The 71,405-nt window shown below is 38.0% G+C and overlaps 3 protein-coding genes, 1 long non-coding RNA gene and 1 other non-coding gene across 13 annotated transcripts in view; 1 reads left to right on the top strand and 4 right to left on the bottom strand.

Annotated features, from left to right (window-relative positions):
• Positions 1–22,359, bottom strand: part of LOC126726326 (uncharacterized) — a 30,271-nt gene extending 7,912 nt beyond the window's left edge. Inside the window, exons 1-3 of one of the 4 annotated variants that reach the window (XR_007655808.1) lie at positions 22,108–22,359; positions 19,857–19,908; positions 19,084–19,365 (exon numbers count right to left, since the gene is read on the bottom strand). This is a non-coding gene — a long non-coding RNA (uncharacterized LOC126726326). Of the gene's footprint in view, positions 1–18,547; positions 19,366–19,856; positions 19,909–22,107 lie in introns of those variants that run through there. The other 3 variants (XR_007655802.1, XR_007655819.1, XR_007655816.1) reach the window with 3 other exon arrangements.
• Positions 22,360–26,174: 3,815 nt separating this feature from the next.
• Positions 26,175–45,434, top strand: LOC126726295 (E3 SUMO-protein ligase SIZ1). 5 transcript variants are annotated; one of them, XM_050431554.1, is made up of 18 exons: positions 26,175–26,341; positions 26,524–26,651; positions 28,337–28,417; positions 29,865–29,907; positions 30,887–30,962; positions 34,471–34,633; positions 34,805–34,935; positions 37,503–37,571; positions 37,778–37,865; positions 37,970–38,045; positions 38,142–38,215; positions 38,455–38,562; positions 40,938–41,099; positions 42,687–42,791; positions 42,878–42,958; positions 43,052–44,225; positions 44,696–45,085; positions 45,166–45,434. In XM_050431554.1, the coding sequence occupies exons 2-17, from the start codon at positions 26,628–26,630 to the stop codon at positions 44,833–44,835; spliced, it is 2,595 nt and encodes an 864-aa protein (XP_050287511.1). In that variant the 5' UTR covers positions 26,175–26,341; positions 26,524–26,627; the 3' UTR covers positions 44,836–45,085; positions 45,166–45,434. The 5 variants fall into 5 exon arrangements, with proteins under 5 accessions (XP_050287511.1, XP_050287505.1, XP_050287498.1 ...); XM_050431548.1 differs by having other exon boundaries at positions 26,176–26,341; positions 44,388–45,085; XM_050431541.1 differs by having other exon boundaries at positions 26,178–26,296; positions 26,602–26,651.
• A 4,353-nt stretch (positions 45,435–49,787) lies between these two features.
• Positions 49,788–54,890, bottom strand: LOC126726282 (general transcription factor IIH subunit 2). 2 transcript variants are annotated; one of them, XM_050431510.1, is made up of 5 exons: positions 54,592–54,890; positions 52,826–53,170; positions 51,822–52,283; positions 51,150–51,525; positions 49,788–50,538 (listed from the first exon to the last, which is right to left on the bottom strand). In XM_050431510.1, exons 2-5 carry the CDS (start codon positions 53,108–53,110, stop codon positions 50,390–50,392), a joined length of 1,272 nt encoding a protein of 423 aa, XP_050287467.1. In that variant the 5' UTR covers positions 53,111–53,170; positions 54,592–54,890; the 3' UTR covers positions 49,788–50,389. The 2 variants fall into 2 exon arrangements, with proteins under 2 accessions (XP_050287467.1, XP_050287476.1); XM_050431519.1 differs by having other exon boundaries at positions 52,826–53,156.
• Positions 54,891–57,131: 2,241 nt separating this feature from the next.
• On the bottom strand, positions 57,132–57,204 carry TRNAK-CUU (transfer RNA lysine (anticodon CUU)). The gene has a single exon. It is a non-coding gene; the product is annotated as a tRNA-Lys (tRNA).
• An 879-nt stretch (positions 57,205–58,083) lies between these two features.
• On the bottom strand, positions 58,084–63,801 carry LOC126726272 (uncharacterized). Its single transcript, XM_050431502.1, has 7 exons — positions 63,423–63,801; positions 61,943–61,998; positions 60,933–61,846; positions 59,925–60,123; positions 59,627–59,812; positions 59,095–59,471; positions 58,084–58,515 (listed from the first exon to the last, which is right to left on the bottom strand). Exons 1-7 carry the CDS (start codon positions 63,602–63,604, stop codon positions 58,375–58,377), a joined length of 2,055 nt encoding a protein of 684 aa, XP_050287459.1. The 5' UTR covers positions 63,605–63,801; the 3' UTR covers positions 58,084–58,374.
• Positions 63,802–71,405: the final 7,604 nt, after the last annotated feature.

Raw genomic sequence — 71,405 nt, 5'->3', positions numbered from 1 at the left:
TGACAGATGGACTCAGCAGTAGAAACTTCTCTTACTGCTGGGCATATTCATCTTTTTAGCAAGAGAGAGCCTTATCTGCAAAAAAACTCTCATTTCACTGGAAATGTGTATCATTACTTCAGGTAAGAGAGGGTTTAATCAACAACCCCTTTTATGCAGCAATGGGCCTCAGCAACAGATTACCCTTCTTTGACTACGCTATTACCCAGCAGTTCAACATTAAAAGGTTTTATTAGCAAACCCTCATATAGCTGGGCAGATCAATTATTATCCAACACTCCAATAGAGGGGGTCTAATCAACAACAACCCTTTTTACCGTTGGACATGTTCATCTCTCCAGCAGCAAAGGGCCTCAGCGATAGATACCCTTCTTTGGCTGCACTATTACCCAACAGTTCAACATCAGAGGGCTTTATCAGAAAACCCTCATACAGCTGGGCAGATCTATTATTATCCAACAGTCCAATAAGAAAGGGTTTAATCGACAACAACCCTTTTTACTGTTGGACATGTTTATCTTTCCAGCAGCAAAGGGCCTCAGCGACAAATTACCCTTCTTTGGCTACACTATTACCCAGTAGTTCAACATCAGAGGGCTTTATCAACAAACCCCCATATAGCTGGATAGATTTATTATTATCCAGCAATCCAACAACCAATGGCTTGATCATCAGCAAACCCTCATGCTGCTAAACATATTCATTGTTATCCATCGCTTCCGCAGTAGCAGGCCTCATCAATAAAAAGCCCTCATTTTACTGAACAGTCTATTTTCTTCCCTAGCAGTTCAATCAAAAAAGCCCCTAGCAGAAAACACTTCTTTAGCTAGATGAATTATTACATCTCAAATCCCTATTTACTCACTCACCAAATACAAAATACTTAAATAACTCCCACAAATACTCTCTATACAAGCCCTATAAATTATTTAGGGCTCACACAAATATTCACCATACCACTACCATATTGAGCCACAAAATTATACCATCTCTATAAAAAGCCCAAACTCATTTAACTTGTGAGCAAAACCCAAAAAGCCCAACAAAACCCTCTAAAGCCCGTTGCTACATGACACCTCTAAAGCCCGTTACAATACAGCACTTCTAAAGTCCGTTACTACATGGCACTCTAAAAGTCCGTTACGATACGACACCTCTAAAACCCGTTGCTACACGGCACTCTTGCAAAGCTCGTTGCTACACAGCACCCTAAAGCCTGTTGCTACACAACACCTTTAAAGCCCGTTATGATACGGTACCTCTAAAGTCAGTTATGACACGGCACTTTAAAAACCCGTTACGATACGGCACCTTTAAAGCCCACTACGATATGGCACTTTTAAAGCCCGTTACAATGCGGCACTCTAAAAACCCGTTACAATACGACACTGTAGACACCCCATTTTACAATTTGTATTTAACCAACCGATAGATCTTCAGATTTGTGATATAAAACAAATTTTGATACTCTAACAATCATAATGGTATGTCATAGGTTTTGATCGGACTGCTTGATCAAAAGTTATCATACAAACAATTTTTAATGATCGTGGCTCACCTACACGATGGGCCCAATCACGTCCTATTTTAAATACTTAATTTTGATTGGTTCTCACAAGAATTAATTTGAAATTAATTAAGTGTGATTTTTGATTAGATTTCATTTTATTTCATTTTTTTAAGAAATAATAAAAAAATGTTTTCCTTTATGCAATCTTATCTACTCTTTTGAAAAAATTTTGGAGATAAAAAAGATATGATCCATGAAAAATTCAAAAAAAAAAAAAAAAAAAAAAAACAGAAAAATGCTAAAAAAAACGTCATTATCTTCAGCAACAACTTGAATTGCATTTTTGGTCTGGAAAACGTTGAAATTTAGTTTTCTCTATTTCTATAAAAGTTGTATAGAATTGAATTTCCTTTCAAAAAAAATTAATTCCGAATCAATTGAAATTATGAGCAGAAAGTTATGGCCAATATACGAAACAGGTGCAGAAGATAACATAAATTCAGCATCATCTTCAATTTTCTTTCAAAATTTCAAATGGGGATCAACATCAAATCTGTTCAAGCTTATCTAATAGGCTTATCCCTTCCCTTAGCTTCAGAAGAAAGTTTTTTGAAAAATAAATTGGATAGAGAAACAGATATATCCTGTGACAAATTTCCAAAATGCTCAAAAGAGGTTACTATTTTCAGCAGCAGTTTGAAACGCATTTTTGGCCTGGAAAATGTTGAATTTTGGTTTTCTCTATTTCTGAAAAAGTTGTATATAATTGAATGACCTTTCAAAAAACACCAATCTTGAATCAATTGGAATTTTGAACAGAAAGTTAGAGCCAAAATACGAAGTGGGTGCAGCATCATCTTCAACTTCCTTTCAAAATTCAAATGGGGATCAACACCAAATTCGTTCCAGCTCATTTAAACAGGTTATCTCCTCCCTTAACTTCAAAAGAAAGCTAATAACTTAGCTTTAAAGCTAAGTCATCCCTCCCCCTATAAATAGAGAAGACCTCTTCCATTTTCTAGACCCCGAATTCCCTCTAGAGAGCTAGTGAGAAAGCAGAAAAATAAAATCTGTTATTCAACCATTGTTCTTACTTTGGTTGTAGTTTAGTACTTCCTTGCTTTCTCCCTAGCCCTTTAAGTGATCACTTCCCCTTTTTAATTTATGCTCTATGTTGGTAAGTAGTTAATTATGTTCTTAACTTTCTATACATGCTTGAATAAATGCTTAACAAGTTGTTATTTATTTCTTTCATGATATGCTTGGATGAACATGCCTATATGTCTCATTGATATTCATTTTACATGCTTAGATGAACACTTCCTAGGCTAATATACAATTTTCTCTTGAATGCTCAGATACTTCTAGGCTAAAACACAACTTTCTCTTCAATACTTAGATGAGCATGTCTAGGTAGTTGTTTTACTTTTTTAAATGCTTGAACAAACATGTCAAAGTATTTTGACTTTCTCTAGATAAACATGTCTAGGGATTTTCCTTTACTTCTTTTCATAATTGCTTGGATGATCAAATATGCTCAAATGCTTTATTTTTATTTGTTTCTCTTTGCAATTATGTTGATGACAAATAACATGACAACTTTGTTTTTTCTTCACATGCTTAGATGAACATGTCTAGGCTAGGAATTCTTTGTTTACATTGATTTCTTGGATGAACATGCCATTACCTTAATGCTTTCTTTACATTAAAATTGTTATCTAATAAGTTTCACTTTTTGTTTCTTTTTATGTCTAATTCCCCTAACACACATTTGTTTACAATTCCTACAAATTAACATGTTTATATGACATATTGTTTGTATTTGTTTGACATGACATGATATTGGCCACCTTAACCTAGGAGACCGGTTTTACCGGACGAGATGAGTGCTTAATCCCTTCCCATCTCGTAAATTAGCCTTCGAACTAAGATTAAGGGTTCTAGACTATGCTCTTGTATATGTAATTTTACATTTTTTAGAATGTAACTAGGAAATAAAGCAATATAATTTACTTTTCTTAAATTGTATCTAGGACAAAAAAGCATTGCAAAATTTTTGTTACAAAATTTGATGTAAATTGTCATATACATTTGTGCGCGCCAAAAATGAGGTTGGCAGCTTGGTCCTCACTTGGGCTCACAATCTATTTGTGATATGGGTTTTGGATTTCCTACTTTGGGTAGTTCCTAACACAGAGACCCAACACAGTAACCTCCCTTAAGAATTCCTCTTCTCTCACTACAACCTTTTTTCTATTGCTCCCTCTACTCTTCGTTTCTTCTTTCAACCATCCAACCCCTTTTCATCCTTAGCTTCTCATATTTATAGCCTAATAATTAGTGGAGAGACTATGATTACCTCCAATGATAGTGCAATAGGAGGTCCAATGTCATTAATTGTAAGTGGGTATTTAGGTGGGAGTGGGGTGTGGTGAGAGTGGCTTTGAAAATGGTTCCCACTTTAGTAGATATGCTCGGCAACAATATTCAGCAAGGCACTGCCTGGCATACAAGAGATGGTGTCCCCGAGTGCCTTTGTACTTGCTCGGAATGTGGTTTTCCAAGCAATGTCCAGGTAGCAGAAGAGGGTGCGAGCTAATTGAAATTATCCACTCCTCAGGCTTTTGGGTGATATAAGGCTCGGGGTAGTGATTTTTGTGGGCTCGGGTTGGGGCCTTAGGAAGAAAGAGGTTGATGCTGTGGACCACACTGTTGAGTCAGGATCCAAGGGCCAGTTGGGCCTCAGTATCACAGTGCCGTACATTAGCCCCCCTTGATTCGTTTCCGGCTCTCGGGAACGAATCAAGGAACCCAAGAGGCAATAGCCGTCCAAGAAGCTCAACGGGTGGATATTGGACGGTTGAAAAACTCATTGATGTGCCCTCAAAAGGCGCGCTACGTCTGTCGGTTGGTTCAGCCATCATCATTGTCTGACGGTTCGTGAACCAAGGCGACGCGAGTGTGGCAATTATGATAAGGATTCGTAGGGTTTCCCGCTCCTCAATTATTGTATGTCATTCATTTCCGCCTTCGACCTTTATAAATAGCCATTTCTGAGTCTTTCCTTCACTTTTGCATTCTCCGTTTTCCAAACTTTCACTCTACCGAGCATACACTCTGTGCATTCGTCTTCTAGCCCAAAACATCCTTCTTCTTTAGAGCCTTCAGTAAGTTCCTTTTCCCTTTCCTTCTATTTGTTTTTATTTCTTTCTGTTCTATCGTAATTGTAGTTCTAGGAATCTTACCTTAGAAAATAGGCTATTCTTATATCCTTTCCTCAGAAGCCTCCTTAGCTACCTTTAGGGCTGCCTATAACGTCCCTAAGGATGTTGATATTGCCTACTATCACGAGGGTGATATCAACATTCAAAGGCGCTGTGGTGTAAATACAGTTTTCTTTCCCTTAATGGCAATTCTTAAGGGTGGGATTAGGTTCCCCGTTGACCCCCTCGTCATAGGTACACTTAGATTTTATGGTCTGTATCCTGACCAATTCCCTCCTAACTTTTACCGAGTGGTGAGTTGCGTTAGTAGGCTGAACCAGTTGTTCAGCTTGCACCTGGACTACCATGACATTAATTACATGTATAGTTTGTGCGGCAATATCAATTCAGACTACTACTTGAAAACCAGAGACATGAAGGTACGGCTTATTTCATGCCTGCCCGACTTGAATAGGAACTCAGCTGGAGAGTTTGTATGGGTCAACGGCAACTGGCTTGCCGAGGAGCTCCCATGTGCATTCTCACAGCGCGATGCTGGTCGGTCCCGTATATATTTTCTTAATTTGATTTTATTAATCTGTCAATTTTAAGTTGATCAAGCAATTACTAATCAATTCTTGTGCTGTTTTCGTGTAGAGAGCAAAAGGTTCAAGAAGGATCTTAGAGTAGTGCACGTTTGGGATTTAAATTTTGCGCTAAGGTTAGAAATTTTTGTACATTGGGATGGACAACTCCGAGCATCTCATTTAATCCTCGACGTTGATCTCGTGTACTTTACTTGGCAAGCGTTCAGCCAGGCTTTGCAGTCCCCTCCTTTCATACATCAACGTACGACACGCAAATTTCTTTCCCCCGAGGCTCATAGTAGGTGAAACTTGTGACCTTGGTCCGTGGTACACATGTTCGGACGAACTTGCACCTATACGTGATGAGTCAGCTGAACGCATGTCTCAACGCCGCCGTAAACAGGCACATATGCCTGTGCAGCCTGAAGCCCTCGTTCAACCCGAGGCCCCTATCGAACCTGAGGAACCCGCCAAACCTGAAGCACCCGTTCAGGGAGCCGAGGAAGAAACAATTGAACATATCGGCTCTAGTACCGAATCCAATCGAGGTGAAGACATGGTGAAGTGAAGGACAATGACAGTTAGCCGTTTTGTGCCTGGCCCCAACCGCGCAGCAACAACCACCTTAAGGCCATGGTCAAACTCCCCCTCCTCCTCCTCCTCCTTTCGGACGAACTTCGAAAAGGCAACGCACTTCCGAGCAAACCCCCATCGACTCGGTTGAAGCGCCCTCCAGGACTCCTTCCCGGCCATCAGGAGGCATCATAATCCAGGAGCCACCGGCTCAGATCGGAACGAATGTGGTGTCCACCTCTCGAGCGGCGTCGGAGTGGCGACCCACATTTCAGCTGGACAGCAAGCCCCTTTCTGCGACCGTAAGTGTGCGTGTGTGGGATAAAGGTGAGGGCGGTCGTGTCGCGCAAAGTTTAGTGCACGGCCTCCTTTTACCCGAGGATGTGAACGCTTTTGAAGAGGGCACAGACGAGTCAATGGGAAGGAGGTTGCAATGGCATACTATTGTGGTAATCTATTGTTTTTCAGTTTACCACTAACTTCTATGCGCATTCTTTTTGTTTTCATACTTATCATTGTTGCATCATCAGGCCTCTCAACTAGCTCATATACTTGACGGGCGGCTAAAGGATCTGGCCGAGGATGCCAGTCGGGAGAAGGCCCTTAAAGACGTGGTCGTGGTGACCACGAAAGATAAAGAAAAGGCTGCTGCAATGGCAGAGAAGAAGGCTGCCGCGTTCGAGAAAGCCAGGGTGGCGGCAGAAAAAAGATCCTCAGAGCTGGAGATTAAGCTGGGGGTGGCCGAACAAAAACTAGCGGAGGCGGCGAGTTTGAATATTGCACGGGAGGGGGAGTTGGCTGACTTAAAAGCAGCTCTGGAGGCCTGCGAGAACAAATGGTATAACGAGGGATTTGCTGATGCTGAGAACTCTGCCGAGCCTGTCATCTTGGAAGTCAGGAAGCTAGATTTCGAGGAGGGTTGGTTGGCTGCACTACAGGCCTTAGGGGTCTTTGAGGACTCCCCTCTAAGGAATCCTGGTCAGATTCCCTTCTCGAGCACTACCCAAGCCGTGCAGAATCCCCTTGGGCCAACTGATGAAGAGGAGACGACAAGCATGAGGGAGCTAGTGGAGCAAATTGACTCCCACGTGGAGCTGGTTGACGTGGAAGTCTCTAGTAACCCCCGTGTTGGCGACTAACCCAATGAAGACCTCCAGCTTCAGTCCTTCATGACGAATCAACAGCCACCCGAGACCGCCATCCAGACGCAACCTACAAACCCTTCAGTATAATCCTTGAACCGGACTCCTTCTACTTACCTTTATTTTCTTGTTATTTAAGTAATTTGTTTTCTTCGGTAAATTTGCCTATGTCATCGGGTTATGGTGACTGAACAATTATTTTTGCTGGGTTAAGTTTTTTGTAGTCGCTGGGTTTCGGTGATTAGATATTAATTTAGTTTTAACGTGTTGGCTATATTTGATTAAAGCTTAATTGCCGAACTTTAACTTTAATCATGTTTGTGAACGTTTAATGTTATGTTAGTTCCTTTGGTATATTCTTCTACTTTTCGTGATTGTATTATCTAAATGCTCAAGAAAGATGATTTCCGGGCATGCATGATGTTCAGGACGGGTCTGAAGAGGGGAATAAATTATTTCCTCGGCAATGGAAACCCTATTTAACAGGCGCCACTATTCCTACCTTCTAGGGAAGAGTATAGGGCATGGACAACTGAGATGTTGGTCCCCATTTCTAGACAGTTTTCAACCCTTAGGAAATATTCATGTGGGGTTCTTACCTGCTTGGTTATTAGGATCGAACCGAGAAACAGACTTCTGTTCTAATTTTTAGTAAGGTTTTCACCTGTCTGGTGGCAATGATCGAACCGAGAAGCAGGCTTCTGTCCTTAGTTTTTAGTAAGGTTTCCACCTACTCGGTGACGATGGTTGAATCGAGAATTAGGCTTCTGTCCTTAGTTTTTAGTAAGGTTTCCACCTACTCGGTGACGATGGTCGAACCGAGAATCAGATTTCTGTCCTTAATTTTTAGTAAGGTTTCCACCTGCTCGATGACAATGGTCCAACCAAGAATCAGGCTTTTGTCCTTAGTTTTGAATAAACGGCCTAAGTCTTCTTAGCTTTCCTATTTTTGCTGGCCGGGGTTGATGGATTATCGGTAATGGAATTGAATGCACCTGTATGGATAAACATCAACTTCATATTAGTTAAAGTATATGTATAAGTTTACACTAACTCTACACTCCTGTGTACAACTGATTAGTGATAAAACTTCTTTAAATTGTGGACGTTCCACGGTTGGGGAAGTGGCTTTTCATCTAGTTCCTCCAAGTAGTACGCTCTCGCGCCCGTGATAGCTGTAACTCTATAAGGCCCTTCCCAAGCAGGGGCCAATTTCCCAGCTTTCGTATCTCGCATGTGCCCTACTGCTTTTCGTAGCACCAAGTCCCCAGTATCGAATTCCCTCGTCTTGACATCCCAGTTATAACGCCGAGCGAGCTCCTGCTGATACTCGGCGAGCCTTATGGTTATCGCTTCCCGGTATTCCTCCAGCAGATCCAAACGCTCCACCATCATTACTTCATTTCGGACTGGATTAAATCCTTCAACTTGTGCACTATATAGACTTACTTCGGCCAGTATCACGGCTTCTGCCCCGTACGTTAAAGAAAACAAAGTTTCTTCTATAGATCTTCTGGGCGTTGTTCAATATGCCCATAACACACTGGGCAGTTCCTCGACCCACTTACCCTTCGCACCATCCAACCTCTTCTTCAACCCATTCACAATTGTCTTGTTAATGGTTTCGACCTGTCCATTGCTTTGAGGGTATGCCGGGGTAGAGTATCTGTTCTTGATGCAAAACTCGCAGAAGACCCTACTGTCAAACAGCAACCCATTGTCGGATATAAGAAAGTCTGGCATCCCAAATCTAGTGACTATATTCTTCCACACGAACTTCTTAATATCCACGTCCCGAATGTTGGCTAACGCTTCTGCCTCCGCTCACTTGGTAAAGTAATCAACAGCCACCAAAACAAACCTTTGATTGCCCGTCGCCTGTGGAAATGGGCCGAGAATATCCAGCCCCTATTATGCAAAAGGCCAAAGGCTGTTGATCGGATTCAGATGTCCCATTGGTTGGTGGATCAAGGGGGCATGCTTTTGGCATCGCTCATACTTACGTACATATTCGGCAGCATCCTTCTGCATCTGCAGCCACCAAAATCCCTGAGTCATTACTCAGTGGGCTAATGAGCGTCCACCCACATGACTGCCGCACACACCATTATGTAGCTCGGCCAAAAGTTCATTTATTTTCCCGGGGTGTAAGCACAAAAGGTACGGCCCCCCGAAGGACCTCCGATATAGCTTTCTATTCACCGACAGCCAGTACCGAGAGGATATTCGGCGAACCCTGTTAGCCTCTTTTTCGACATCCAGGATACAATATTTGGCTAAGAAGTCAATGATCGGGTCCATCCAACACGGCACGGTTGTTGAAATCACTGTAACACCAACCCTGGTGACACCATGATCAATCACGGTACCAATGCTTGATTCTGTTATGAGCTCCACTTTTATTAACCGAGGAACATCCTCAGTCATTGCTGAAGCTAGTGTAGCCAGAGAATCAACGTGTCTGTTTTGCCCCCAGGCCATTTGGGTCACCTTTGCCGTACAAAACTTACCCATAAGCTGCTTTACCACTTGTAAGTACTCTCTCATTTAGGAATCCTGGGCTTTAAAACTGACCTCTACCTAGTTAACCACCAGCTGTGAATCTGAATAAATCTCTACGTCCTGGGCACCCATGCCTAAAATGGTTCTCAATTCGGCAAGCAAGGCCTCGTATTCTGCCTCATTATTAGAGGCCCTAAACCCCAACCTAAAAGAATGCTCCAACCGAATTCCTTCCGGAGTAATTATGACGACCTTGGCACCAGCCCCCATGGTGCTTGATGCACCATCCACAAACACCCTCCATGGACGGTTTTCCACATGATAGACCATTTCCCCTTTGTTCCTAGGAGAAAATTCCGCCACAAAATTAGCCAACACCTGCCCCTTCGCCGAACTCCTCAGCTTATACCTTATGTCAAAGGCTCCGAGCTGGGTCCCCCATTTAGCTATCCATCCCGTGAAGTCAGATCTTTTCAATAATGACTGTAAGGGGTATTCGGTTAATACATATACAATATGAGCCTATAAGTAATGGGATAGCTTTCTTGTGGCATGAACTAGTGCCAACACCAGCCTTTCCAAAGGCAGATACCTCGTCTCGACATCGACCAAGGTTTTGCTAATATAATACACAGGCTATTGCACTCTTTGGTCCCTCAGAAGCACGGCGCTTACAGTGTGATCGGACACCAAGAGGTCATGAATAAGTCCTCCCCAGGTTCCGGGACTGTCAACATAGGTGTCTGCATTAAGTACTCCTTTAAGTTCTGGAAAGCTTTTTCACACTCCTCGTCCTACTGAAATCCTCTCCACTTCCTCAAGAGTTGGTAGAATGGGCGACAATGATCAGCAAATTTATAAATGAACCGGTTAAGGGCGGCCAGCATTCCAGTCAATACTTGCATCTCTTTTGGATTGCTTAGCGACTTGAGACGCTTCACGACTTCGATTTGGTCGGGATTGACTTCGATTCCCCGGCAAGTGATCAAATACCCGGCAAGTGATCAAATACCCCAAAAACTTACCATATCCTACCCCAAAAGCGCACTTCTCCGCATTAAGGCGCAACTTATGTTGCCGAAATACTTCAAACAACCCCTAAAAATCCTCAATGTGTCGTACTTCTTGCTTGCTTTTTACTACTATGTCATCAATGTACACTTCAACTGTATGCCCAATTTTGTCCCGAAACATCCTTGTCATCATCTGCTAATATGTTGCCCTGGCATTCTTTAATCTGAAAGGCATCATGGTATAGTGGTAGTTGGCATCAAGAGAGATGAATGTTGTCTTCTCCTAGTCCTCGGCAACTAGGGCGATCTAATGATAGCCTTGAAAGGCGTCCATGAAACTTATCCTCGGGTACCCATAGGTAGCATCCACCAATTGATCGATCTTGGGCATAGGGAACGGGTTCTTTGGGCATGCTCGGTTCAAATCCGTGAAATCTACATAAACCCTCCATTTGCCATTCTTTTTCCTGACTACCACGGTATTCGCCAGCCACTCCGGGAAAAAGACTCCTTTATCACCTCGGCCTCCTTTAACCTGTTAACCTCCATTTTAACTGCCTCAACATGCTCCTTAGCTAACCTCCTTGGCTTTTGCTTCTTGGGAGGAAATGACGGGTCTACATTAAGCCTATGGACAATGAATTTGGGATCCACCCCGGGCACCTCATACGAGCTCCAAGCAAAGACATCTATATTTTGAATGAGAAACAACAACACCCCTACCCTATCTTCATCTTCCATACTTGTTCCTATTTGAAAATATCTGTCAACATCCGATAATATTTTAACCTTAATCAGTTCTTCGACACCAGCAGCCCCTTTTTCTCCTCGGGGCTCCTGTAATTGTTATAAAGTCGCTTTCATGGTGGCTTCCTCCTGGTCGGCCCGTTCGTTCTTCCAATTAACTGTCGCAACTAGGCATTGTCTAGCCACTTACTAGATTCCTCTCACCACGGCAACACCCCATTCGGTGCGTAACTTAACCTTAACATGCAGGGTTGATGGAATGCCCTCCATTGCATGAATCCACGGCCTTCCCAAAATCTCTGTATAAGGAGAAAATGAGGCTACCACTATAAACGTTACAACTACCTTCTTACCTTCCATATTCACGGGGAGGGACATTTGCCCTTGGGGAATCACCACCCTGCCATCAAACCCGACTAGAGGCGTATCATACTTTGAGAGGTCCTCATTTTTCAGCCTAAGTCCCTTGGACAGATCGGGGTACATCACGTCGGTTCTGCTCCCTGATCTATCATCACCCTCTTTACTAGGAATCCACTTATTCGAGCCGTTTCCACCAACGCATCATCATGTGGTTGGATCATTCCTTCTAGGTCGTCATCGTCGAAAGTAAGGGGTGCCCGAGCAAATTTCATTTTGTTTTCTTGGGGCTGCTCATCCGAGTAATTTTCTACAGGTTTAATAGTCAATACCCCCTTTCTTGTCACTGTTGTACTCCTCGGCGCGGCATGGATGACTTCAATCACTCCCAGTGGGGGTGGGAGAGGAATTCCTCTTTGCAGGGCTCCTTGCCCAGTACCCCGGTTCCCGAAATCCACCACAAACTCCTTCAAATACCCTGCTTTCACCAGCTGCCCTAGATGATCTTTCAACACCCGGCACTACTCGGTGGTATGCCCTTTATCTCTGTGGTAGGTACAGTATAAGTTTTGGTTCCTCCGGGATGGGTCTCCCCCCATCTTGTTCGGCCATCTAAAGTATGACTCGTTCTTAATCCGGTCTACGATCTTGTGCACTGGTTCCTTGAATGCCACGTTCACCTCCCCTATTTGTACTTCTGGCTCTTGCATTCTCAAATCCTTTTGGGGTTTTGGTGGAAAAACGCCCTGCTGAGGACGATTTACCAACGGAGTCTTGCCTTTGCTTTGTAGCTGATCATCCTCGAGGCGTTTATACTCTTCAGTGTGCCTTATATCCTTAGGAGGCCTCTTCGTCAATGACTCCCGTAGTTCGGTATCCTCGGGCAGCCCCATCCTAAAAGTGTTTGCTGCAATCTTCTCATTACCCCCTCCAATCTCATTGTAAAGCTCTCAATATTGACTGGCATAACTGTGAAGGGTTTCACCGACCTTCATCTTCATAAATAGTAGCGAGTCCATCGGCTGTAGCACTCGGCTGCACATTACAAACCGGGCACCGAATTCCTGAATCAGCTCGGCAAAGCAGTGAACGGAACCTTTTTGCAACCCATTAAACCATCTCAATGCCGTGGGCCTGAGAATTGAGGGAAATACCTTACACAGCAGCGCGTCGTTGCGTATGTGTAGAGACATCATATGGATATAATGACTGACGTGCTCTACCGGGTCAATTTTCCCATCGTAGAAGTTAAATGGTGGCTGCGTGAATTTGCTCGGCATTGGGGCCCCGTTCAATTTCGTCCTAGAACGACAACCGATCGGCTCTGCGTAAGGCGCGACTCATAGCATCCATAGTGACATTGTGGGGACGTTGCTCTTTTGGAGAGTCTGAACCCTGGTCGGCATACTCGCGTGAGCGTGAACGGTCCCTGTGTCGACGCGACTCTTAGGAATGGGAACGGTCCCTGTGTCGATGGGACTCCTTTGAACACGAACGATCCTGAAGTTGACGGGAACCAGACTGATTGGACCCCGCCCCATATCGATTTCCCTCCACTATCAACTCTTATTTCTCAGTCATCTCGGTCCCTTCTTTGGTGCCTACCTCTCGCCTCCAACTCCAGATCTCTTACCAGTCTGCATAGCTGCTCTAGCTCCTCATCTCTTTCGTCGAATTGCCCGTGCCCCGAAGCACCTGATACTGTTCGGTGAGTTTGGTGCTACTCCTCTCCAAGGTTGGACCATTCTTCCTCTGGTTCGCAATCCCTATCTTCACGCCTCTTATGCCTTTGTTCCTGCTAGGTGGATTACTAAGAAGACCCCACAGAACCACTTTCAGCGTTGCCTCCCGAAGGTCTTTTAGACATTTTCTTAAGCATGGGTTTCAGTTGAACCACAACTTTGTAGGAGGTACCCACAGATGACGCCAATTGTGCGCGCCAAAAATAAGGTTAGTAGGTTGGTCCTCACTTAGGCTCACAATCTATTTGTGATATGGGCTTTGGATTTCCTACTTTGGGTAGTTCCTAACACAAAGACCTAACATAGTAACCTCACTTAAGAATTCCTCTTCTTTCACTACAACCTCTTTTCTATTGCTCCCTCTACTCTCCATTTCTTCTCTCAACCATCCAACCCCTTTTCATCCTTAGCTTCTCATATTTATAGCCTAATAATTAGTGGAGAGACTATGATTACCTCCAATGTTAGTGCAATAAGAAGTCCAATGTTGTTAATTGTAAGTGGGTGTTTAGGTGGGAGTGGGGTGTGGTGAGAGTGGCTTTGGAAATGGTTCCTACTTCAATAGATATGCTGGACATCGATATTCAACAAGGCATTGCCTGGCATACAAGAGATGGTGTCCCCAAACGCCTTTCTACTTGGTCAGGATGTGGTTTGCTGAGCAATGCCCAGGCGGTGGAAGAGGGTGCGTGCTAATTGAAATTATCCACTCCTCAGGCTTTCAGGTGATATGAGGCCTGGGGTAGTGACTTTTGTGGGCTCGGGTTGGGGCCTTAGGAAGAAAGAGGTTGATGTCGTGGGCCACACTGTTGAGTTAGGATCTAAGGCCCAACTGGGCCTGGGTATCACAGTGTCGTACAACATTAATACAACAGAATTATTTTTTATTAAAGGTTTTCTTATTTTTCCTTTTAAATTAAATAAGTGGCGACTCCATGTAAAACCCTCGATTTAGGGGGGAGTACATTTTACAGTGGCGACTCCATTAAGGATGTTGAAGGCTAGACTCTAGTTTAGGTTATGGTGGCCAACCATGTCATTTGTTTGTTTATTGCTTTTAATAATATGTCATATTTGTTTGTCATAACATCATTTGCATAATTGGAATTGGATATGAATTGTGTATGTTGCCCGGAAACCACAGTAGTTGTAGCCATGGATCGCGGTCCTCCTGGATTTGTGTACCCAGTGGTGAACCTACCACCTCATTGCCTAAGACTCGCTTGATTTTTCTTGCATTTCGTAAAGGAAAAACTCTACCGTTTGGACCAATGCGGCATTCGTACGTCACAAGTTGGGAGGTACAATGTCCTAGCTTTTGGGGAACCTATTAGCCTACCTTTTACCTTCATGTAAGAAGCCAATCTTTAGGACAATCCCATAAAATGCATTACATCCTATGCATGTGTTTGGCCGTTGTTTGTTCCCAATAAGGCCCGAACTTAATAATAAGAAACTAAAAAATTTCTCCAACTTTTGGGTATAGGAAAGAACTTGGTCTAGAGATGGTGAAGGTCGATTGAAAAGATTATCATGGTCTAAGAGAACAGTTGAAAGCCCAGCTCAAGAAATCTCAGCACAAGGAAGTTCAATACAAAGAAGTTTGGATTCAACAAATTCAAACCAAGGTTCCAGTCCTATAGTAATTCTTGAACCCACAAGCCCAAACACAAGCCCACACCTACAATTCTCAAATCCACTCTTCCACTATAATTCCCTATACACTCCTTCAAGCCCTTCTCAAAGCTTATTTCCTAATCCTCCTACAAGTCCATTCCAAAGTTCCCTTACCAGTTTAACTTAAGAAGACATAATCATTTCTTCACCAAATTCATTCACCTCAGAAATGGCCCACGAGAACAACCATGAGGATCGAAACATGAATGATCATGAACAACCACCTCCCACCACTCAAGAATTACTCAACATCATGGTAGCTGGACAAGCCTAACTCCAAAAAGACATCCAAACATTGATCCAACAGATAGGGAACAAGAACTCTCATGAACCTTCTAATGCCCGAATGAATTGCTGAATTTTGAAGAAAGCCATGGCTTGGGGTTGACTGAAAATAAGAAGAAGATGATTGAACGAATGGACCAAATGGAAAAATTCCTCCTGAGATCTAGAAGGGTTGAAGAAGCTATGGATCTGCATACACTTTTGCTCTTTCCTCAAGCAAAGGCCCTACCAAAGTTTAAAATGCCAACATTGGACAAGTTTGATGGCACGGGCTGCCCAAAAGCCCATTTGAAAATGTATATGAGGGCATTGCAACCCTTAGGGGCTAGTGAAGAGCTAATGGCCCAGATGTTTCAAAACACACTCACGGGGGCTGCTTTGCATTGGTTCCTAAATTTGGATGATTCTCGAACTCGTAATTGGGAAGATATTGGTCGTCAGTTTTATAAACAGTACAAGTACAATACTGAAGTGGATGTTACTCAAAGAGACCTTGAGACAACCAAGCAAGACTCTAAGGAGTCTTTTTTTGCATTCATCACAAGGTGGAGGGCTAAGGCAGCCCAAATGACTGTTAGGCCTAACGAGGAGGAGCAATTGAACATGGTTGTGAAGAATCTCCTCCCAACCTACAACAAGTATCTTTTTGCCCGATATTTCCCTAGTTTCAAGGCCTTGATTGCTGCTGGGACTCAGATTGAAGACGCTATTAACACTGGCACCCTTAAGGGAGAAGAAGTAACAAGGCCCAAGAGGTCTTTTGGTCCATCAAGCTCAAAAGTGCCAGAGATATCTGCCATAAGCAAACAGTCCCCTTTTCAGTTAGTAGCTTCACCCCCATTGGCCCAAGCTCCACAAGGAAGGCCTAGGAGGCAATACCATGAATTGCATATGCCGCTTAGTAAAGTTTTTGAGAAACTTAGAGAGAAGGATCTCCTCAAACCTCTTGATCCAAAGCCGATACCAAATCCCTTGCCAAAGTGGTTCGATAATAGCAAGAGGTGTGCATTTCATTAGACACCAGGTCATGCTACTGATCAATGCTATGCGCTCAAGAACTCTATCCAAGATTTCATTGATTAAGAGATTATATCTCCACCAGCTCGACCTAATATCATCACAAACCCACTCCCTAATCATGCTGTTGGGCAAGGTCCAAAGGATTAATTGCTTAATTGAAGAAGAAAGCAAGACACAAGAGGAGCTATTAGCCATGATCCAAGACATCCCAAGTTGCAACACCTTGATATGGGAAGAACTTATGATCAAGGAACCACCACTTCCTAAACCTAGAATTGATATTTGGAATGAACAAGAAAAGCCCACATTATCAAATCAAGCCTCACCAAACTCCTCACCAAAAGAATCAATCTCTTTCCCTGAAAAGCCATTTCCCCACAAAAAGAGCCCACCTTATTCTTTAGACTCACTTCATAAAAGCCCACATTCCTAGAAAGACAAACCCATACTCCCCACAAAAAGCCCAACCTTTACAAAGCCACTGGAATAGCTCACCTTACTCAAGGTGGTAGACACTTTAAGCCATCTTACTTGGAAGCAGATGATCCAGTGGAAGCACTGAACAGGCCATCTAGGCCTACCCAATTACAGCTAGAAGATGATCTTGTCCTCAAGCAGCTACAAAAGACTCAAGCTAACATTTCTCTATGGAGTTTACCCACTGCCTCTTATCATCATTGTCAAGCTTTGCTAAACCTCCTAAACAAGATCCAAGTTCCAACTACCATAACTCCTGGAGCCCTTAATGCCATGATTAGAGTAATAAGGACTGAGCCCACTATTTCTTTTTCTGATTAGGATATTTCAGATAAGGGGTATTCACATAATGACCCCCTTCACATTACAATTGACACCCATGGCAAGAGGGTGCCAATTGTACTGGTTGATGATGGTAGTGCATTAAATGTTTGCCTCCTAAGAAACGCAAGTTGCTTAGGCCTAAATACAGAGGATTTTGGGCCATCCAATCAATATGTGAGGGCCTACGACAATACTTGAAGAGAAGTACTGGGGAATGTTACACTTGAGATAACGATTGGCCCTACAGTTCAAAAAGTACATTTTCAAGTTTTGAACATCTCAGCTTGTTTCAACTTGTTGTTGGGCCGGCCATGGATCCACACTGCAAAAGCTGTACCCTCCTCATTATATCAGAAAGTTCGATTCCCATACAAAGAGTCAATCATTACCATACATGTAGATAAGTCTGATACTCAGGGTCTAGTGCATGGAATCCAAGTAGAAGAAGACCTAGCTTTGTCTGGATTTGACATTGAAGAAGTTCAAGCCATATCATGGTTAGAAGAAGCTATAGAAGAATGCTTTCCTATGGATTTTGATCCATATAGCAATCACAAAGTGGTATCCATAAAGAGGAAGATGGATTATTTCCCAGGTTTGGGCCTAGGAAGGAATAATCAGGGCCTACCTAATTTCACTAGCTATGTTACTACTATACCACCATTTGGGTTAGGATACAAGCCCACTGATGAAGATTTATTAGAAGAAGGATTGAAGAAAATAGCCCATTCTAAAGCAAAGGTGAAAGGATTATCATATGAGCCTCCTACTTTGAAGCCATACATTCCTACTCTTAATGGAAAGTTTGTCAAGGAAGGGGAGGTCCAACTTTACTCCATGTTTCCAGAACCTTGGTATGATCAAAGGATTGCAACAAAGCTTCCTGGGATAGAAATCTTTGCAGACTGTAAAATTGAGGCACCTAAAGCAGAAGAGAAGAAGATAGAAGACTGGGCCTCACATCTAGATCCCAATGCTATGGCAACTTTATTGGGTGACATTGTTTTCAACATGGGGGAAGGAAATGAGGGTGATGAAGTACCACTGATTTGGACTCCCACGACTGTAATGAATAATTGGGAAGTCTTTCAGAAAGATTATAAAGATCTTGAAGAGTTTGTGGGAGGAATTGACATAGATCAATTTCTCATGGAAGATGATGCTCAGTCATAGGGAGACTTAGACTTCGAACTTGTAAACATTGGAGAGATAGGAAGAACCACTCTCTGTCATGCCCCAAACCTCTAAGGGTCCAAAGCATGAGAAAGACGTCTCAAAATACCTGTAAATTTTTTATTCTTTTTCCTTTTTGACAATCCAATCCACAAAAATTATATCAAGTACTAATATCAAGAATTATCATAATAATTCCATTAAATATACCCTCAGAGTAAGTCAGAGTTCTAAGCAATAATTACAAGGACCAATGGCCACAAAAGAATAGAGGTCTAAATCAATAATTACATATCAACAGCTTGTCCCATTAGTGGGAATAAAGTCACAACCACTATAATACACAAAAGAATGAGTCAAGCCTACTCTAAGATGTACAACATCTAATATCTCCATTACAAAACTTTAGCCTCCATCAATAGTTAGTCTACTACTATAAGCCACCAAAAAGCTATCTCAAAAGATTATTGTCTACTCTAAAAAGTTTATAAAATAATGGAATGAGACAGAACCAAGTAAGTAGCATATTTAATGGGGGTGGGGGAAATGCAAGTTTCATCTTCAACAATAATAATCTGACAAGAATGATCTAATAATGAAACATAAAGTTTTTCAAAGTAAATACCTTGAAACTATATACTATAATCTGTGAGCACTAACAATATAATTTTCAAAACCATAATATCTAACGTAAGGTAAATTATCACAAATATACCAAACTACCACATTGACCGGTCAGAGGATTTACCTATTTACAACTAGCATGATATTGTCCTCTTTGATATGCAGACTCTTGGCCCCATGGATAGCAGCCTCACCCATATCCTCAAGGTTTTTCTCTCCCCCCGTGGGCAGCAGAGAGAGCGCGTTAAATAGGACCTTTCTTGCGTGTGGTCTTTTGGCCCCATGGACAGCAGCCTCACCCATACACAATCAAGGAACCTCTTCCCCCCATGGACAGCAGGGAAGAACGCGTCATCCAAAGTGAAAGGGCACTGACCTGGATTTGATTTCGTTGTCACAAAGACTACTGAAACCAAATCGAGTGATCACCGAGAAATCTCACATGGCATGGTGTTAAAAAAACTCACAGGTTACATTACTTTGAAACACATAGTTCATATAGTGGTAGTTTCAGAAAAACCTTAAAAAAATCGAACTTCCACAAGGTTTGTAAGGTTTTCAACTTCATTATTGTCAAAAGATTTTCTAACAATTTCCCACATAACAAGACAAGATAAACATCTTTAAATTTTCTAATATCCCATAACTACTAGATTTCCTTATCAAAGATTAAATAAAAGATGCTCATTTTTCCATATCAACAATTCATGCATTTCCCCAAATGCAATACCAAATATGATGTATTTTTCATATGAAATAATATATAATAGGGTCACAACACAATACTTTTAAGAAAACATATATCCATATATAATTTTTCAAAATGTGTTTAACCCAAAAATAACATTTATAAAACATGGTTATTTTCCAAAAAAAACCCATTAAAAATCTACTTACCTCACAACCGCAAAATCCTAATTCTCCAAGCTCCAAGGAGATTAGTTAGAACCTGAACAATATCAAGTAAACCTATCACAATAAGTATATAGCTTGAAATTGCATCTACCCACAATTTAGGAATTCCCAAATAATCACTTATGGCCTATTTGGATGTTAAAAAAAGGAGGGGGAGTAGAGTAGAGGGAGGGAGAGTAATCCAATTACCTTGTTTGGAAGTTTTTTAAGGAAGGAGAGGGAGGGGTTTCAACTACCTCTAACCCCTCATTTTTAATTCCCCCAAATTGGAGAGATTTGGAGGGAGAGTAGAGTAGATAAATTATTAACCATATGAATTTCTTAATTTACCATTTCTAAATTAACAAAATTACAAACCAATTATATAAATAATCTTTGTTTGTTTCCTGAGAAAATAAATAATTTAATGCTAAACTTTTAGAAATTCAGAATCGGAAAAGCCACCAAAAACAAACTCACAGAGCACCCAAACAAAAATTAAAGCCACAAAATTTCAATTCCTTTCCCTTTTCCTCCATTTTCAGAGCACCCAAACAGAAATTAAAGCCACAAAATTTCAATTCCTTTCCCTTTTCCTCCATTTTCAAAGCACCCAAACAGAAATTACACACCAACGCTTTGCTTCCGCTACCCATTTTTTTGGATTTTATTTCCAAAATTTTTGCTATATTTTGTTGGCAGATTGATTAATTATTTATTATTGATTCACAGTCAAAGATTCCGCATATGCTAAAATTTGTGTGGTTCCTAGTTCCACACATAAATACGAGCTGTCAAGCTGGTCTCTGGATGTGGTCTCTGGATCTGGACCTGGGTTTTGCCGGAATCGGCATTGATAAGAGCACGCATTTACACCGGCATTCTCCTCTCCGCGGCGGCGGAGATCTGAGACACTCGCTGGTTCTGGTGACGAACTAAAACGACGATGTTATCCTCTGTCGTCATTTTAGTGGCTCTTCAACTAAAACAACGCGAGAACTTGGGTTTCAGTGGCTCCTCTGCTTCTTGCTCGGCACGCGCCTCTTGCGTTTCCTCCACTTATTCCACACATTCTTCACTATCCTCCGTCAACGGAAACTCACTTTCTTTCGTCTCTTCAACCATCTTAATCTTCATGAGCTTTCTCTAGCTCGAGTTTTCGCAATCGTTTCAAGTTCTCGCGATTTTGCTAACGACGTTGCTATACTCTGTGGTTTACGGGTACCGTTTCTGGACCACGATTAGGTAGCCCAGCGCGTGCTTCCCATTCGTCATGAACTGCCAGGTCGTTTTGCTTGGCTGCAACTTGTGGGAACCGTTTATTTCTCAGGAAAGTTCAGGGAGGTTTTTGATTTTTTATTATAATTTTTTTTGAGGTAATAAAAATTATTTTATAATAGTTAATAGTAGTTTTATATCTTTATTAATGGTATTGGATGGAATGAGAATGTTTATTAAATAATTATTTAATCTAACAAATTAATCATAGACTAATGTTACAAGTCCATTTTCAAATAGGGGTAAATTTGTCTATTTAAATCATTTCATCTCCTCTCCTTCCTAATTTTTAAAACATCCAAACAAGAGAAAGGGCTAATTACTCCCTTCCCCCTTACTAATTTTAAAAACATCCAAACAAGGTAAAGGGGAACCATTCCCCTCTACTCTCTTCCCCACTACTCTCCTCTCCTCTACTTCACTCTACTCTCCTCCTTCTCTAAACTTCCAAATAGACCATTAATTAGGCAAGCCTAGTATTTAACCTCATCAATAATAATATATTCCACTTCCATAGTTTCTCAACAAATTGATTCATAATGCATAAACTCCAATTTATAAACTTAACCCATTTAATATCATCTCCAACATTATGACTAGCTTCCATGAAATTTACACTACATCATTAAGAGACCCATGAAAGCAAAATCAAAATATCCTCCAAAACAAGAAATTTAGAACTTCAACTAACTCCAAATAAACCCAATGGCAATGGAAAAATTAAATTCACCAACCATCACATGTCATAACTTAAAACCCCTAAATTTACCACCATACATAAACCTTAAGTAGTCATTAATAGCACAAAATATATACTCACTCATCAAATAATTCCACCAATACAAAACCCATACATAAAAACACATAAATATCACTTCCAATGCTCATAAATCACATGGGTATCATTATTAAATCTTAGATAAAAATAACCTCAAGTAAAAATGCAAAACCCACCAAAAAGATGAGAAATTTTTACCTCAAAAAAAGGATGTGAAGGTATTTATGGGTTCCCAAGAATTTTCCGGTGATCTTGCCGGAAAAATGATGATGGAAATGGTGATATGGAGGTGCCGACAAGAGAGTTTAAAAGAGTGAAGAGGAGCGTTGCACCGAAAATGAACAAGAAGAAAAAGAAAGAAAAGAGAAGTGAGGAAGTGAGGAGTCGGTCAAAAAGAGTAAGAGATAAGTGAAAAAAGGAGTGGTGGGTAGTGGGGTTAGGTGGGGCTTGGCATATGGGAAACCAAAAATCTGACCTTAACTTTTTTTGTTTTTTTTTTTTAAAACAGACGGGACGTTACACTCTCGATGAGATTCACATGGTTTATGAGAATGAGATTATTCCTAATGAAGGAGAGCTAAATACATTCCTCGATGTTCCTACATCTTATTCATGGCTTCCGGAAAACACTATCCTTTATACTAAGGGTGACAAATGGGTGGGTTTGGAGTGGACATAATTGGGTTGGGTATATAAAACTCATTTACCCATTAAAACTCATTTACTCATTAAAACTCATTTAACTAATTGCTTCTAACTCAAATCTAACCAAACCCAATTATTATGGGTAAATCCCAACCCACCAAATTATCAAAATTACCAAAATGCCACTAAAGTGAAAATTATCAAAGTACTCTAAAATCTTAAAAAATGACCAAAATACTCCCAAAAAATGACAAAAATACCATCGAAACCTAAAAATTACCAAAATACCCCCGAAACACAAAAAATGACCAAAATACTCTTAAAACCTAAAAAATGACCAAAATACCCCGAAACCCAAAAAATTACCAAAATACCCCTGAACCCAAAAAATGACCAACATACCCCCGAAACCTAAAAATTACCAAAATACACCCAAAACCCAAAAAATGATCAAAATACCCCCAAAACCCAAAAAATGACCAAAATACCCCCAAAACCCAAAAAATTGACCAAAATACCCCCAAAACCTAAAAATTACCAAAATAATCACGAAACTTACAAAATGACCAAAATACCCCTATAATCTAAAAAATGATCAAAATACCCCTGAAACCTAAAAATTACCAAAATAATCACAAAACTTACAAAATGACCAAATACCCCTAGGAATCCAGAAAATGACCAAAATACCCCTGAAACCTAAATATGACCAAAATAACCCCTAAACCTTAAAATGACCAAAATATCCTTGAAACCTAAAAAATGACCAAAATACCACGAAACCTATAAAATGACAAAAATGCCCCTTAAACCTATAAGTCGATAAAAATACACCCTAAACCTAAAAAATTACCCAAATCCCTCCTAAAACTAAAAAATGACCAAAATACTCTTTAAACATAGAAAATGACCAAAATACCCCCTAAATCTAAAAATGACTAAGATAACTCGGAAACCTAAAGAATGACTGAAATATCCCCAAAACCTTAAAAGTTATTAAATGACCTCCAAAACCTAGAAAATTACAAAAAATGACCCCAAAATCTAAAAGATAACGAAACACCCCTAAAACCTAAAAAATTAGTGACATTCCCTCAAAACCTAAAAAATGACTGAAATACTCTTTGAACCTTTAATTTAATGAAAATACCCTCCAAACATCCAAAATACCCCAAATCCCTATTTTGGTAATTTTAGAGGCTTCGGGTGTATTTTGTTCATCTTATAGAATTAGTGGTATGTTGGTCATTTTAGATATTTTGAGGGGTATTTTGGTCGTTTTATAGGTTTAGTGGTATTTTGGTCATTTTAGGGGTTTCAGGGTATTTTTGGTAATTTTAGAGGTTTCAGGTTGTTTGTGGCCATTTTAGAGGTTTTTGGTTTATTTGGGTCATTTCAAAGGTTTAGGGGTATTTTCGTCACTTTATAGGTTTGAGGGTATTTTGGTCATTTTTTAGGTTTCATGGGTATTTTGGTCATTTTTTAGGTTTCATGGGTATTCTAGTATTTTTTTAGGTTTAGGGGGGTATTTTGGTCATTTTTAGGTTTCTAGATTATTTTGATCAATTTTTAGGCTTCGGGGTTATTTTGGCCATTTTTTAGGTTTCGAGGGTATTTTTGTCATTTTTTAGGTTTTGGGGGTATTTTGGTCATTTTTTAGGCTTTGGGGGTTATTTTGGTTATTTTTTAGGTTTTGGGGTTATTTTGTCTATTTTTTAAATTTTACCCCGATTTTGGTAATTTTTAGGTTTCGGGGGTATTTTGGTAATTTTTTGGGTATTAGAGTATTTTGGTAATTTTTTGGGTTTTAGGGGTATTTTGGTCAATTTTTGGGTTTTAAGGGGTATTTTGGTAATTTTTAGGTTTTGGAGGTATTTTTAGTAATTTTTAGGTTTTGGGGGGTATTTTGGTCATTTTGTAGGTTTTGGGGTTATTTTGGTAATTTTTAGGTTTTTGAGGTATTTTGGTCATTTTTTAGGTTTTGGGGGGTATTTTGGTAATTTTTAGGTTTTAGGGGTATTTTGGTAATTTCAGGTTTTGGGGGGGGGTATTTTGGTCATTTTTTAGGTTTCGGAGGTATTTTGATCATTTTGTAGGTTTTTGGTTATTTTGGTAATTTTTAGGTTTTGAGGGTATTTTGGTAATTTTTATGTTTTGGGGGGTATTTTGGTTTTTTTTAGGTTTTAGGGGTATTTTGGTCATTTTTAAGTTTATGTGTTATTTTGGTCATTTTTTAGGTTGAGGGGGTATTTTGGTAATTTTAGTAGTTTTGAGGCATTTTAGAGTTTGATGATTTGTAGAAATAATAGTTGGATTATAATTGGGTCTAATTGGGTACCCAATTAAAACCCAATAAACATTAATGTTAATTGGGTTAATACCCATTTAACCCGATTAAAATTTAGGTGGGTTTGGGTCTCATTTAAGTAGGTGGGTTTAGGTGGACAAATAGGTTTAGGTTGATTTTGCCACCCCTATCTTATACCCATTATCGTGAATATTAAGATTATGAAGGGGACGATGATGAACATTATTTCTCTGAAGAACGTTGTTTAACAGAGGATGAAGATCATGATTTCTTTAATAGTGAAGAAGTTTCAACACACAATGAAGACTGGGAGCATACTGGCATGGAAATAAGAATTGTTGAGGATGATGATTTGATTTATTCCGAGAGAAATAATTCATTGTTTGGACTTCCACGTTCTAAATTTGGGTCATTAACCCCATACACAGATGAAGAAGACAATCCTCGCGATAGATGTGCATTGTTGGAGAAGCAAATCATGTTTCATGATTTTAAGAAACTCACCATCCAAGACGCAGAGGAAGAACCTATTAATCCAAACCAGGAGGAGGATGCAGACTATATGGATATATCCAGTGAGGATTTTAAGGATGACCTGACGGAGATAGATGAAAAAAAAAAAAAAAAACTTCCAAAGTTTTTTAAAAAAATTATCCATTATTATTATTTTTTGTTTAAAAATTATTATTATTATCCATTATTGGGATAAAAACAAAAAAAGGGACAAATGCCAGCGTAGCGTGCCGACTGTGGCCTATCAACTCAAAAAAGAAAAAAGAAAAAAGAAAAAAAAAAGAAAAGAAAAATAAAAAAGGCGACTCTATGAAAAGTGGTTCGTGTCTCACTGCGTGCGTGTCTAGGGGGGACGCATTTGCAACTTGCAGTCCATCTTCTCTTGTTTGTGTTGCTTTGAAATTCACACCTTCTTTTTTCTGTGGGACCCACTCGTGGTGGACTTTCACTCCGCCCCTATGATCACGCCACGTCAATACCTAACATTATAACCCCACATTAATTAAAGTACTTAATTCGATTCCCACGAATAAAGAGGTCAAAGAAAAAATAAAAAAAATGCAAAATCTTCCGAGCCGTTTGATTCCTCTTTCTCATCTAGATTGCCAACGTGGCAAAATCAAACAGCCTAAGACCACGGAGAGAAAAACACCCCTATCCCGCACCCGATAATTCCTTGGAGCAAAAGCGCGCGTGCCACATAATCTTTACACGTGAGCGCACCGAAGCCGAACCCGGACTTGTCCTCATGAAAAAAACCGGATTGGATAATCGTCGTTAGGTCCGAACTTTGTAGAAAGAAATTGGGGGATTTGGTTTTCTGGTTGGGTCATTGGTCAAAAAAGAAACGCGATACGCAAAACGCAAACAGGTCAGAGAGAGTACGATTGGGAAGAAAGAGAAAAAAAAAAAAAAGTCGGCGTGAGTTTCCTAAATCCTTATTTCCAATCGGCCCTCAATTTCTTCGTAAGATTTCAATCGATTCTCAAAATTTTTTCACTTAGGGTTTTGATTTTCGATTCTAAATTTCCTTTGATTAGTTTTTTTTATTTTATTTTATATATATATATATATATATATATATATATATAAAATTCGATTGATTTTTTTTTTTTTTGTGTGTATAATTTTGATTTTTTTTTGATTAGATCGATTGTTGTTTTCGGAGCACTATGAGGTCGGTTTTGTTGGTTTGCTGACTGGTAATCCGTTTGTTTCGACTACAGGCTTTAATTTTTTGGGGTTAAGAAAAATGGATTTGGTAGCTAGTTGCAAGGTATTTAGCTACTTTTCTGTTTTTAATTTTAATTATTTTATTTTTTTTTCCACTGTGTTTAGTTTGAACTTTTAAATTTTACTGTTTGTTTATGTTTGTGTTAGTTTGTAAAATCATACCGTTTGTTAATATGATTACTGTTGAGATGGAATTTACGCCGCGCGATCGTGCGGCTTACATGATGTGTTGAATTCAGCTGACTAGTTAATGCCACGGTATCGTTGTGCTTGGTTTGGATATTGATATAGTTTCTCTCATCTCATGTTTTTTATAATTTTTTTTCCTGAATGCTATTTGGTGACTCATTTCGTATCCATAAACTTTTCAATCAATTATTATTTTTCATTTGAGAGTGGATGAATGAATTGTAGGATATTTAAGATAATCATAAACTTTAAATAAGAAACTAATACATGCATCATGCTAAAAGAAGAAAGGAAGAAAAAAATTGATACATCCTCTTTATGGAATGTAAACATTATTCTCCCTATGATAACCACACAGCATTCTAAAAAAATTAAAACAAGCGAAATCGCATTATTGTGAACCAAAAGGCAGTATGACCATCAACTCAAATTTCACTTATCGTCATCCTTAAGGACCTCATTCAGATTGAAACTCACCACAGTTGAATGAGGCTTTAGTCCCTTCCATGAACGGTTGTGATGCTTCTTCATGTGGCCACATATAGCCCTTAACCTGTCGTATGTTAGTATTGCTAGTTGGTTACTATAAAGTGGATGCTGCTAGGTACGGAAAGAAAGTAAGCTCAACTGTTACTTTTGAGGTAATATTGTTGCACAGCTGGTGTATGTTTTCTATGCGACTGCTGCAACCTCCATTCATTTCAAGATGTGTCCCAAGCAATACATGCAGCGTTATTACTTTTTTTTGATGAATTCCAATTTTGAATTTGTATAAACTCGTTTGTTGTTAACTATAGGATACTTCATGGTAGTTGTTGTTGGACTAAATGGCGTCTCCTCCCCCATGATTAAATGGTGGGGAGACTGGAGAGAGCTGTGTATTGAAGTATCCGTAAAAAGAAAGGAGCTTATTTACTTCGTGTTCTTGTTTCAAGCTATAAGCAAACATCGGGAAATGTCGTTTGAGTCGATAAATTGATATAAATGTTTTTATCTATTTATTTACTATGCTGTTCACTAAAGGAGATATGAATAGACTGATGGAACAAAATAAATGTGCTTAAACCCTGACTAGTCTCTCGAGGATCCATAGCTGACTTCAAAAATTATGAGATGAAGGCTTGGTTATTATTGCTGTATTGCTCACCAAAGAAGGTGATTTGATGTGTATAGAATATAGGTTGGTGCCAGGTTAATCTCGTTCTCCCCTTCTCATACCTGGCACCCTTAATGAGCAATTTGTGGAGGTGATTATCTGTATTCTTTATGGATTTATATCTTTTAAATCAAAGTGCATACTTTTCAAAGCACATAAACGCAGATTAGGAAAGAAGATATCTGGAAACTGATTAGATCTGGAATTTGTTGAGATTTCACTATATGGAGCTTTAAATATACTCAACCTTAAATCTGGAAAGGAAGGAGCATGTAATTTTTTTAGTTTTCAGTTAAACTTTCTTGATCCTGTATTTTTAAGATTGTTGGTTGGCATTTATCTATTTGAGTATTTTTATGTCAAGTTCCTGTTTCTGCTTGTAGGATAAATTAGCTTATTTCCGAATAAAAGAGCTCAAGGATGTCCTCACTCAATTAGGTCTTTCAAAGCAAGGGAAGAAGCAGGTGAGATGCCAGAATTATTGCTTTTGTTGCTACTGTCATCATTATCTTAAGTGCAAATATGGCTGTGTAAAATGAAAAATGAAGCTGCCTGGAGTGTTGGATCTCATCTAACTGTGCTTTCACATTCTGTAGCTTGTAATTGCTATATATATGCATTCCTTTGTTGAGGATTTCACTTAGCCCATGGGCACAATGGGCTAGGCATAATGGGCTATTAATTAGTTAACGGGCCGGGTCGGACAGGGCCGAAAGAGAAAACCTCAGCCCATGACCCTCCCCATGGGCAATGCCCATTTAGTCTTTAGCGAGTTGGGCTATTGGGTTGGGCCTAATGGCCTACCCATGGGTTTGTGTTAGCATATTATTTTATTATTTTTATAAGGAAAGAATCAATTTTTTGTAAGGGAATAATCAATCTATTTTTTAAAGGAAAGAATTAAAGAATTTAATACTTAATTACAATTTTTTTTTTTTACAGTCAAATCTATTTAATTTTTTTTTTTGTTGATGGAACCTATTTAAATTTTTTTTTTATTAAGGCTTTAAATAGTTTTTTATTTTTATCTTTAATAAAAAAAAGGTCAAATGGTTAATTCAAATTTGCTAGACTACTAGAAAAATATATATTTAGTAAACTAAGGTTAGCACAATTACTTTGAGTACCTTAGTGGTTGAGGGAGTTCTCTTAAGAAATTACTCTATAATATCTCAAGATCAATCCTTCATACACTTCCTATATATTTTTGTTATGAATTATGAGTTATTGGGCTGGGCCAATAGGCTAGGCAATGGGTTGGGCTACTGGGCTAGCCCACCGGGTACCCATGGGCATAAAAACTAGCACATGGCCTGACCCACTGGGCTAGTAGGCTACTCATGGGCCTCAATAACAACGGGTCGGACCGCCCATTAGCCTGGTGGGCTGTTGGGTTTTTGGATCCGTCGGGTTTCTGGGTCGGGTTGTGGGCTGTTGGCTATTTGATTTCACTGTTCTTTTTTCCCTTTCTCTCTGTTTAAATTTTGTCACAATTTATTAAGGTGATGCTTCTGGCTGCAGTACCCAGTTATCAATGATTTTTAATGGTACCTTTTTGCACCTCATAGTATGCTTGCTTTATTTGGAATCTGTCTCTTTCTCATTGTTCCCCGTTATGGCATTTGCACTGCCAATCTGAGCTTGGATTGCTTGAGTTTTGCAAAGGTCAAGATGAATAGATTCCATCATCTGTGTAATCTCCTTTCATTTTTGTATTCAAGTGGGTATGACTAGCTGGACTTTCTGCAGAGATGAAATAAAACTCGCAAAAAATTTAGCCCAAATTTGGCTGATTCATTATTTATCCATTTATGAGCCTGTGTATCGCAATGAATTTTTTATACACTATCTTTTATATTTCTAAATTATATGGAATGAAATACTTGAATTGTTTATGAATATTGGATGTAGGATCTTGTTGATCGGATTTTAGCCATCCTCTCTGATGAACAAGGTAAAAGCCTTCTTCCATTATTTCTTTGCGAATTCAAATGTTTAAATTGAGCAGAGTTGCTAGTTTAAATTTCATGTTATTTTCCTAGTTGTGTCACTCCCCACCCCCCCCCCTCCCCCTTTTCTCTCCTCCTCTTTCACGGGTAGCTGCCTGTGGTATTAGAGTAGGTCCTGCTCTCCATAATGGAATCTTCTTACCAACATGGAAACTGATAAGCCCTATGATTCTAGTATCATAGAATCTGAAGATGTTGAATTCAAATCTTATTTGAAAGAATAGTTTGTAGTCAAGGAGTTGTGATTTCTCAAAGGATCTTATTACATGTAAAGGCTAACCTTTTTTTTGGACTTAGTACTCCCCCTATCCCATTTTGTTTGTCCCATAGTCCATTTTTGGCTGTCCCAAAATGTGTCCAGTTTTATAAGTTAACAGCCATTAATTTACTAAATCCCCAATGTACCCCTTGATTTATTAAGGTTTAATTTTTGGAAGTTTATAGCCAATGAGCTATAGCTCAACTCACTTCCTCCTCCCATAATAATGGGATGGAGGGTGACTGGCTGGGGTTGTGGGTTAAAAAGACCCATTGAGTGTGTGTGTAACTCTCCAGTAAAAAAATTCTTCAAAGTTTTAGGGGCGATTTTGAAAAGTTATACATTAAATAATTTTCTCTATAAAAGTTAGCTTTTCTAAATTGGACAAACAAAGTAGGGCCGAGGAAGTATTTGTTTGTATTTTAAGCATCTGTTAATTCTTTGAACAAACTTAGTTATTCTTTTCCATTGATGCCATATATTCAAGTTATTTTTTTACCATTCTTTTCAATTAATGTGGATGTGTCATTTTGCTTGGTGGTGAGGGAGTTGAATATAGCTGTCTATCTGTAATGCTTAGGAATATTTGGTAATCTTGTTAGCTCTTGTGAGTGCTTTTTACTTCAGATTTTGTACTTTAGTTTTATTATTCCCAAATGTAACAGGACACAGCAAAATGTGGCCCAAGAGAAATGCTGTTGATAAGGAACGAGTGGCAAAACTAGTGGATGACACATACAGGTTTGCCTTCTGTATAATGTATTTCTTCCATTATTTGATTGGCAATGTTATTGATGGTCTGGAAAGCACGGACACAGCATTTGGGCTGCTGTGCCTGTGTCCAACATGTATAGGACACGGGAAATGCGTTGGACACGGCTGCATGCATGTCCCAGCCATTTGTTTTGTTGAAAAATGGCGGGACATGGCAGGTACATGGTTGGAACATGGCCTGTGCCCAAAATTAAAATAGCTGAAACACACTACCTCTCATGCCAATGTCCTCCCACTTCTTCCTCTCACGCCGATCTCCCCCGCCGATCTTCTTCTTCTTCCTCCTCTCATGTCGATCTTCTTCTCCTCTTCCTCCCACGCTGACAGGGATGGAGCCATTCATTGGCTTGGGGGGCCAATGGCCCCCCCTAAATTTTGAAAAAAAAATCAATAGTATATATATGGTAACCTAATTTTTAGCAATTTGACTCAGTAAAATTAAACTTGCCCCTTCAAACCAAAGAAAAGACTCAAAAAAAGAAAAGAAAAGGCCCATAAAAAATTACTGATCTAAAATTCAAAAAACAAATTAGATAGCCCAAAAATATTAACTCAACAACAAAATCAATAATAAAAAGTTAAAGAAAACTTAGCCCAATCAGCAAATTTTACCAAAAGATTAGCTCAGCCCTTAAAAATATTTGAAACAAAATCAATGTGAATCTTACATACCAAATCATTCCATCAAATTCCAAAAAAAAAAAAAAAAAAAAAACTAAACTAAACTAAACTAAACTAAACGTGAGAGACAGAGAGAGTGAAAGATGCAGCAGCTTTGAGCTTGATTGTTGAGACTTGAGCTCTGGATAATGAGTGTCGAACCTGATGAGTTTCTGAGATCGAGCAGTGTACCTTCTTCTTCTTCTTCTTCTTCAGCTCTTAGATCTAATTTTCTCTTTTACAGTATTCCCCCTTTGCCCTTTTTCCTTATTTTGTTCGTGTGTACCTTTTTATTGTTTTGTTTGCCTCACATTGTTACACATGAAAAGCTATTTTATCTCCAGCCATCCACGTGAACAAAAGATGTGTAAATAGGTGCTTCTTTTCAAATTTTTCTCTTTTATGAGTTAAAGTCCACCGCCTATCAAGCCAGGTAGTTAACTTTTTACAATTCGATTTCATTATCTAGGTAGACAGTAGACACATGTATATATGATATAATTGGCTAGGCTTTAATATGCTTCTAAAAGAACTTTTCTTCTGTATCTATTTATATATATATATATATATAAGCGCAAATGCGCTAAATCACTATAGCTACAGTGCTTTGGTTTCGTGAGCTTTTTTTTTTTTTTTTTTTTTCCAAGTTTTGAACAGTAACTACTGGCACTGTAGCTACAATAGCTACCGTTTTTTTTTTTTTTTTTTTTTTTTTTTTTTTTTTTCCCTTTTTTTTTTTTAAAATATTTATGTAAGCGGGTATATATATATTGTTATACTGATACAATAAATTTCACAATATTTTCATAATTATTAATGTTTGCGAATGCGCTACAGTGCTATGGTTTCGTGAGCCATTTTTTTTCCAAGTTTTGAATAGTAACTACAGTTTTTTTTTCTTCAGTAATCGGTTTTTTATTTTTTTTAAATATTTTTGTAAACTGGTATATATATTGTTATACTGACACAACAAATTTCACAATTATTGACGTGTCAATTTCTTACAAGTCGAAATAAAATAATAAAATATGAGACTCTGACTAATCACAACTGAAAATAAATGTTTGGAGAAAATGTTACAACACTTATTGTGCAGTTCTTTTGGTTTATTCAACTGGCACGGTAGCTATAGTGCCTAAAGTTATTTATTTATTTATTTTTTTAAAGTAATCTATTTGTGTTTTTTTTTTCTTTTAAATATTTATGTAAGCTGGTATATATATTGTTATATTGACACAACAAATTTCACAATTATTGACGTGTCAATTTCTTACAAGTCAAAATAAAATAATAAAATATGAGATTGTGACCAACCACAACTAAAAATAAATGTTTTGAGAAAATGTTACAACACTTATTGTGCAGTTCTTTTGGTTTATTCAACTGGCATGGTAGCTAAAGTGCCTAAAGTTTTATTTTATTTTTTTTTTTTTTCTTTTAAATATTTATGTAAGCTGGTATATATATTGTTATACTGATACAACAAATTTCACAATATTTTCACAATTATTGACGTGTCAATTTCTTATAAGTCGAAATAAAATAATAAAATATGAGATTGTGACCAACCACAACTAAAAATAAATATTTTGAGAAAATGTTACAACATTTATTGTTATCACAATATTTTCACAATTGTTGAGATCTTAGTTTCTTTTAGATCAAATAAAATCTTAGTTTCTTTTAGATCAAATAAAAAAAATGCTAAGTCCACAACATTTTAACATTAATTTCTACAATACCTAAAAGTTTGTTTGTGTGTTTTTTTTTTTTTTAATATTTATGTAAGTTGACATATCTATTAACTATATAAAAAGAGCCAAAGGCTCATGAATAGTATTTTTTTGGTTTATTCAATTAGTGAGGTGCACTTTTTTTTTCCCCTTCAAGTATGCCAGTTGGTTTGAGCTTTGTTTTTGTTTTTTGTTTTTTTAAGATATGTTTACTTTGTACTTGCAATGCAAGTTTACATTGTAAATACACAAAAGTGGTTAATATTATACACATTTGCACAAAAAATGGTAAATATTGTAAATGTGTACAAAATTTGCCAATTTTTTTGTGCTTACAATATAAATTTACATTGTAATTAAGTTCAATATATACATAGAGATATTATGAAAATGTTGTGATGCATGTGTCAATTCCTTATGGGTCAAAATAAAATAATAAAATATTATTCCGAGATCTAGCACAACTAAAAATGTTGTGACATTTTGTTGTTATTACAATATATTCACAACTGTTGAGGTGTAAGCTATAGGTCAAAATAAAATAATAAAATATTGGACTGGGATCTATCACAGTCTTATACGAATGAGATTAACTTTTTATGACATAATTATCAAAATTCTTAAAATTAATGTCTCTTTTGATTAATGTTAATCTCTATGTATTTTAAAAATCAAATGATTTTTATTTTTATTTTGTGATACAAATAAAATCTAAAATTGACATGTGTTGCCCTGACTAGTAATTATTTAAAAACAAATAATATTTTTTTATGAAAAAATTTTATAAGCTTTGAAAAAAAATATTTATTTATATAATTAATTAATATACTTATCCCTGCTGTACCTGTGTCCTAATTTTTCAAAAATTGCCGTGTCGTACCTGTATTGGTACCCATACCCGTATACGTGTCTGTGCTTCCTAGTTGATGGTAATGCTACATATTGGCTTTCTAATACCTCTACTTACTATTTAGTTGTACTTCTATGGTTAATAATACCTTGTCTGCTCAAATAGCATGCTTTAACTCCTTTCTTTTGCCTCTTTCCCCTCTTTGACATACATGCATCTTTTGTATTCCCAGAAAAATGCAGGTATCTGGGGCTACTGATTTAGCATCAAAGGCACCAGGCGTGTCAGATAGTAGTAATGTGAAAGTTAAAGGGGAAATTGACGAACACTTCCAACCAGAGACAAAGGTTCGATGTCTTTGTGGGAATTCATTGGATATAGAGTCAATAATTAAGGTATAGTTAATAGTTGATGCTTTTTCTCTCTCTCTAGACACTTGGATTGTAATTAATTCTATGGATGTGCAGTGCCATTCATTCTGATATATTGGTAATCACATAAGTTGTAATTGCTTCTAAGACATTCAATTGATTGGCAATGCATTGTGTCCCTGTTTTACTTTGCAGTGTGAGGATTCTAGGTGCAACGTGTGGCAACATATCGGTTGTGTTATAATTCCAGAAAAACCTATGGAAGGCAGCCCCCCAGTCCCCGACAAATTTTATTGTGAAATCTGTCGACTCAGTCGAGCTGACCCGTACGTATCTCATGTTCTATTTTGTTTTCTGAATTGCATGTGGGCATGCCATTACTGTTTTGTTTATTAAGTTTTTTGGTATGGCTATTTTGGTTTGGTACTGTACCTGTTGGCAGTCTTTTAGCCTCACTTTTTTGGGCCTTTTTTGCTTTTGTTGTTGGAAGGGGTTCTTTATCTGCTTTCTTTTGGGGTGTAATTTTTGAGGAGTCTCATCTGTATATGTAGGATTGTGTGATTGATTGTTTGGTCCCCAGCTATATACTCCCGGTAAAGTTGGGTGACTATTTTTTGATATCAATAAGAATTTGCATTACTGATAAAAAAAAATTTAAAGGATTGGTTCAAGTTACACCTAGTGTAACTTTAATTAATGTTACACTAGTTAATATTTTTTTATTGGATGCGAATTTTTGATCAATCCACCGTTTGATTACATGTTCTTTTTATAAACCCCAACTTGCAAAATTTCAAGATGATCAGAGATCAATGGCTATCTTGTCTATAAATTGTTTATATTTCAAGTCTCTTTATATTCAAAATATATGTAAAAAAGAGTTTATAGATGGAATAGTAAATGACATCCAATTGGCATGAAATCGGGCATGCGTATTAAGAACTTAAAGACATGTAGTGCAATGGTTCAAGTTACACTTGGTGAAACTTGAAGCAATGTTACACCATTCTAATTTTGTAAAATACACTGTTGGAGTGCATGTTCTTTCTTATAACCTACATGCTTTCAAAGTTTCAACATGATTAGAAATCAATAGCTATCTCATTTATAAAATGTTTAAATTTCTAGTCTTTATATATTAAAATTATACATAAAAATGAGTTTATGGATTGAATGGTAAATAACATCCAATTGTCATGAAATTTGGCATACATATGAAGAACATAGAGACATGTTTTAAATGATTCTCAGGACAATTTCTATTTGATTTGTGAAGTTACTCTAAAATTAAAACTTTCGATATTTTTGGAGATATAACAAAATCAAACTTTCTTGTGTGGACCTAAAAACTGGATGAGACATTGGTTCAATAGGGATGCTCTGATGCAGTAACTCTCTTGGTTTTTTGGTTGAAGCCAAAGGTTTATGAGGAAGAGGTCATGAATTTCTGGACCAGATAGTACTTTATCAAAGGGGGAAAAAACCTTTGGACCAGATTTTACAGTTAATAAATAAATTAGGCCATCCAAATATTGTTTAAAATATTTCAGTGCGATGGACGAAGTGCACAAGTGAAATTGAGTTTATATGATGGCTTTAGGTGCTGTTATGCATGATTGAAGAAGATGTTGAAAATGTCTGATGATTCACTAGATAACATTACTCTAGTTAAAGCTGACTGGCAAGTTTAATTCCTGTAGGTGGCCTTAAAATGATGTGGAGTTATTTGAATTTAAAGTTAGTCGAAATGATAAAATATTTATATGATGTCTTGTTGCCACCATCTTTTCTTCTTGTGCTCCTGGCTTTTTCTTTACTTTAGTAAAATGAAGTTGGCTTGGCTGTATGTGTACTTGTCTCCACTCACGTTAGCTGCATGCTAAAAATGATAGATTTGTTTAAATTTTATACATGCCTTTGGGGTTGGAATGATTTTTGTTTATGACATCTGTCATTGGCTTGATTCCCTACTTGATATTAGGAAAAGATAGTTGGAAGCAGGGAACTTATTACCTATCATTTAATTACACATAATGCGAAGTTCTTCTATTGTGTAAATTAACAAAAATGTTAAATAGGTATATGCTATGGATGAAGAAGATATGATGACATTTTGACGTAGGACAACCACACTTACAATAGAACAAAAAGATAAACCCTAGGAGTCAGCACCTAAGGGTTGCTTGGAGTTAGCACCAAGCAAAACTGGAGTTGGCACCAGTGAAAAGAAAACACACGTTTTTAATAATTCTCCAAAAGCTGTTTTACAATAACCAGAAAAAGTTTCTAAATAGCTAACAATAAAAATGCATAAAGAAACCCTAATTATTAAATGCTCGGGCTTGCTTAATCTTAAGCCCAATAACTAATAGACTTTATCCATAAGGCCACATGTTGGGCCGTCTTCTTTTTGCTCTTCCTCCTATATTTGCGTATAATTGGGGGCTTGTACCTCGTGTCCGCACCACATTTTAGTTAACAAATTGTATGAAGAAAATGTTAAATTAGGAATAGGGTATTAATTTTGAAAATGGCATGATTTAGAAGTGGAGCTGTTGAGATACTTCATACTAGGCTTGAGATTTTATTTTTAGGTACAGCGATTCCTGACCTTGTTTGTACTTACTGTCGACTACAGCATAATGTGTCAAAAATGTATCTGCAACCTTTGAGGATTTCTGTTATTTTGAAGCTTTTATCTGGTTTTATATTTTTCTTTTTGGTATAATTCATTTGATTGAGGAGCCATCTCCTAATCATGCTATAAGTTGTTATGGTGCATATATATATATTTATATATTTGCCCCTCTTCCTCCGTGTTATATAACTTACTTTTTATGAACTTTTGGGAGCTGTAGTTTTGTATATTTGTGATTTGTTTATTTCTGTACAGATTTTGGGTTACGATGGCACATCCTTTATATCCTGTGAAGTTGATTACAACTAGTATTCCAACTGATGGGTGAGTTTGTCGTGTTTTTTCCTTTATGCTGACAATGGATCTCACTTTTTATCCTTCCTCTTATTAATGGTTTGTAAGTAGAGTGGAAATTTTCATTTAACTGTTTTGTGAGAGAGAGAGAGAGAGTAAATGTATTTGGTCAATTATTGATCTAAAAACTTGATTTTTATATGTGGGTTTTTTTATTAACATTTTGTCTTGTCCAGTACGAACCCTGTGCAAAGTATGGAGAAAACATTTCAACTCACAAGGGCGGACAAGGACTTACTGTCGAAACAAGAATATGATGTTCAGGTCGGTTAGTATCTTGCAATTAGTGTATAGAATGATTTATAGTGAACTTACAACTGATTCAGTTGTAGATTTGTTGATTTGTGCATATTGATATTGTTTTTTAGGCCTGGTGTATGCTCTTGAATGACAAAGTTCCATTTAGGATGCAGTGGCCACAGTATGCAGATCTGCAGGTTAATGGTATGGCGATTAAGGCAAATGATATGCTTTTGTATGATCATGCTTTTAGGCTGTGTCTAAAGCAAAACTTTTGCTCATGTCTTATATAACTTACAGGTATGCCTGTTCGTACGATTAATAGACCTGGCTCCCAACTGCTTGGGGCTAGTGGTCGTGATGATGGTCCAATTGTGAGTTTCTTCCCCTGCTTAAATACAAACCTTTTCTTGTATTTACCAATGTCTTTATTATGGTCCAACTTGATATTTGTGTGTGCACCCATTTATTTATTTTTATATGCCAGATTTCTGTGTGTGATTGCTTATCAAATCACTATTTCTACATATTTCATACAATTATTGGTTTTATTTATTTATTAATAAATTCTAAGTTATTCATTTAGTTTATTAGTTTACTTTTGTTTTCTCAGATCACACCATATACGAAAGACGGAATTAATAAGATTTGCTTAACAGGATGTGATGCTCGCATTTTCTGCGTAGGTGTTCGAATTGTAAAGCGCCGCAGTGTTCAGCAGGTAGCTCTGATTTTTGCTTGAATTCAACTTGGAATAGTTTTCTTAGTTACAAAAGTTGTAGTTTCTTTAGTTATGCCTTTTGGTAATGGGAAGGGAAATTGCTATGCTGTCCTCTAAAATGCTGTTTTTATGGAACTTCAAAGATGGATTTTTAAATGGAACAATGTGCTGGGAAACTTCATGGCCCTTTGTCTTGAAATGAAAGTAAACTGGGATGCCTACTTCTTTTGATTTAGGAATCACATATATGATGCATTGATCATTAATCTTTATCAAGCATCTGGTTTGTTAGTGTTTGATGAGGGGGGAAAGGGGTTGGAATACCTTTTTATTCATCATCAGACGTTTGCTTGCTTTCTTCTCCATTTCTTGCTATAATCAGCTTTTTTATATTAGCGAGCATTTGATCATGTGGGAACCAATTGATGCAAATTAAAGTGAGAAAATTTACTTAAAAAAGGAAAAGGCAAGACAATCATTTTGTTTGTTTTTCAATTCTTGTAGCTATAAGTATTTTTTGAATAATTACTGATACTTTTGGCATTTTAGAAGCACAGAAAAACACCATTAAGACATGGCAATTCTTTAAAAAATAGGACATGACATGGGGTTTTATTACATATTATTTACAATAGGATTGGTGAAATTCTGGTTTGCTTGCTTTCTTCTTTATTTCTCATTTCAATCCAACATTTATATTCCCAAGCATTTGATCATGCGGGTACTAATTGATGCAAATTGAAGTGAGAAAATTACTTATAAGAAAGAAAAAGGCAAGACAATCATTTTTTTTTGTCATTTAATTCTGGTAGCTGTAGATGTTTGTAGAATAGTTACTGTTGCTCTTAGCATCTAAGAAGCACGACACAAAACACAAATTATTGGAAAAATATGACATGACACAGTGGGAACATGGCAATTAATTAATTGATTAATATGTATTTTAGGTGTAATTAATATATTTTATGTTTAAAAAATAACTATAAAAATATTTCAACCAACAGAAATAATTTTTTTTAAAAAGTGATTAAGTGCTCTACTAAAAACAATAAGGCTGGGTTTGGATTCCACTGAAAATGCGCATCTGCGATTTTTCTGTGGGTCCCGTGCACTGTTCATGGGACCCACAAGTACGGATTTCAGCACATTTTTCTTTAAAACTGGGTCCCATGGAACTATTCACACATTTAAAATTTATTTTGCTATAGTGTTTTCAGTTTTCAGCAATAAGCGGTATCCAAACAAACCCTAATTGAAAAAAAATGCAATCAACTCTTCTACTGCCCTGTTTACCAATGCAAACTTAATCAAACAAATTTGACTATTTTTTAAGTTTTAACAATATCGTAAAAAAAGAAAAAGAAAAAAGCAAACCTGCAGAGAGCCAGAGAGAGGCCCAAAGCCCCAAACTTAGTGTCATTCCCCAAAGTTGCACATAAAAGGGGAAAAAGAAAAATCCTAACACAAATGCTTTTTCATGGCTGAGAGAAAAAGGGTCAAAATGCTACCATATTTAGCCAAGAGAGAGAAAGAGCAAGCAATTGTACTTCCAGTAGTGCTGATAACCACCAATTTGAGTCATTGGAGTTCAGATAATGAGCACTAGAGCAGATCATGAGAGGGAGAGAGAGAAAACAAGAGATAGTTTGATCTGATCTGGGACACAAGAAAGAGAGCGGAAGCGTTTTCACTCTTGATTGTGGCTCAGATTTTAACCTCTTTTTTTCTGTCAACTTTTGCATGGCCGTTCTGGGAAGATGTCACAACTGCCCCAGCCATGTTCTCGGTGTGGCAGACACGACGTGCTTCTTAATTTGGCATTACCAAACTTTGAATCAATGATTCACATTTAGGGTGTATAGCCTTTGGCTTATGATTATCTCTTACCTGGTTAGTGCTCTGGGAGACTGGAACTAGTGCTGGTGTTATTTTGTTGTGATTAGTTTTTCTATGTCTTCATTGTTGTATTGTTATGTTATTCTTTTGTAACTTGTGCCCATGGATCAAGTTAATTGCAACACTATAATGCCTGAGGAATGGCACTTGTAGTTTTGGGATGTACTTTGAATGGTTTTATTTGATATAAATTTTGACTTTAGTATTTTATCATAATGAATATGTACACTAAATAATTTTCATGACATGTTTGGCCGAATTGATGTCTGAATAATTTAGCTGTAAGTTTTACATTCTGTTGAATTTTTAAATTGATAAAACCAGGTGGGTAAATTTGGGTTTTAATTCAAAGAAAAAAAAGAGATTAAAATAACTCACATTAAGAGCTCAAGAGTTATTGCTAACCTTCGTGTCACTGTTAATTGACCCACCAATTCCTTGGTTATCATCTGAGGTGTTGATTTTTCCTTGACATCCAGATCCTCAACTTAATTCCCAAAGAGTCTGATGGTGAGCGTCTCGAAGACGCTCTTTCTCGTGTTTGTCGTTGTATCGGTGGTGGAACTGCTACAGATAATGCTGATAGTGACAGCGATATAGAAGTTGTTGCAGATTATTTTGGCGTCAATCTACGTTGTCCTGTAAGTCCACTTCAAAATTTGTGAATTACAAATATTTTCTTTAATTTAGGCATGTAGTTATGCACTACGTACTTAAAAAAAAAAGGTAGTTTACTTCACACTGGAAACATAATTAATCTTGATGTATATAAATATATATATATATATTTTTTTTTTTTTCATTTACCTGTCTTTCTTTTATAAAACTGGTAATCTGTCTGCTTTTAAGTTAATTTTAACTACTCAACCTGAAGGGGTAGCACAGACGGTTGGGAATCATGCCTCTTTAAGCAGGTCACTAGTTTGAATCTTCCATTCCCCCTGCCCTGGGGGCTAAAACTTGCGTGTGTAAAGAAGCTAATTTAACTACTCAGGAAGCATTTAGTATGTTGTTAGTTCTTGAATTACACCTTTTCTCTTTTCTGTTTAGTGAAAAGCTTAACAAGCAGAATATGGGATGTCTTTATCTTACCGCATTACTTGTAAAGTATTTTGAAATGTTCTTGTGAAAGTTTCTGAAAAGAAGCAATCCAACTGGTTGGGAAAATTAATGGATTGCTGTTTATATTCTGTAATTAATAATTATAAGAGTTATAGTCATTACCTTGAAACCTGGAAAGGCTGCTACCATGTTCTCTGTGTATTCGTTTTTTATTATCATCTCTATGAAAAAGGTATACTAGGATTTCTTGTGGTAAAAAAACCTAGGATGGTTAAAATTAATGTCTAGTTTCTGTATGTAATATTACTTATTACTTTTTGCTTCATGCCTAATATACTGGTAGTGGTACAGGAGTTGACAAAGTTTAATGTTGAAATTTGAAGAGACATAATCACTCAAGTGCAAGGTGGTAGTATGCCTGAATGCCATCTCACTAGCACACTTAAAATCATGTGATTTGTTCATTTTGTTTATTGTTTTGATATGTGACTAAAATGAATGAGTAAATAATTGAGTAGAATATGATGATTATTGGTTAGAGTGGAAGCTTCCCCTTCTTCCCCCTTCCACATTTTCTTTGCTTCAAATTCTCTGCAAATGCACATTATCGTGATCATATATCTGCAGTTACCATCTGGTTTGACCAGTCAATAAACTAGCCTTATTCCCTTGACTTCCTTTCCATAATTTTTTATATTGTTTTATTGTAACCCCTGTATGTTGTGAATCACATTTGTGGTTTGTTGGTCTTATCATTTGACCTTGTATGGTCTTGGTGGTGCTATTATCCTCATGTGGTGCAGATGTGTGCTTTCTCTGGCATATGCCTTGGTGGCTTTTACAGATTTGGGGTAATTTTGTAGCGCATAAATATACTGCAGGATTCGTGATACAAAACACTTGAACATAATTCTACATATTTTGATTACTATTAAACCTGTATTGGGTTGTATTTTCTTTACTACATTGACCTAGAAGTGAATGGTTATTGCCAAGGTTTCTGCAATTGTTCTGATTTGCTATGTTTATGTTTATTTATGTAATTTCTGTATTTGATTGTATACCCCTATATACTCCTTGTGTACTCGGGTGTCTCTTGCCTTGATATTTATAAATCTTTATTACTTATAAAAAAAAATGTTTATTTGTTACTCTAATATATGTAGATGAGTGGTTCAAGAATGAAGGTCGCAGGAAGATTCAAACCTTGTGTTCACATGGGTTGTTTTGATCTTGAGGTTTTTGTGGAATTAAATCAACGTTCTAGAAAGGTAAGCTTCAATACATAATGCTAAGCTTTTTTGGGTGGTCCTTTTGTAGTGAATTTTTTAAATGAAGCATTGGATTGTGGTTGCAGTGGCAATGCCCCATTTGTCTCAAGAACTATGCATTGGAGAATATCATTATTGACCCTTATTTCAATCGTGTTGCATCTCTGGTAATACATTTTCTGTTCTTTCTTGAGTTTAGAGTTGTCATAGGATTGTTGGTGAGATGTGTTGACACAATTTATTCTGTTATTGTGTTTCAGATGAGGGGTTGTGGAGAAGATGCAACGGAAATTGAGGTGAAGCCTGATGGTTCTTGGCGTGTAAAGACTAAAAATGAAACTGAGCGGAGGGATCTGGGGGATCTTGCACGGTGGCATTCTCCTGATGGTACTCTTTGTGTTTCTGATATGGAAGTTATATCAAAAATGGAAGGGATGAAGCAGATTAAACGAGAAGGTATTTCAGAAGGTCATACTGGTTTGAAACTCGGAATAAGGAAGAATTGTAATGGCTTATGGGAAGTCAGCAAACCCGAAGATGTGAATACGTCTTCTGATAATAGATTACAAGAGAGATTTGGAAACCATGAACAGAAAGTTATTCCAATGAGCAGCAGTGCCACAGGAAGTGAAGATCCAAGTGTAAATCAGGATCCTGAAGTGAATTTTGACATCTCTAACAACAATGTGATTGAGATGGATTCCATGTCTCTGAATGTTGATTCAGCATTTGGATTCGGGCGAAACTCCCCTGCAAAAGTTATTGTTCTCAGTGACTCGGAGGGAGAGGATGACATTTTAGCATCTTCTGAAACCATCTATAAGAAGAACCGAACTGATGCTGGTGGGATGACTTTTCCTGGAATTTCTGAAACATATCCAGAAGATCCTCTTGGAACTGGTGGATGTATGAGTCTTTTTAATGCCAATGATGATGAATTTGGGATGCCGCCCCTCTGGCCATTACAGCCTGGAACTCATGCAGGACCAGGTTTTCAGCTATTTAGTTCTGAGGATGTGCCAGATAGCCTAGTCAATTTACACCATGGTTCTATGAATTGTTCCACCTCTATGAATGGCTATACATTGACTCCAGAGACTGCCATGGGACCTTCTAACCTAGTCCCAGATTCTTCGGTTGGTCGTGCTGATACTGACATTAATGATGGTTTAGTCGATAATCCCTTTGCGTTTGCTGCGGATGATCCCTCGCTGCAAATATTTCTTCCCACAAGGCCTTCAGCTGCATCAGTAGAGACTGATATGAGAGATCAGGCTGATGTATCAAATGGTGTTCGTACTGAGGATTGGATTTCTCTTAGGCTTGGGGGTGGTGCCAGTGGCAGTAATGGCGAGTCTGCAGCTCCAAATGGATTGAATTCGAGACAGCAAATTCCACCTGGAGATGGTGCCTTGGATTCTTTGGCTGATACTGGTTTGTTCCCTTTCGACTTTGAATTGCTATAGCTCTGTTATAATTTCAGAGACAATATCCTGATAGGCAGTTTGGATAATGCTTCATGCTTGATCTTTTATACGAGTGTTTATGCTTTTGTTTGACACCATTGCCGTCACTTGGAATTTTGAATGGTAACAGATTATTCTAGTAGTTTCGGAAAGTTTCTACCAGACATTTTTCTCAGGATTTGAAGCCAGTTTTGGAATCTAGAGACAAGATGGGTTTTTATATTCCTTCATTTATTTATTTGCATGTGTGTGGTGCCATATTTTAGCCTGGAAGTTCCAGGGAATGATCCGCTCATGAATCTTGATGTGCGGCATCAGCATGTGAATGCACTGTTTCAGTAATTTGATTTTGGAGACACTGAAACCTGGCCTTCTGCAAGTTTTCTGTTTAATCTCTTCAGAATTGTAGGGCTGATTGTTCTTTTCTTCCTGGTGCAGCTTCTTTGCTTCTTGGTATGAATGATGTTAAATCTGACAAGTCTAGTAGACAAAGATCAGAAGATAGCCCTTTCTCGTTTCCTCGCCAAAAACGTTCTAAGCCACGGTTTTATCTTTCTATTGACTCCGACTCTGAATAGAGAAACTGGACCTTTTTAATAGATTGAATTTTTTCTAGGCTTAGAAAACATATCTTACAGTGATCTTATGATCCGCATAAACTCAAGTTCTGTATTAGTAGTCAAACAAAGTTGAGACATTTTGGTGCACATGGAATGGAATGGAAGTTTTGAATTTGGTACCAGGCATCTACGGCAAACAACACAAGAAAACTGTTATTACCTATTGAAAAATCTCTCCTGGCACCTGCAGATTTGTTTTCTGAAGTTGGTAAGTTACTGGTTTGTATGTCATTTCCAGTTGTCATTTATACTTGTAAGTTGTGTTTATAATAACTGTTGTTTTAACAGGTTTATTTCGTGCATTTCTGCTAAATTCTCATTGAAGATCTGCAGGTCCAGTGCTGGTAAATTGTATAGCAGATTGTCATTTTATTTTGAACAGTAGGAATTAAATCCTTTGGTTTAAAACCTTTGGATGTAGAAGGGGGAAACCCCTTAAGAATACATATATCTGTCATCTTGTCTCTGTTTTATGATGAGAGCAAATAGGCTGTAAATGTTCATTCAGATTCAGTTATTTATAGAAATAAGAAATCATCAGATGGGTGTTCCACGGAGTGTCGCTTTTCTCAATCCAGCTTCTTCTTCTTCTTCTTGTTTTTAATTTTTATTCTGTTTTTGATAAAATATTTTTTTAACAACAAAAATAAATACAATGATCCTCTCCACAGGAAGGGATAAGAGAGATGGGTAAGTGCCCTTGTGCCAGGGAAGAGGCTGCCTGGTTACAGGCAATAAAATTTTAACCAGGATTTACATGAACACAACTTCAGACAGCAAAATACTTAAAACATAGACTGTCTTGGATTTTATTAGAGATATACCAGTGAGAGTTGGGCACACGAGTTTGAATAGCTTCAATCACCCCCAAGGAGTCACCTTAAAAACTAATAGGAAAGCTTCAAAGAGGCTGCTTTTTAAACTGCCATTAGGGCTTGTGTTAGTTTCAGCCTAAATGGGGGGATGCTGAAGGAAGGTTCTTCCAAGCATGAACAGTTTTCCCAGAAGCATTGACATTGCTTCCAGAGTGACACAATCTGAGCTAATGGCATTGTCAAAACTATATTTCCACACTCCTCCATTAGCTTGTAACCATAATCTACAGGATTCTTCTTTCCTTTGACTTGATTCCCAAGCTTCTAATTGGTTTCAATAGGATTTGTCACTCTGTTGCGTAGATTGCAAGGGGCAACAATCAAAACCAGTAGGTGAGTGAGTGCTATCTGAGGCACTTGGCTTGTACAATTATCACCCACTCCTTATCTTTTTTTTCTTCTTTTTTTTATAGCTTAAACCAGCCAAGTTAGCCAGAGAGCCTTGTCAACATCAAAAATCTTCTCATGCCAATGCCTCCCACATATTTAGAGGCTCTTACAAAACCCAGATGAAGCTTAAAGATAACAGTGTCTACCATTACCTCAGAAGAAATCTCAAAAGATTCTATCAAGTGAATGGCAGACACAGTTTGGGTGAGTCCAAAGATGGCATAAACTAGCTACGGATTGCTGACAACACTTATTTCACCAGTGGCTTGAGCTACCTGTGATAGAACTGCTTTCCATGAATGAAACAAGCATTTTTTTTTTTTTTTGCCAAGGTAGGCAACTTTGGGATCACTGTTTTGATCCAATGAATGCACGTTGCCTATATGCTATAGGTGATGGTTGATAACATTTATGCTAAAGAAAATAGAGGATTTGTATTTGTTGAAAGATAAACCAAACCAGGCCTCAAATTGATTATGGCACTCAATTATAGCTTGAAGATCATTTTCCGCAGCTCGAGTAGTAAGATTGTCCACAAGCATCTAGAGTGATACTGTAGGATTGCCGCTAGCAACTTGAATACCCTTTAATCCCCCCTTTTTACTCCTTGTTTATCAACAATCTTGACAAGGCATCAGCTACCAAGATGAATAACAAAAGGCAAGATAAGATCGCCTTTGTTTTAAGCCACGGTTTGATTTAAAGAAGCCTTTGGTGCCTCATAAATTAGGATTGAGAAAGTATAGATAAATGTACATTGTTCAATCCAACGGATCTAGCTTTTGAAAATCCTAGGTGTTTGATTTGATGAGTTTTCAGTTATGTGACTTATATAACTCATCACCCAAAACTCAAAAAACGTGGGCCCCACTGAATTTTGAGTTGTTTGGTTTAGTTTTTGAGTTATGGATAAAACTCAGGAAACGGAGTTCAATGTTTAGGTAGCTTTCAAATTCTAAGATATGAGTTTGGGTGGTGTTATTGTAATTAGATGCAACTTTGTGGGGCTCAAGTTAGTGACTTGTCTAATTTGAAGTCATTACCGTTGCTTTCTCTTTCTTCCTTGGTATTACCTCCAACCTTCACATAACTCTCTTAACTACAGGCACCCAACTCTATCTGTGCTTTTTCTCTTCTCAGCCATTACAACTCCGACAACCTCCTTTACTTATCTCACCCACCTCTATAAACCTAAAATAAATTTCTTCCATTTGATTACTTTCTCTTCCACCAACTTGTCAAAATTTTGAGTTAAAGAGTGAGAGACAGCTGAGATTTGGAACTAAACAAGAAGTTGTGAGAGGAGCTTTGTAGCAGCACAGAAAGTCTTGTTTTGTAGCTGAGCAGAGAGATGAGAGGAATCTGGCGTGAGGTGAGCTCCAGAGAAGTGTTATATTTTGATTTATCAAAGGGTAAAATTGGGTTCTAAATAAAATATTGGGGCAATTTGGTAATTGAACACAACTTCCAACGGTAATATTTATAAAATGCGCATTGGCTTTTACAAAAGGCTCTGAAGAGCTCTCTTGTGTTAAAATGAACTTTCTTCACATTTCAAAACACAGCTGCTTTTAAAACTTTACCAAATGAAAATATATATATATTTTTTTTTGGTTTCAAAAAGCGCTTTTTGCCAGAGAAAAGTGCAAACAAACGGGCACATAGTAGAGATAGAGTTTTGAGATATAGGATATGGGTTTGAGTGATGATTTCAGATGATTTTGAGTTTTGAGTTAAGAGCAAATCAAACACCAATCACCTTAAACTAATAATGATAACCAGCTTATCTTCCCTTGCTTCTTTCCCATCAAATGGATGATCTCGTGTGCCATGATAGTGTTATCTTGGATGATGCTGCCAAAGACGAAAGTCCTGTTCATGCCATGGAGACGGGAGTTTTAGGGGGGAATAATCTTGAGTTTGTTGATTAAGTAGTTTTGATTTGTAATGCCATCTGTCACCATTCCAAAGCAATAGCATGCGAGTGTGGAATCTTGCCTATGAATTGCGCAAAGATTTAAGTTAACTAATCATTTTTATAAATATTAGTCAACTTATATTTGAATTATTCATAGTGTTTAGAATCTAAAAGTAAGCACATTTTTTTAAACAAAGTGTCTTCTATATAATTATCAAAATTTTCATATAAATATATATAAAGATAATTCATTCTCAAGATAAAAGCAAAAGGAATCTGGTAAAGTCTAAAAGCTAAAGTATGCACTTCTTAACAAAAACAAAGCATTCATCCAAAATAGTTCAAACTAATGCATAAAAAAGCAAAATCAAAATACAAATGTATGCGTCATTCAAATTTAAAAGTAATTCAAAAAGCCAATAATGACTTTTAGGATCACAAGAAAATTAAAGACAAAGATAAAGAAGTCAACAAGACAATCAATGACAATGGAAACTAAAAAGAGTGTTTCGAAAATGTTTTAACTTTTATAAAGTAGTATATTTCTCCATAAAAGAAAATGCACCACCATATTTCTCCATAAAATCTCTTGTAGCCTTTATTCTTCTTCTCTCTCTCATCTTTTTGTAACCTTCAATTCTAGGTAGCTCCAAGCTTACATTCCAAAGTTCAATAATAATATTGTAAATTCAAATAAATGGAAGATATAAACAGTGAAGAACACACCCAGCAGGGCCTGCAACACACGACCAACAGAGGGGAGGCAATACCAAGTTTACAAACCATTCCAACCCTCCTTCAATACAAAAATGTTTTCACTACAAAATAGCCTATTATAGAGGGAATTAATAACATTTGTTCCTCTGCCAGAATACATCATTTTTAATTTGTTGCAAAATAACCTCTTGAAAAACACTTTGCCATTAAACATCATCGTTACTATTTATCTTCTATTACTTATAACATGTAGGACATGGTCTTCCATAAAAGTCTTCAGTCTTGTACTTTAAAATATTTTTAATCGTGTAATTCAATAGCACAATTAAAAAAAAAAAAAAATAGTATAAATGGCACAGTAATTTGAGAAATCCTATATACAACTAACAATGAACATTCTAATACCCTAATAAGATTAGATACTTTTTTTCCCAGAGTAGTTCTAAAAATATGGACCACATTTGCATGACAATGAGATGTTGATAAAAGATGTGGAGGCTTTCCAAGCATAGCTCCTCTCTAGAGTGGCAGCCCTCAACCATCTTAATATTCACATTTCACATAACATTTTTAACTTGAATTAATTACAAAACCTTCAGCAACAAGAAAAGAGAGAGCACACAAATTCATTGGATTGCACAAGTCCCTCATGGTCACTGCAAACACACTTCCCTGGGCATTCCAAACATTCCTCTTCTCTAACCCAAGATAGGTCATTTCCTTTTTTATAGAAGAGGAAACACAGGGTATCTAATGAAATCAAACCAATGCTTAAAATGGGGGCATCAACATACCAACATCTTTAAAACAAGCTATGAAAACTTAGAAAATCAAGTTTCATCTACACATTAAACATATAAAATTATAAAGGGTCATCTATGGAGTTTTAAAAGAAAATATTTCTACAGATAGTAAAGAAAGCCATCATATTCGTATCCCCTACCACAAATCATGAAGGATTACTACCAAGCCTCATTCAATTCTTGGGAGACATCAAAGGCAAAGCTGCATTTCAAGGCTGAAAAATCTCTTCACTAAGAACTTATCAATAATATATATAAACTTTTTTCCATAAAAAAAAGTACCACAATTCATATGGAAAAATGACCAACTCTCTTCACTCTCTCTTTTTCACCTAACAAGCATTACTGCATCCCTCTTCAAAGGTTAAATCAAGGCCATACGAGTGTGCCCAAATGGACTGGTAATCTGGATGGTTCTGACAGCATAAACTTTATTGTCTGTGTAGCTTAGAGAACTTACAACCCCCCCAAACCCCCAAGAAAAAAAAAAACTGTTGGCTTGAGAACCAGTATTGAATCACTTCTTTTGGCACCTGGGTGTTGAGATTAAAAAGTCACAGGAACCATCATTCTTCACTAGCAATTGGGGGGGGGAGGGGAGACTTCAAAGCCCTGAAGCTCTCACAACCAAAAACAATTATGCAAGCTACTGTCTGTGTGGGTGGCTTAGAGAACTTACAAACCCCCTCCCCCTCTTCCCAAAAAAAAAAAAAAAGAGTTTTGGCTTGAGAACCAGTATTGAAACACAACTTCTTTTAGCAACTTTTGTGGGGGATGGGGTGGGGGGTATTATTAAGTCACAGGAATCATCATTCTTCAGTAGCAATGGGGGTCTTCGAATGCCTGAAGCTCTCACAACCGGGGCAATTATGCAAGCTCTCATGAATATAGATGTCACAATCGAGGCAGAAGTGCTGTTTGCATTTTGGGCAAGCGACACGAAGGCTAGGTTTGTTTCCTGTGACAAAATCATTTAAAAGGGAAAAAAAGAATCAGCAGGAAAGGCTAGGACATATCTCACATGGACACAAATATAGTACTTACAAAATCATTAGAAAAGAAAAGAATCAAGGGATTCTTAGAACTTCAATGCTGTATCTGACTCTTCTAAGATTTCAGTAGCTTAGATTATATTTGTATCAGCCCTTTTTTTCTCTCATTTACATCATAGTACAATATTGTTCTCATAAGCCGTCATCTTGTCTTAGTTCTAGTTCTATAACGCCACTTGCCTGACCTTGCTGCCCATTTTGTAGCACCAAGCCTAAAGAGACCAGATTTTCTAGACTTACCAGGTCATTCAAGAAACATATATATCATTTATTTTGAAAAATATATCTTCAAGAGACCACAGTCTAGCCCCATTTTCTTCTATCCCTATGCATTACTTTAATAAAATTGAAATCCAAAAAGAGTATAACATGATTCAGCTATATATATATATACTCCTACTACCAAATGCAATTTCAGCATTATCATAAAAGATCAGTTGGCAGGCCAAACTGTGGATTGCCCATGTAATAGATGCATTGAAAAAAAATTTCTTATTCATCCTATGCAACTGCTTACCAGGATTTGGAAGACTTTGTTGGCAGCCAAAACAAGATCTTGGTAATCTGTTATGTGGATCATTCAGAACTGATGAAGACACCTCATCAAATGGTACTATTGGAAAGAGATGATGATATGACCTTGCCAAATGGGGTGAAGAAATAAGTGTCAACCCACATATACGACATTCAGTAGGTAATTCACATACACGTGCTTTGCATCTTGGACAAGTGTAACCCCCTCCAACCTTAGCCTCCTTGTGACACGAACAAATTGCTATAGAACTCTCTGCTGCTCTTTGTGGGAAACCCATCTTTATCAAATTAGCAATGGCAAATTCTGCTATGGCTGGAGGTGGGGGAGCATGTTCCAGTATTAACTCTTTGAAGTGGGACTGCAAAAAACAAGGAAAAAAATAGTTTGTAAAACAAACTTTGAATGATTAAAATGTAGTAGGCAGCACTCCAAACCATTATCCTCATAGCAACTTCACTTTCTTGAATTTCTATTAGACTCAGGTGGATTTAAATGAATATCAGATTTTTGTTTCTTCTAAGTTATCATTTTAATGATTACAGCAATTAGTGCTTCATTTAGAATGCCATTTTGTGCTCAAATGCCTGGAGACAAAAATTTAATTGTTTTAGTTACAATATAGTCTCTAAGCACCCACTAGTTAGTGGACCTCACCTCATCCATGGCAACAGAGTACGAGCCACCAGTTTCTTGGCAGAGATGTTTGCATATAAAAATTTCTGCAGAGAGACCAATGACTGAACACCTCATTTTTGACTTCTTGCATTTCTGGATAGTCTCCAATATATCTCCTGGATCACAAGTACTAAGAGCAGAATATAAGATGAGAACTTCTCGATGACCATATGATGGAATCTGATTTAGATACCCATGAACAAGATCCAGGGCATTCTGTAGGGAGGATTCCCCGGAGCACTCCAGTTTACCCATCAAAGCTTTAACATGGGACTCAGGACTGCCACCAAGATCTGTTAAGCAATGAGCAATTCCATCTTTTATAGTCACAAGACCAAGCTGACTAAGAGGATTCTGGTCAAAGAACTCCCTAATAAAAGCCTCAACATGTTTTGCAACCACAGCCATTCGGCTTGGTCGATAATCCATCTCTGCAGCTGCCTACACGTATAGAGAGAAGGCAAATGAAAAAAATAAAAAATAAAATAAACAATGCAAATTAATCAATCCAAAGAATTGCCAAAACTTTTAAATCCATGCTGTCAAATCTACCCTAGTCATTATTGATAGAAGGTAATTTCCAATTAGAAGCCAGATTTCTGGTGCTTTATCCAGTTCTTTATATGTTGGGCATGCCACAATAACCCATGTAAAAACATATTTTTTGTAGATGCTAAATTAGTTGTAGGTTAAACATATTTTGCCAAACGCACTTTCAAGAAAAAATTTTAGAGTGTCAGAAACATGTAAAGTCTTTTGTATGTTGTATTACCTAGATACAGTCATTAGGCATGGCAGAAGAAATGCCAATTAAGCAAATCTTACAATTTACAATTCAACACTCACCACAAAGATGCAATATTTTGATTTCTCAATCCAGCATATAGTAGTGCGTTGTTCTAGCAGATCATATTAACAAACCATTTGCATAAAATTCAAAAAGGAACTACTACAAGACAGGTATCAAGTGATGATTCCAATACCCTTGAGAGGTCAACAACAATGTAGAGATAGCGAATGAGACCCTTCTGGATCCGAGAAGTAGTTGCCTGGGAGGAGAGAGAGCGAATGCGCCGGCGATACTGTGCATGGTAAAGGGTCTTGTTATCCACGGGGCGGAGAAGCCCAGACTCATCTTCTTGCAGAGACTCCCATGACCTCTCATCCGCATAAGTCCTCTCCCAAGCATCAAGGTCTCCCTCACTTCCTTCGTCGTCATCATCTTCCTCTGTCTCCCCATTCAATCGTCTTCCATTTCCATTGTTCATGTTTCCCTAAGCCAAGGAAGCAATGGGTTCTCAGATTGAGACCAAGCTGCAAGATAAATTCTGTTGATGTGTTAGGACAGAAATTACTTCAGAAATATTTTCACTCAAACAATCAAAAGAGTCCTCAAATATTATTATATTTACTGAAGATTAACAATTAGATATCCATTAAGATAAAAACTTTGGGTTAATTTAACTTTCCTCCCTAAACTATTGGGTCCATCTCAATGCCCTCTCGACTTTAAAATAAATTGAGCAATGTCCCCTGATTCTGTTAAATTAGAAATTTGTTAATGGACAGTTTAAATTTTTTGGGTTCTATGTCCTGACCACATTGATTGTATACAGGCTCTTCAGAACACAAAATTTAAATTAAAAAAAAAAAAAAAAAAAAAAAAAAAAAAAACCAAAGATAAAATAAAATAAAATGTTATGAAAATCACTAGTTGCCAATAGGTATATAATTTTAAAATTAAAAGAGAGAGAGGGAGAGAGAAAAAAGAACAACAACAAACTCTGAATTCAAAGAAGAACAAATTGCTAAACCAAATCCACATCCAATCCATTTAGCAAAAAAAAATCCATAAAAAAAACCCAACTCATCATATTCTTATATAATAAAAATCAACATAAACTCTTATGCACAAATCAAGGGGAAAAAAAAAACCCAAATTAAGCCACACTATCATTGACAAAAAGACATCATTACAGAGAACTATGGAACTTCAATTCTTTTTACTTCAGTTTTCTCAGGAATCAAACATTAATGAGACGAGCCCACCACCAGCAGAAGCAAACAAACAAAAAACAACATCGTGAAGGTTCAAACTATGCCCAATAAGCAAAACATCTCCATCCAATACGATATCAATTCAAGAAAACTCTCTCCAAAGCTTAGGCCCTTCAAAGTCTCTCCTCAAAGAAGCTCAAATGCTTATCCCACGTGTTTACCCGGGTCTAAGAACTCAAAAACAACAACACAAACATTTACTAAATTAACACACACCCAATAATCCAAGGTACCCAAAGATAAAGACTGAACCCGAAATTGCATTTTTTATTTCAATCTATCAATTTGGGTCAATAGGTTAAATAGGGAAAATCTCAATGTCATAGCTTATTCACTATTCACTCCCAACAACTCAAGCCCTCTGATATAGATTCCAACACACCAACATCAGTTTCAACCTTTGCAACATGACTAACATGGCAAAAATCAGACCTTGATGCTCTTTTTTTTCACAATAATCGACGAAGTTTTCAGGATCTGTTGCTAGAAATATAAGATTAATACTAAACAATTAAACATAAACACAATGTCTTAGAGATTGATTAAAGCTATGCATACACCCAGATACAAACATGGTCTAATACGAAACAAGGTGGTCCTGTTCATATATTTAGTTGATCAATAAGCTAATAGAGACGAAATTCGAACCAACAAATCATAGAATAGATTGAACACAATGAATGGGGCTTACGGTTTTCTCAATTGGCAAACGGGTTTTTTTTTTCTTTTTTGCGGCGGCCGAGGCGGCTTGGGATGCCGAGTCGAGGCGGTGGAAAGGCGCAGCGTCGCGACGGTGCTGTGATCAGATTGGATGGAGAGAGAAGAGAAGAGAAGGGGTGGTGGGTTTTTTGTAATCTCAAGACAAGAATGCGTCCGTTGCTTAGAGAGACTGAGTAAAGTACTTGCTTATTGAGTGAGTGAGAGAGAAAGAGTTTTTACTTGAACGATGAGAGAGACTACGAGAGACAGACTTGCAATTCTAAGTACTTTTTTACGGAGGGCAAAACTTAGATAAAGGCAAATTTTGATTAATAGCAGAATTTTTTAGAAAATTTGCAAAATAATACTTGGTCAAACTTATTTAGTTATGTAATACTTTTTTTGAATTCGAGTTTCAAGCATTATATTTGATCAAATTGTTATAATACTTGGAACTTGAGTTTGGTAAACTCGAATTTCACTTGGAACTCGAATTTGTCAACCTTGAGTTCTAAAAAACATGTTACATAACTAAGTTTCACTCGGTACTTTTTTTCCTAAATATTTTTAAAAAATTCAGCTATTTGGCAAAGTATACCCTTAGATACATATGCTTAGGTTTTGTTTGGAATGTGTGCTCAAAAAATAGCTTTTGGCGTTTAAATACTGAAAATTGGAGGCCAGAAAAATGTGTTTGACAGAAGAGTTTTTTAGTTAAGAGTATTTGAATCATGCTTTTATATTTTTATATATATATATATATATATATATTCACAATTTTCAATTCAAGTATTTTGAGAACACATCAAGAGAAGTTTTCAGCTTCTGAATAACAATGTTGTTAGCTAGTTATTTTAAAAATTAGCCACCTGTCTAGTTACTAACTAAGCAAACGAGATTTACCATTTTTTCCTGTTAAAAACCCATTAAGAAAACAAGAGTGATAATCTAATAGAACTCAAAACAAGGAAGATTAAAAAGAGCATTAATAATGAGAGAGCTTCAAAATAAAATTTTCTCAAGCATATGATAATCTACCAGTATAGATAATGAGTGTTTTAACTGAAAGGGTTTGTAAATTCAAGAAAAAAAAAGGTACCAGAGAGGGAGAGATCCCTTTGTAACTGAGCATGGAAGGCTACAAGAGCACATAAAGCAACCTGGGCACTTATGCATTATTGGGTTTTCCTTGCGGAGGGGGACATAGAGAGAAGCGACATAACTTCTAAGAGAACAAAAATGTTGGATTTTTAAAATGGGTAACTATTGAATCGCTCCTAACATATTATATCTAAGTTTGCCCTGTTGCAAATACCAATTTCTTTTAAAAGAATTAGTATAACTTTTCAGATATTTCATAGATAGGTTAGGGGATTTTAACTCTTGATATATCCATTGAAAATACCATATGTGCCACTCTTGAGAAAGAAATCTAACTTAAAACAATACGTTTATGAATAATAACAATGTAAAATTAATCGTAATTAATTTTCCCCTAATTAGACCCGTTGTCGATGGCCCTGAACAAGCCCATTTTGAGGGTGCTCGAGGGGGTTATCCTTGGTGAGTTTCTTCCCTTGGGATCTCTAGGGATAAACCGAACAAAGCTTCCAACAATATGTCTCGGAAAAATTAAGGCTCATGATCTCGTACAACCCTCAAGTCTTGAGGTTCCTCAATTGGCCTTAATACCTTTTGATGAAGAAAGTTGCCATGTCGAGTAGTGAACCATTTGAGTCAAGAAACGATAACTTAAAAGGGAAGGAAGTTGTTGCCATTGCATTTATTACTACCAACTACTGACAACTACTAGCATTAAAATGCAAAAAAACCTACCTAAACAATGGGGGAAATAAGATCAGGCCTACAACCCCTCCACTAATCTAACGACAACATGAACGATTTGACAATGGTCATCACCACCATCTCACCCTTCTTAGGGAACAAGTTTGTTTTGCCTATAAATACCTCATTCTCTTCAAAAAGAGGAGAACAAGGCAGAATATAACACACACACACACACATATATATATATATTAATGATATCGATAAAACTTCTATTGCAAACAAAAAACCCCAACGGGTTACAAGGGAGTGCCATAGACAATGGTTTGCTCCAAGAGAATTACATCAAAGAAACTAGGAGTTGAGCCCAAAACAAGAGAATAACATAGAAGTTTTATCCAGATCCTGTTGGGGACAATGTCAATTTTAAGATTGTAATTTTTGGTTATCATTTGTGGTTTCCTTAGCAACATAAGTCTATTGTATTGAGTACTCTTTTTACAAATTATGAAAAATTTTATAAACTTGGTCATTGTCTGATACAACATAAGTCTATTGTATTGAGTAGACTCTTTTTACAAATTATGAAATTTTTTATAAACTTGGTCATTGTCTGATACAAAAGGTGTGTATAGCCGCATCCCACAGGTGATATGCTCCCAAGGGGAACAACATATTTCAAGCTAAGGAAAATGCTAGAACTTAGGTGAACCGTGGATGGGACATGTAATAAAAAAGATTTTTTCGCGCCCACTTTGGGGCTCGAACCCACGACCACAAGGTTAAGAGCCTTGCGCTCTACCAACTGAGCTAGACGGGCTACTTGTTATCTGATTGTAATTATAAAAAGTATTCTAATTTGTTACAGAAAATGCAGAATCTTCCAAACTGCATTTTTTTTTACAAGGTAGAAATTTTACTCTAACCTAATCTAAGTGTATATGTGTGTAAAACTCTCTCATAAAGACTTGAATTCCGGTTCTTACCCCCTACACCCCACAAGTAGTTAATACTTGTAGAGTAACCATCGCGTTAAAGGTGCGTGGTTGTAATTTTTTATTTTTTTAAACATATCAACGGATACAACTTTGAAATTTTAATTTTTGGAGGTTTCTACTTTCTAGTTTTTGTAGCATTATGGTGAATTTCATCTTCCATGAGAGAGCACATGTTTTGTTCCAGCTTGGGCCTCATCACCTAGATGTCCCTCTTTCGCAGTCTTAGTCCAAAATCATGAGTATATTTGAGGTGGTAATGGAAAATTTTAAAGTTCCTTAGGTTCCTACACTCCTAAGAAACCCTACAGATAGCAATGAAAAAAAAAAAAAATTGAAGTTACCTATGGTGTCAGATAGCTTTAAAACTCTTTAACAAATTTGCACCTTTGGAGTCACTAAACCCCGACTAAATCCCTTCAAACTAAATCTCAGATCAATATATTTTTGGTTTTAGAGGGGAAGGTATTTTCTTTTTGACTGCTTTCAGAATTACCCTGATAATGACTAACGAGCAACCAATGATTGAATCATACGTACAGAAATTCAGGTTTGTTTCCCATTAAGTCATTCTTCATTGAAGTTATGATGAAAGGCACCCTAGCTATTGTGAGTTATTCAAACAGGGTGTTTAGCATATGATCAGGGACTTCTGTTGTATGATTGCATGTAACAAGTCTGGACAATGGGAAATTAAGTGAAGATTTCTGCAGAACAGTACAAGCCAATAAATTATAAATTATCCCTACATTTTTGCCAAAAGCTCTCTCATCTAAAGAATACAAAATGGCCAGAAACCCTGGAACCCAGAATCAATCATCAATGGACTTGAATAGGGTGTGTCAAACAGCGGTCTCATCCCAGATAGGCTTCACTCAGTCAAGTAAGTTAGCAATGGAAAAGTGCAGTCTGAGCTCATATTCACGAGTCCTTTGCAGCTGATGTCAGCAGCAATAAGCCTATTACGAGCAAGATGCAGCAGCCCTAAAAAGTACTCAGTCTTCAGTCTCCAAAGTCAGAACTGGAAGGATGCTCAGGGCTGAAGAACCAAGATGCATACCTCGAACTATCCCTCCATATCCAACCTTAATCCTGTGGCACAAAAGCAAGATGGAATCCCAAAGTGCTGTTCTTCCCTGAAAATAAATAACATAATTGTTGTTATTCAACTAATACATTATGAGAGACAGTGAAATGTCAAAGTTTATTAAGACGTAGACACTACTATGCGTAAATGACTAACTAGCACCAACACGTTAAGTATATTCACACGTGCAAACGTGCACACACTGACAAACATAGGGGACAGAGAAATGTCAAGACAGACACTGCTTTGCTCTAATGAATGACTAAGAAAAAAAAATAGCTAATAAGAATGTTTCTTGCATGGATGGATGCCAATGCCTAGATCTACCACACTAAAGGCGCCTAGTAACTTAAGAAGCTTGACCCATCCAATAAAGCTATCAAGACTGGACCAAACAGGCAAAACACACACACAAGATGTCAATCCTGGCTTATATGGGGAAAAAAAATTCAATCCTGCCCCAACAATAAGTATTCAATGTAATGGGAAAACAAATCTTATTAGATATGTAATGTACTTGCCCTGAACCCTACAAATTTTTAGGCTAGCACAATGAGACCTTCATTACAAAATAACAGTGCAAGACATATTCAATGTAATCAGAAAATAGATCTTATTGAATACCAACCTGAAGTGAAAATTGAAGCTTTTTATCCCAGTATAAGGCAAAGATTGGGGGGCTTTGCCTTCCAATAATCAGTATAGAAGCTCCTGGATGAAAAAAAGAAGGTACACCAGATACAACTGCAACATATTTGTCAGGAAACCTTTCTTTTGGAGGCAGAACTCCCAAGAACAATGGATTCTTGATAGATTGGGCTCCAACATAAGATGTAGGATCCACATGTAGCATCCACTTTGGGTGCTCCAGGAAAGCACAGAATAAATACAAAAGCAAGTGAGAATCAGTTGGAAGCTCAAGAGTCCACTTCTTGTTCTTTTTGTCATATACCTCCCCACTTCCAAGATACTCATAATTTTTCAAGCACGTTCCTTCAGCGAGCTCTGAGAAATTCCACATGCAGGTAATCTAAGGTTAGATTACATAGACAAAACAGTTGTGATAAGATAATCTAGATTAGCATACTCTAATTCAGAAGTCTATGGTTGACCTGAGAAAGGCAATAAGCATATGGTGAAAAAATCAAGATTCCAATTACCTCGGATCCGTTGTACAGTATAATCTGCTCGAACACTGCTTTGAGGAAGCAAACCTTTAACCCACTCTCCTTTCACCAAAGCATGAAGCCTCTGGTGTTCAGTAATAGCATCAACGCACTCCTGCATAATAGGGATCAAGGGATTCTGTTGTGGGGATTGTTGCAGGTTGGCTAGAGGCAACTTGGCTGCATATGATGAAAAGAACCACATAAAACATCAGCAAAGGACTGTAAACAAAACAAATCCAGTAATTTCAAAATAAACCTATATCAAATAATTGATGGTGGGGCAGCTTACATGTGGAAGAATCAATAGCCTGCACAAGAGTAGCACGTAACTGATGAAGAATTCCATCTTCGTCTAGAGTAAATGCTGGTTGCCACTCCTTGGACCTATCAATTGGAGAAACAGTAGTTGGAGTTCCAGTAGTTGGTAAATCACTTCCGACTTGACTGATTGTAATTGAAATACCTAGTCTAGCAGCTGCTTGCATTACCTACAAATGCAAGAATTTTAGATAAGTATCAATAGAAAGACATTGAAGAGGATTTTATTCTACTGATTATCTCATTTGATTTCAGCTCTTTGCAGTATCCAGGAAAATCTTTCATGCAACATGACTAGGGACCTTCATATGTCCTTAAAGCAGGTGTTAATATTATTAAAAAAGGAACATTAATCTTTAAGATGCCTGATGCTAGTCAAACTTTTAACTAAACATATGCTTGCAATCTGTTTCCCTCTGTATTACCATAACCCAATAAGAAGAGGAAGGGATGTAAGCCCAGGGGAGAGGGGTGTTAGGTTTTAAGAAATTGCATCACTATCATTCAAAGTATCAAACTCTTTTCTAATTTTTCTCAGTTTTTTCAAGTCAATTCCAAATTACATCATGTTTTAAACTTATATGAGAAACCATTACCAAGCAAAGTTGAAAAGTATTCATATCATGCTGATTTATTTCTGAATATAATGTGGGTTTTCCAAATTATGTACTGTAGTATTATATTGATAAACATATGCTTTTTCATTTTTCTCTAAACTCAAGTAGGAATCCCCAATAAAAGCCCAGCAATTAATACTTCCACCTTTCAATTAAATCACTTAAGAAAGTCTAGAATTTCAATTTGGGAAGAATAAATCCCAAATCCCACATTTTTACCATAAACAAACTGTAATCAAGTTAAAAATTAATTAAACACAACATGCCATGAGTATATATTGAGATCATCATACTTTTTTACAAAATACAAAGTAGCCAAAGAAATAAAAATAAAAGGATGAGAGAAGGAGGTGATAATTGACCTGAATATGACTCATTTCGATCTTTTTAAGTAGAGGATTAAGCAAAACCGAAGAAAACCATTGTCTGATGTGGTCACGCCATTGCTCAATTTGAGGATAGATGCCCAAATGTTCAAAAGCTTCAATGGACTCTTCCATGGACATAGGAGCAGGAAGGTCACCCTCTCCTTTCTTGGGGGGAGTGCTAAACTTCTGGGAACCTGGAGACATCCTCACAGACCTTAACGGAGTACTCCTAGTAGTTCCAGAGGTATTAGCTGAACTGGCAACTGTATTCGGACTGGCTATGCCAAAACCACTAATGGTTGGGGGTGGAGTAGCCAGTTTCCCTGCTGATTCTGTTATTTTCTCATCTACTTCTGCCAAAAACTGTTCAAGCTGTTCTTCTGATGTTATCTCTTTTCCAGAGGAGGTTCGCTTATTTGACCAAGGAGATGAGACCACTGAATCCACCCCAGGCGAATTTTGAACTGAAGGCAATTGTGAAACAGAACCAGGGACAAGATATAAAGAAGAGGAAGAACTTGGTGATTTGGATGGGGTGCTGACAGCACGGATCCTATTTCCCCCACTGGAGTTCGATCTATCTGCACTGGTTCTCGATGAACGATTTGGGCTGGTAATTGGCTGATGAAGTGGAACAAGGACATCTGAAGAAGGTGTCAAGTGAGGTCTAGACTTGGGAGGTTTCTTCGAAGAATCAGAAGCAACTTGTTTAACCTTTGGTTTTATTCCCAAAAGTTCTAGTTGACGGTTTGAAAGAGATGTTTGATCCTTATTTCCTTTATTGGAAGATAAAACAGGCACAGCAGCAATATTTCTTTCTCTACGCAGAGAGATGGCTTTAAAGAGGGCAAAGATGGTTCCGAAAAAGACTAAGCCCACCATAGTCTGTATTGCCTTGGCAAACAAATCTGAGACACAAAAACAAGATTTTCAATATAGCTATAGCTATTAGAGCAGTCAGTATACTAATCTAAGGATTTTTTTTTTTCTTTTTTAAAACTTACATGCTGTTTCTTGGGGAAGACTTATGAACTTCAAATCATCAATGAACCCATTTTCCCTTCAAAAAGTCAATTGAAGATAATTAGCGACATGAATTTCAAAAGCAAAACCCATGGACATAATTAAGATCTTAAAATACATTATTCTAGTATGGAATTTTTGTTTGGTTGATGAGAAAATAAAATATAATAAACCCTTGAATCTATGTTGCTTATAATAGAAAATCTCAAATAATTTCAGCACATAGTTAGTCAAGTTCAAATAGCTTATCCTTCAATTTACTCTAGAGACCAAACAAAACTATTGGGTGCTAAGCTTTTTTTCTTCCAATAAAAAAACCTAAGCTTTCTTTTCTTTAAGAAAACAAAATAATAATAATAAGTAAATACACTCACGCAACCACATTGGATTGAACCTATGATCTCACCCTCTACCCTTGTATCATGAATTTTAAGAAATTGAAGAGAACAACAAGATATGGAATTCAGAGTCATTCTTCGCCATTTTTTGGTTCCTTAAAAGTGAATAACTCAACTGTGCCAAGCCTAGTTAGTGCGGACACAAGATACATACCTTCAATTATGCAAACTTATGAATGTAGATGCAATAAGAAGATGGCCCAATCAGTAGCCTCATGGATGGAGCTGCTACCAGTTGGGCCTAAGGTCTAATTAATTAATGTCTTGTTTTCTTTTCCTACTTTGTTTAGGACTTAAGTCCTTTTCTTGCTTATAATTGTTTCCTTCTCCTACTAGCATAATAATTTTGGAAATCTAAGAATTCAGGGTTCAGTAGTGTTTTACAGTTTCGTTGAGCAATGATAATTTTTGTTGGAATTTTTACTCCGTTAGCTTGGTGCAGATTCCAAGCAAGTCTAGATGTTGATTCCTAGGTTTATTTTGTTTCCTTTCCCTCTTTGGCTTTTGTCCAAGGTTAAATTTTGACTCAATTGAGCAGAGGTTTTTGTTTCGCTAGGTCCCAAATAACGAGGTAGTGAGATACTCATGACTCAAAACTTTTACTTTCCTTTCCTCTCCTTTTCCCACATTCTATCATTAACCATATGGAGCACATTCAAAGGGTTTGGACACAAAGTCACAAAACCCTATGGCATTGACCCTTTGAAACACTTTCTTGCTCCTCAAAGCAACAACAATCCATGTAAATTTTAGCTCCAAAAGTAAATAACACCAAAAAGCAACCAAATCAAGTTCCAAAATTTACAAAAATTATCCCATCAATTCATCTTGACAATGCAAGATTAAAACCATAGAGAAACTTAAAACCAAAACCCCTTCTAGTTCTCACAACTAAAAACACAACATTAACTTGCTCAGAAAAGCAGGAAAAATAAAAAGTACTTCCAAAATTACAGGCGCTAATTTTAAACTAAAAAAAACAAGTTTCAAACTAGGGGAAGCTTAAAAAAATTTGAAAAACAAACTAAATTGAAAGTGAAATTAGAGAAAGAAGAAATAGTACCGAGAAAGAACGGTGAGAAGAGCGAAAGCGGAGGCGGAGGAGAGACAGAAGATGCAGAGGAGGGTGTATTTGGGAGGCTGTAAGCTTTTGGCGGTGAGGGCAGCGGAGAGGGCTGCGTTCTGGTACACCGAGAACTTGGAAGGCTTCGGTGGAGCCGACCCCTTTTTCTCTCTAGATTCCATGGTCTGAGTCTAGGGTTTGTTTGGAACAGAAAAGAGAGAGGCGGAGACAATTAGAGAAAGAGACAGAGAGTGGTCTCACTGAGACTCTGTGTGTTTTATGGAATCATGGTTTTCAGTCACCGTCTCCGCTGGGAGTTCGGAGTGTGTGTTTCAATTCAAAAGTTTCAAACTTGGTGGGAGTGATGAGGAGTAGCTCAAATCGATAAATATAATAAATTGTCGCTAACTAACGAATGCCTAACAACTTTTCTAAGGCGATATTTCGAGATATTAAGGCGACTTTTTGGACCAACGGGTACTCGTCACATTTTTTTTTTTTTTACCAAAATTTTGATAGGACGACTGTCCCCCCCCCCCTCCCCCCTCCTCCCCCCCCTTTTTTTTTTTTTTTAATTTTTTTATTATTGACCTCACACCACTTAATGGCAATGCGTAATACTACGTGTACCACACGGGCCTTGATAGGGTTATCATTCGAATCGCTCTTCTCTGGATTCTGGGACAAAGACTCTTACCATCAAATTACACCCCATGTGAAACGACCATTCACTTATAAAGGCTAAATACTTACCGAATAAGTTAAAAAATATAAGTAATAATTCAAAAAGTTATAACCTTTAGAAAGCCTAAATAGTTGTATATAACCCATGTAGGCCCAAATGGACCGAGAAAGAGGCTTTTTGCCAAAGAGACTTTTGGTTTGAGGAAGGTGCTCAGGCGAGGAAATCAAGATGAAAACTACATATGGTTGGGGCATACAATCCGAGGAAGATAACAGTGGCGTGCGGATAAGGATGAAGGGAAACTTCCCAAAAAAACATCTATCACCTCCACATTGAATACACTGCACCAACCATGTTAGCCGCATTAATGGCTGAATAACACCTAAACAATGCCAGCACAACCTGTAATCTACTTAGCATGGCCTCAAAAGAAAGGATGAGACAAGTATCTTGAAAGAGGATCAACTACCCTCCATGTAGAAGGTTAGGATCAGAGCATGAGCTCTATAAAAGAGAAGAGATCCCCAATATTAGAAAAAAAAAATACTTATCTTTGTAATCCATCAAGTGTAAAAGGCTCATCAGCCATTCCAAGGAAGATAAATTTAACTTTTTACCCTTGATAAACCTGTTTAAACCCAATCTTTTTATCTTTACTTTCTTTTTGAACATAACCCCCAATATTAGAAAAAAAAATACTTATTGTTGTAATCCATTAAGTGTAAAAGGCTCATCAGCCATTCCAAGGAAGATAAATTTAACTTTTTACCCTTAATAAACCTATTTAAACCCAATCTTTCTATCTTTACTTTCTTTTTGAACATAATCTACCATTCAGGAGTCCAAGTGTTGGTCCGTAAACCCATCTTTACAAATTAATTGTAGTGGGCCTTGATCCAAGCCCAATCATCTTTTAGGCCTCGAATTTTTACCCCATATAATATTCCATTATTATATAATTAAATTTTTAGAGAGAGAGAGAGGAAAATTGTATTCATTTATCCATGATATTGTGTATCCTCGACAATTCAACCTTTTTAATACATATCGATGGTCCTATCCTTCACTCTTATAAATTATTTAGCATTTTGATTTTATTTTTTTATCTCTCCCATTGTAAACTTAGCACTTGTATATAACAAAATTAATTGTGATGGTCATAATTTTTATGAATTTATCAACCTCAGAAAATCTGACTCACACATTATGATATAAAAAAAAATCTTAAGAAAGAAGTAAAAAAAAAATTGCTACAATCGCTAGAGTGGGATGTGTTATGCAAATTGTAATTTTTTTGGGGGCTAATTATGCAAATTGTATTCTCTTGTATTCTTGTGATAGAGAGGAGGATATGAATCATATGATATAAACAACAAGGCCATGTTTAGTTTAGGGAGTTTTCACCACTCATCACTCAGTTTTCATCACTCATTACTCACTTTTCGTGAGTCTCACACCTAATTTTATTGTTTGGTTAAATTTTTGTTTTCAGTTTTTGTAAGGGGGTGGGCTGTGCTAGTGGTATTGGGCTGCCTCTTGCTGCACTAAGCCCAAGTTTTTTGGATAAGAGAGTTGGGACCGGCCCAGCTTCAGCTTAAGTTGGTCCGGCTTGTGCGCAAACTAGGCCAAGTCTGCCAGGGATGTGTTCACGGCAGGCGAAACTATTTCAGAAAAATCGTGGTAGGCAGACATAATAATAATAAAATAGACAGAAAATATCTAGCCACTTAATGGGGAATTGACCAAATAGCCCCTAAAATCAATTACAACAACAATACTAATTGTTTTCTTTTTTTACGGAAGAGAAAAAAAAAAGTATAACAGAGGACATCAAATGTTAATACGCAAGGGTTAGTCGAAATATTAGAGGAAATCGACCGAAAATCCAATCCGCAGGAGCAGAACCACAAAGGAAAGAACGTTCCTCCTCAAAGCAGTTAATCTCTCAGGAAGGAGTCCTGCCGTAGAGGTTAACCGCCCTGAGGGAAATGGGTCTGAGTGGTTTTCTGCGTAGATACTCTTGAGTTTTCTTACAGAGGGCCAGATTTCATGAGGGAGAGAAGGGACCAATCTACTGGTGCATGCCCCCCTTTCTAATTCTCACTATTTCTTTTTTTCTTCTCACTTCGTTTTCTTTGCTATTTCTTTTAAGTTTTCTATTTCTTAGTCAAAGTTCTCGTTGTTCCTCCCTTTTGTTCACGGCAAGACCCTCCTTTTATAGTGCCTGACATGACTTGATTTTACTGTTTTAACCTTTAACTCCCTTTGTCTGGTCTGGGTGTACTGGCCGACCATCACTGTTTCGTCTGTGTGTCGTCCTCCCATCGCCAGACAAGGAAGAGTATTTTGTTTGCTAGTCTGCTGTGGCACCCTTTCCTGCTACAGTCTGGGTTATTTCTCTCTCCCTATCCCTCATGGCATGCACCTAATGGTTCCAACTCAACTTGCCTCTTTTGGGTAGTAAGCTATCCCAGCAGGACACCTCCCCAAAAGAGTCTGAGCCGGAACCTTCAAAATAGATTTTTCCCTTCTCCCCACCACCAAACCATGCCCTTTGATTCTCTGACCCCCCGACATCACCATGCTCTATATTGGCTGGGTATAGGCTGCTGGTTCCTAGGCCTTGCGCGTGCCTTCATTCCATATGTGTCCAAAATTTACCTGCTGCCCATTCGTCTGCCGTGGTCTGGAGGTTCGTCGTCTGTGTTTTTTGACCTCTTATGTGGGCTGCCTTTTGTTTTCCCGCTCCTCTCAGGAGCTGGGCTTTATTTGATGATAGGTCTTACATTTCTTTGGCCCATTCTTTGGTTTCCCTTATTTCTTGCAATGTCGTTCTGTTATTCCTGCTGTAATAACTTAATCCTGCTGGGCCTCTTTTAGGCCATCCGTTTATTCCTTCTCTCAGTGGCTTGGCATGGCCACTGGTTTGCTTTTATTTATGGGCTCCTATGTCCTTTTTGGCTTTCCCTTGGGTATCCTCGGCCCGTTTGCTTTCTTTGGGCTTTCTCGGCCCTTTTGCTAATTCTACATTCTCATGGGCTTTTTACTAACTTCATTGGGCTTCCCGAGCCCAATAACCTTATTTTCATCATTGGGGTTTATGGGCCTGCCATAAACCCCTTACTTTCTTAGTTTGCATTACTTTGGGTCTACGACGGCCCTTTCTTGCTTTTCTACCTCATACACTACCCATGGGATGCTATTTCTCTCTTTCCGGGCTTCTTCAAGCCCACTTGCCTCCTCAAGAACCATTTGTTTATATCTTGGGCCTGTGATTCATTATTCCTGCCGCTTGAGCCTAATGGTTTTGTTGTCTGCTTTGTTGATTTTTTGTTACCCTTGTTATTGGGCCTTCTTTCTTTCCACCCGGATTCTCACAAATGGCCCTCAACATTTAGCCCCCTGAACATATGAAACGTTCCTGCGGTTCTTATGTGAATGAAAAGACGTTTATGCCCTCTCTCTTCTCATATTTTTCTTCTTTTTTTTCGCGGGCCTTTTTTAAGCAGTGGACCCCTTCTTATATATATATACATTATATATATTTTCTTTCCTGCTGCGAATAGGGTTGTCTCTTCGAATTTCCCAGTTTGGCAGTTATTCTCTAAGCATAGCCGCCGTTTCATTAATTTCATCTCATTCTGATGGCTGACCCGTTGCCTTCCTTCGTGCCGTTATTAATGACCTAGGTATTTAAAGAGGAATCCTTCTGCACTTTAAACACAAACTCCTTCTTTTCCAAGAACACATATTTTCCGTCTCTTACTCTTCACTATCTTTTCCTTTTCAAACACCCGTACCCATCTTCTCCGACTAAGTCCTCTTACCATGTCACTGGTGAAAAGCCAAGGCTCTTCCCGCCGTAAAGGGAAGGCAATCGCTTCCGACTCTCCCGTCGTTCCTGACGTAGGCGAGGAGACGGAACACTTTGATTCGGGGCAGTCCGCTGGGGAAGAGACACAGCGCGACCCCAACAGTGAATGCACCCCTTTGATTGATCCATGGTATGAAACCTACCCTCACTTTCCAAAAGTTCCTGGTGACTATGCGCCGCCGCCGCCGGGTCGCGTATGGCTTACCCTTGTCCGGCGAAACCCCGACATCTCTTGGGCTCCATTAGCGTCTTCAATCCCTGATCTAGCCATTCACCAAGGCATCTCACTTCCCGTACCCATTCATTTTGAATTTGGGTCAAGCACTGCCTTGGGTTGGAAAGAATGGGTCGACAGTGAGTTATCTGATATGGGTTTCATGAGGTTGTTGCAACGAGCCGGCGTCTTGAAAGCTATTGTCTCATCTCACTGCCTGTCAAACTTCCGTGACCTCTACAACCTCCGACATTTGGTTCGACGGTGGTGTACCACCACCCACACCTTCTTTTTCTCGTGCGGCGAACTCACCATTACCCTCGAAGATGTGGCCAATCAGTTACTCCTGCCTATTCTTGGTGATGCCGATCCTGCCACTCTAGAGTTTTCTCTAGAGGAAGAGGCTATTGAGGCCGAACTGAGGAAAAGGATGGCCGGAAACGCCAAACTGTCATACTAGGTTAGTTCTTCTTCTAAGTTTTCTGTAGCTGCTCGCCACGCGGCTTTTGTTGCATTTTGGCTTTGTAAATTTGTTTTTGGGTCCCACCCCCACTATGCCATAAAGCCTTTGTACTTTCGTTTAGCCATCAAAATATCTACTGGGGTGAGCCTGCCGCTGGCCCCCATGTTTCTAGGGCATCTGTATGTCCAATTAGACATTCTGCGTAGTGATGAGAGTCAGGCTGGGTCCTGCCATATAGTTACCTCTTCCATCCACTGTACCATATTGCAGCAATTGTTATTTAAGCGTTGTGCTCAATACTTGGCAAAGTGCAGATCTGCTCGTTTTGCTAGAGATAAGTACCAGACATGTCCGAGGATAATTACTGACTTTTGTGGTAGGTTTGAGTCTGATTTTCCACTTGCTTTCCGCTGGTCTGGCTTGAAGCCCATTGATTATTCTGTGGTTGAGTCTTTTGATGAGGGCGTTGGTTTTTCTTGGAGGGCCTATAGAAACTTGGGTGTAAATTATACATGTATAGATTCTGCCATGGGTTCGTTTGTTGACACCATTGGGACTATTACCCCCTTGGTTAGTTTTGATGAAACGGGGATTACTTATCTGGCAGCCACTAATGCCAGATGGCTGTCCTACCTAGCCGACGAAGGCATTAGGTTTGTTCACTATCCTGCTAACCGGGTGAGAAGGCAGTTTAGGTTAGATCAGGATATCCCCGATGACATTTCCTTCCTTATGGAATCTCCTACTTCGGTCCGCCCTTTCCTGCGGCATACTACCTTTGAATTTTGGAGGCAGCGCTTCAGTGCCATTACAGTTCTCGGTTCACTACGGGAGGGCCTTTGTACTCCTCCCATGCACGGTTATTGGCAAGCGGTGATGACTACATTTGTGGATGAGCTAGTGGGTAGTCGTGGCTTCTTTCTTATTCCCTTTGATGGGCTTGGTATGGTTATCTCGGTTAACCCTCACTTGCTTCTTGCTTCCAAATCTATTTTGGCGTATGCTAGGAGACAGAACCGGTCAGCCATTTTTGAATGGGACGCAGAGAAAGAAGGATGGTACTGGCATGCTGGCGATTATCCTCCCGGTTGGGAGAAAAATGTCAAAGTAATAAACATCTCTGTACCAAGTAAGAAAGCTCCTGCCAAGCTTAAATCTGCCGATAAAACCAAGCCTACCACCCCACTACCACCTACAGGTGCTTCCCTGGCTAGCAGAACTCAAGGTAGCAAAAGGAAGACAACCCCTCATCCTATGTCTGCTATTGAGCGGAGGGTAAGTTATCTCTCCCATTTTTTTTGACAAAAATACCTTTTAACTTTCTTGCAACTAACCTTGCTAATTTCCTCTTCCTCCTTCCTTTTCGTCTAAGCATAAGGAGGACTCGTCAGTTACCCGCCCTATCCTGCTTGATGAGCTCGAATCTGAGGTAAGTCTCTTTTCTTCACCTTTTTTTTTTTTTTTCTTTTTCGCACGTGTTCCCTCTGCTATATGTCTTTTGTTTTTCTTAATAATTCATTTGGTCTTCACGTTAGTATTTGTATTCACCTTCTTCCCCTTTTTCCCTTTTTTTTAGGAGGAGCCCGAACCTCTATCCATATATCGCCTTACTGCCGAGGAGATTTCCGCCTCCATGGGTGTACCCATGGAAGGCTTTTTTGATGGTGCCGATGTGGTATTCGCAACATCTGCTCCCTCTACTGCTGCACATAAGGCTCCTGCCAAAGCTGCCACCCCTTCCACCGAGCCGATACCCAAAAAAGAGGGTACTCACATTGAAGGGGTTGGCGAGACTACACCTTTGCCCGCTGAGACACCCGCTCCTCCAGAGAGAGCCATTTCTCCTACCGCCGTTCAGACCAAGACCGCTCCCTCTGTTCTACCACTTGTTATTTCGACCAGTGACCCCTTTGCAGCAATCTCCCAGGCTTCAAAGGGCGGTGCTTCCCTTGTTGTTACTCCTTCCTCTATTCCCGATTCCGCTACCCGTGGTCCTGATACGGACTTATCCTCTAAGGCGGTCCGATGACATTCTTGAGGATCCCGATGATGCGCCCATCCTGAAGAAAAGGATTTCTAATTCTGATGAAGAGGACAGTGCTTCGCCCGAGCCTGACTTTATCGGTATGTATCTTTCCTCCCTTGCTCTTTCCTTTTTTTTTTTGTACTTGCGTTTCATTTGCACGCCTATCTCCTTACTTGCAGAGACTTTTGAGGGGCCAGGAATTACAGCAGGCGTGGGAATGCCTGCTCCTGCCACACCCGTAGCGCCCATTCCTGTCGCACCTTCAGCACCTTTTTCAGCCGTACCTACTGCTCCTGCTTCTGCTGTACCTACAGTACTTGTTTCTACTACACCTGCAGCCCCTATTCCTGGTAGCTCTGGCAAGTTCCCTTTCCTTTTTATTATATCCTCTTTTTTTGTAAATCTTCTCTTCCCAAACCACGGCTTCTCATTGTTGAGGGCAATTTGTGAAAATCCAGGTGGAAAGAAAGAAAGCTCAATAACAAGGGCAATAAAGAATTGACAAAACAGACAGCAAAACCATTAGGCCCAAGCGGCAGGAATAATGGATCACAGGCCCAAGAAATAAAAAAAATGGGTCTTGAAGAGGCAAGTGGGCTCAAAGAAACCCGGAAAGAGAAAAATAGCATCCCATGGGCAGTGTATGAGGTAGAAAAGCGAGAAAGAGCCGCCGCAAGCCCAATGAAGTTAGTAAAAAGCCCATGAGAATGTAAAATTAGCA

This window comes from Quercus robur, chromosome 1 (assembly GCF_932294415.1).
Source record: "Quercus robur chromosome 1, dhQueRobu3.1, whole genome shotgun sequence".
Taxonomy (NCBI): Eukaryota; Viridiplantae; Streptophyta; class Magnoliopsida; order Fagales; family Fagaceae; genus Quercus; species Quercus robur.
This window is presented reverse-complemented; position numbering and strand designations above follow the sequence as displayed.

Excerpts from the sequence above, each read along its gene's own strand:
- LOC126726272 (XM_050431502.1), bottom strand. The coding sequence starts at position 63,604 with ATGGAATCTAGAGAGAAAAAGGGGTCGGCTCCACCGAAGCCTTCCAAG. Across the intron at positions 61,999-63,422 it reads CTTCTCACCGTTCTTTCTCG|GGAAAATGGGTTCATTGATG; the intron begins GTACTATTTCTT and ends GACTTTTTGAAG. Across the intron at positions 59,813-59,924 it reads GGCTATTGATTCTTCCACAT|CCAAGTTGCCTCTAGCCAAC; the intron begins GTAAGCTGCCCC and ends CATCATATGCAG.
- LOC126726295 (XM_050431554.1), top strand. The coding sequence starts at position 26,628 with ATGGATTTGGTAGCTAGTTGCAAG. Across the intron at positions 38,563-40,937 it reads AGCGCCGCAGTGTTCAGCAG|ATCCTCAACTTAATTCCCAA; the intron begins GTAGCTCTGATT and ends CTTGACATCCAG. Across the intron at positions 42,792-42,877 it reads TAAATCAACGTTCTAGAAAG|TGGCAATGCCCCATTTGTCT; the intron begins GTAAGCTTCAAT and ends TTGTGGTTGCAG.
- LOC126726282 (XM_050431510.1), bottom strand. The coding sequence starts at position 53,110 with ATGAACAATGGAAATGGAAGACGATTGAATGGGGAGACAGAGGAAGAT. Across the intron at positions 52,284-52,825 it reads TTGTTGTTGACCTCTCAAGG|GCAGCTGCAGAGATGGATTA; the intron begins GTATTGGAATCA and ends CTATACGTGTAG. Across the intron at positions 50,539-51,149 it reads ACAAAGTCTTCCAAATCCTG|GAAACAAACCTAGCCTTCGT; the intron begins GTAAGCAGTTGC and ends ATTTTGTCACAG.